Here is a 72,089-nt window from a genome sequence, read left to right as displayed (position 1 = left end):
TAGACTTTGAAAATTTTCAAACAACACAAAGTGACAGTCGACCTCAATGGGCTTCAATGGAACTTAATCGCCTATATCTGACAAAGTTAGATGCAAACTCACCCAAATATATGAGAAATGTTGAAATTCGACTTCAAATTAGGAAGATAGACTTTGAAAATTTTCAATCAACACAAAGTGACAGTCGACCTCAATGGGCTTCAATGGATGTTAATCGCGTATATCTGACAAAGTTAGATGCGAACTCACTCATATATATAGGAAATGTTGAAATTCGACTTCAAATTAGGAAGATAGACTTCGAAAATTTTCAATCAACACAAAGTGACAGTTGACCTCAATGGGCTTCAATGGATCTTACTCGCCTATATCTGACAAAGTTAGATGCAAACTCACTCAAATATATGAGAAATGTTGAAATTCGACTTCAAATTAGGAAGATAGACTTTGAAAATTTTCAATCAACACAAATTGACAATCGACCTCAATGTGCTTCAATGGATGTTAATCGCGTATATCTGACAAAGTTAGATGCAAACTCACTCGAATATATGAGAAATTTTGAAATTCGACTTCAAATTAGGAAGATAGACTTTGAAAATTTTCAATCAACACAAAGTGACAGTCGACCTCAATGGGCTTCAATGGAACTTAATCGCCTATATCTGACAAAGTTAGATGCAAACTCACCCAAATATATGAGAAATGTTGAAATTCGTCTTCAAATTAGGAAGATAGACTTTGAAAATTTTCAAACAACACAAAGTGACAGTCGACCTCAATGGGCTTCAATGGAACTTAATCGCCTATATCTGACAAAGTTAGATGCAAACTCACTCAAATATATGAGAAATGTTGAAATTCGACTTCAAATTAGGAAGATAGACTTTGAAAATTTTCAATCAACACAAATTGACAATCGACCTCAATGGACTTCAATGGATGTTAATCGACGATATCTGACAAAGTTAGATGCAAACTCACTAAAATATATGAGAAATGTTGAAATTCGACTTCAAATTAGGAAGATAGACTTTAAAAATTTTCAATCAACACAAAGTGACAGTCGACCTCAATGGGCTTCAATGGATGTTAATTGACGATATCTGACAAAGTTAGATGCAAACTCACTCCAATATATAAGAAATGTTGAAATTCGTCTTCAAATTAGGAAGATAGACTTTGAAAATTTTCAATCAACACAAAGTGACAGTCGACCTCAATGGGCTTCAATGGAACTTAATCGCCTATATCTGACAAAGTTAGATGCAAACTCACCCAAATATATGAGAAATGTTGAAATTCGTCTTCAAATTAGGAAGATAGACTTTGAAAATTTTCAAACAACACAAAGTGACAGTCTACCTCAATGGGCTTCAATGGAACTTAATCGCCTATATCTGACAAAGTTAGATGCAAACTCACCCAAATATATGAGAAATTTTGAAATTCGTCTTCAAATTAGGAAGATAGACTTTGAAAATTTTCAAACAACACAAAGTGACAGTCGACCTCAATGGACTTCAATGGATGTTAATCGACGATATCTGACAAAGTTAGATGCAAACTCACTCAGATATATGAGAAATGTTGAAATTCGACTTCAAATTAGGAAGATAGACTTTGAAAATTTTCAATCAACACAAAGTGACAGTCGACCTCAATGGGCTTCAATGGATGGTAATTGACGATATCTGACAATGTTAGATGCAAACTAACTCGAATATATAAGAAATGTTGAAATTCGACTTCAAATTAGGAAGATAGACTTTCAAAATTTTCAATCAAAACAAAGTGACAGTCGACCTCAAAGGGCGTCAGTAGAAGTTAATCGACGATATCTGACAAAGTTAGATGCAAACTCACTCAAATATATGAGAAAAGTTGAAATTCGACTTCAAATTAGGAAGATAGACTTTGAAAATTTTTAATCAACACAAAGTGACTATCGACCTCAATGGACTTCAATGGTTGTTAATCGACGATATCTGACAAAGTTAGATGCGAACTCACTCAAATATATAAGTAATGTTGAAATTCGACTTCAAATTAGGAAGATAGACTTCGAAAATTTTTAATCAACACAAAGTGACAGTTGACCTCAATGAGCTTCAATGGATGTTAATCGCGTATATCTGACAAAGTTAGATGCGAACTCACTCATATATATAGGAAATGTTGAAATTCGACTTCAAATTAGGAAGATAGACTTCGAAAATTTTCAATCAACACAAAGTGACAGTTGACCTCAATGGGCTTCAATGGATCTTACTCGCCTATATCTGACAAAGTTAGATGCAAACTCACTCAAATATATGAGAAATGTTGAAATTCGACTTCAAATTAGGAAGATAGACTTTGAAAATTTTCAATCAACACAAATTGACAATCGACCTCAATGTGCTTCAATGGATGTTAATCGCGTATATCTGACAAAGTTAGATGCAAACTCACTCGAATATATGAGAAATTTTGAAATTCGACTTCAAATTAGGAAGATAGACTGAAAATTTTCAATCAACACAAAGTGACAGTCGACCTCAATGTGCTTCAATGGATGTTAATCGACGATATCTGACAAAGTTAGATGCAAACTCACTCCAATATATAAGAAATGTTGAAATTCGTCTTCAAATTAGGAAGATAGACTTTGAAAATTTTCAATCAACACAAAGTGACAGTCGACCTCAATGGGCTTCAATGGAACTTAATCGCCTATATCTGACAAAGTTAGATGCAAACTCACCCAAATATATGAGAAATGTTGAAATTCGTCTTCAAATTAGGAAGATAGACTTTGAAAATTTTCAAACAACACAAAGTGACAGTCGACCTCAATGGGCTTCAATGGAACTTAATCGCCTATATCTGACAAAGTTAGATGCAAACTCACCCAAATATATGAGAAATGTTGAAATTCGACTTCAAATTAGGAAGATAGACTTTGAAAATTTTCAATCAACACAAAGTGACAGTCGACCTCAATGGGCTTCAATGGATGTTAATCGCGTATATCTGACAAAGTTAGATGCGAACTCACTCATATATATAGGAAATGTTGAAATTCGACTTCAAATTAGGAAGATAGACTTCGAAAATTTTCAATCAACACAAAGTGACAGTTGACCTCAATGGGCTTCAATGGATCTTACTCGCCTATATCTGACAAAGTTAGATGCAAACTCACTCAAATATATGAGAAATGTTGAAATTCGACTTCAAATTAGGAAGATAGACTTTGAAAATTTTCAATCAACACAAATTGACAATCGACCTCAATGTGCTTCAATGGATGTTAATCGCGTATATCTGACAAAGTTAGATGCAAACTCACTCGAATATATGAGAAATTTTGAAATTCGACTTCAAATTAGGAAGATAGACTGAAAATTTTCAAACAACACAAAGTGACAGTCGACCTCAATGTGCTTCAATGGATGTTAATCGACGATATCTGACAAAGTTAGATGCAAACTCACTCCAATATATAAGAAATGTTGAAATTCGTCTTCAAATTAGGAAGATAGACTTTGAAAATTTTCAATCAACACAAAGTGACAGTCGACCTCAATGGGCTTCAATGGAACTTAATCGCCTATATCTGACAAAGTTAGATGCAAACTCACCCAAATATATGAGAAATTTTGAAATTCGTCTTCAAATTAGGAAGATAGACTTTGAAAATTTTCAAACAACACAAAGTGACAGTCGACCTCAATGGACTTCAATGGATGTTAATCGACGATATCTGACAAAGTTAGATGCAAACTCACTCAGATATATGAGAAATGTTGAAATTCGACTTCAAATTAGGAAGATAGACTTTGAAAATTTTCAATCAACACAAAGTGACAGTCGACCTCAATGGGCTTCAATGGATGTTAATCGACGATATCTGACAAAGTTAGATGCAAACTCACTCCAATATATAAGAAATGTTGAAATTCGTCTTCAAATTAGGAAGATAGACTTTGAAAATTTTCAATCAACACAAAGTGACAGTCGACCTCAATGGGCTTCAATGGAACTTAATCGCCTATATCTGACAAAGTTAGATGCAAACTCACTCAAATATATGAGAAATGTTGAAATTCGACTTCAAATTAGGAAGATAGACTTTGAAAATTTTTAATCAACACAAAGTGACTATCGACCTCAATGGACTTCAATGGTTGTTAATCGACGATATCTGACAAAGTTAGATGCGAACTCACTCAAATATATAAGTAATGTTGAAATTCGACTTCAAATTAGGAAGATAGACTTCGAAAATTTTCAATCAACACAAAGTGACAGTTGACCTCAATGGGCTTCAATGGATCTTACTCGCCTATATCTGACAAAGTTAGATGCAAACTCACTCAAATATATGAGAAATGTTGAAATTCGACTTCAAATTAGGAAGATAGACTTTGAAAATTTTCAATCAACACAAATTGACAATCGACCTCAATGTGCTTCAATGGATGTTAATCGCGTATATCTGACAAAGTTAGATGCAAACTCACTCGAATATATGAGAAATTTTGAAATTCGACTTCAAATTAGGAAGATAGACTGAAAATTTTCAATCAACACAAAGTGACAGTCGACCTCAATGTGCTTCAATGGATGTTAATCGACGATATCTGACAAAGTTAGATGCAAACTCACTCCAATATATAAGAAATGTTGAAATTCGTCTTCAAATTAGGAAGATAGACTTTGAAAATTTTCAATCAACACAAAGTGACAGTCGACCTCAATGGGCTTCAATGGAACTTAATCGCCTATATCTGACAAAGTTAGATGCAAACTCACCCAAATATATGAGAAATGTTGAAATTCGTCTTCAAATTAGGAAGATAGACTTTGAAAATTTTCAAACAACACAAAGTGACAGTCGACCTCAATGGGCTTCAATGGAACTTAATCGCCTATATCTGACAAAGTTAGATGCAAACTCACCCAAATATATGAGAAATGTTGAAATTCGACTTCAAATTAGGAAGATAGACTTTGAAAATTTTCAATCAACACAAAGTGACAGTCGACCTCAATGGGCTTCAATGGATGTTAATCGCGTATATCTGACAAAGTTAGATGCGAACTCACTCATATATATAGGAAATGTTGAAATTCGACTTCAAATTAGGAAGATAGACTTCGAAAATTTTCAATCAACACAAAGTGACAGTTGACCTCAATGGGCTTCAATGGATCTTACTCGCCTATATCTGACAAAGTTAGATGCAAACTCACTCAAATATATGAGAAATGTTGAAATTCGACTTCAAATTAGGAAGATAGACTTTGAAAATTTTCAATCAACACAAATTGACAATCGACCTCAATGTGCTTCAATGGATGTTAATCGCGTATATCTGACAAAGTTAGATGCAAACTCACTCGAATATATGAGAAATTTTGAAATTCGACTTCAAATTAGGAAGATAGACTGAAAATTTTCAATCAACACAAAGTGACAGTCGACCTCAATGTGCTTCAATGGATGTTAATCGACGATATCTGACAAAGTTAGATGCAAACTCACTCCAATATATAAGAAATGTTGAAATTCGTCTTCAAATTAGGAAGATAGACTTTGAAAATTTTCAATCAACACAAAGTGACAGTCGACCTCAATGGGCTTCAATGGAACTTAATCGCCTATATCTGACAAAGTTAGATGCAAACTCACCCAAATATATGAGAAATTTTGAAATTCGTCTTCAAATTAGGAAGATAGACTTTGAAAATTTTCAAACAACACAAAGTGACAGTCGACCTCAATGGACTTCAATGGATGTTAATCGACGATATCTGACAAAGTTAGATGCAAACTCACTCAGATATATGAGAAATGTTGAAATTCGACTTCAAATTAGGAAGATAGACTTTGAAAATTTTCAATCAACACAAAGTGACAGTCGACCTCAATGGGCTTCAATGGATGGTAATTGACGATATCTGACAATGTTAGATGCAAACTAACTCGAATATATAAGAAATGTTGAAATTCGACTTCAAATTAGGAAGATAGACTTTCAAAATTTTCAATCAACACAAAGTGACAGTCGACCTCAAAGGGCGTCAGTAGAAGTTAATCGACGATATCTGACAAAGTTAGATGCAAACTCACTCAAATATATGAGAAAAGTTGAAATTCGACTTCAAATTAGGAAGATAGACTTTGAAAATTTTTAATCAACACAAAGTGACTATCGACCTCAATGGACTTCAATGGTTGTTAATCGACGATATCTGACAAAGTTAGATGCGAACTCACTCAAATATATAAGTAATGTTGAAATTCGACTTCAAATTAGGAAGATAGACTTCGAAAATTTTTAATCAACACAAAGTGACAGTTGACCTCAATGAGCTTCAATGGATGTTAATCGCGTATATCTGACAAAGTTAGATGCGAACTCACTCATATATATAGGAAATGTTGAAATTCGACTTCAAATTAGGAAGATAGACTTCGAAAATTTTCAATCAACACAAAGTGACAGTTGACCTCAATGGGCTTCAATGGATCTTACTCGCCTATATCTGACAAAGTTAGATGCAAACTCACTCAAATATATGAGAAATGTTGAAATTCGACTTCAAATTAGGAAGATAGACTTTGAAAATTTTCAATCAACACAAATTGACAATCGACCTCAATGTGCTTCAATGGATGTTAATCGCGTATATCTGACAAAGTTAGATGCAAACTCACTCGAATATATGAGAAATTTTGAAATTCGACTTCAAATTAGGAAGATAGACTGAAAATTTTCAATCAACACAAAGTGACAGTCGACCTCAATGTGCTTCAATGGATGTTAATCGACGATATCTGACAAAGTTAGATGCAAACTCACTCCAATATATAAGAAATGTTGAAATTCGTCTTCAAATTAGGAAGATAGACTTTGAAAATTTTCAATCAACACAAAGTGACAGTCGACCTCAATGGGCTTCAATGGAACTTAATCGCCTATATCTGACAAAGTTAGATGCAAACTCACCCAAATATATGAGAAATGTTGAAATTCGTCTTCAAATTAGGAAGATAGACTTTGAAAATTTTCAAACAACACAAAGTGACAGTCGACCTCAATGGGCTTCAATGGAACTTAATCGCCTATATCTGACAAAGTTAGATGCAAACTCACCCAAATATATGAGAAATGTTGAAATTCGACTTCAAATTAGGAAGATAGACTTTGAAAATTTTCAATCAACACAAAGTGACAGTCGACCTCAATGGGCTTCAATGGATGTTAATCGCGTATATCTGACAAAGTTAGATGCGAACTCACTCATATATATAGGAAATGTTGAAATTCGACTTCAAATTAGGAAGATAGACTTCGAAAATTTTCAATCAACACAAAGTGACAGTTGACCTCAATGGGCTTCAATGGATCTTACTCGCCTATATCTGACAAAGTTAGATGCAAACTCACTCAAATATATGAGAAATGTTGAAATTCGACTTCAAATTAGGAAGATAGACTTTGAAAATTTTCAATCAACACAAATTGACAATCGACCTCAATGTGCTTCAATGGATGTTAATCGCGTATATCTGACAAAGTTAGATGCAAACTCACTCGAATATATGAGAAATTTTGAAATTCGACTTCAAATTAGGAAGATAGACTGAAAATTTTCAATCAACACAAAGTGACAGTCGACCTCAATGTGCTTCAATGGATGTTAATCGACGATATCTGACAAAGTTAGATGCAAACTCACTCCAATATATAAGAAATGTTGAAATTCGTCTTCAAATTAGGAAGATAGACTTTGAAAATTTTCAATCAACACAAAGTGACAGTCGACCTCAATGGGCTTCAATGGAACTTAATCGCCTATATCTGACAAAGTTAGATGCAAACTCACCCAAATATATGAGAAATGTTGAAATTCGTCTTCAAATTAGGAAGATAGACTTTGAAAATTTTCAAACAACACAAAGTGACAGTCGACCTCAATGGGCTTCAATGGAACTTAATCGCCTATATCTGACAAAGTTAGATGCAAACTCACTCAAATATATGAGAAATGTTGAAATTCGACTTCAAATTAGGAAGATAGACTTTGAAAATTTTCAATCAACACAAATTGACAATCGACCTCAATGGACTTCAATGGATGTTAATCGACGATATCTGACAAAGTTAGATGCAAACTCACTAAAATATATGAGAAATGTTGAAATTCGACTTCAAATTAGGAAGATAGACTTTAAAAATTTTCAATCAACACAAAGTGACAGTCGACCTCAATGGGCTTCAATGGATGTTAATTGACGATATCTGACAAAGTTAGATGCAAACTCACTCCAATATATAAGAAATGTTGAAATTCGTCTTCAAATTAGGAAGATAGACTTTGAAAATTTTCAATCAACACAAAGTGACAGTCGACCTCAATGGGCTTCAATGGAACTTAATCGCCTATATCTGACAAAGTTAGATGCAAACTCACCCAAATATATGAGAAATGTTGAAATTCGTCTTCAAATTAGGAAGATAGACTTTGAAAATTTTCAAACAACACAAAGTGACAGTCTACCTCAATGGGCTTCAATGGAACTTAATCGCCTATATCTGACAAAGTTAGATGCAAACTCACCCAAATATATGAGAAATTTTGAAATTCGTCTTCAAATTAGGAAGATAGACTTTGAAAATTTTCAAACAACACAAAGTGACAGTCGACCTCAATGGACTTCAATGGATGTTAATCGACGATATCTGACAAAGTTAGATGCAAACTCACTCAGATATATGAGAAATGTTGAAATTCGACTTCAAATTAGGAAGATAGACTTTGAAAATTTTCAATCAACACAAAGTGACAGTCGACCTCAATGGGCTTCAATGGATGGTAATTGACGATATCTGACAATGTTAGATGCAAACTAACTCGAATATATAAGAAATGTTGAAATTCGACTTCAAATTAGGAAGATAGACTTTCAAAATTTTCAATCAACACAAAGTGACAGTCGACCTCAAAGGGCGTCAGTAGAAGTTAATCGACGATATCTGACAAAGTTAGATGCAAACTCACTCAAATATATGAGAAAAGTTGAAATTCGACTTCAAATTAGGAAGATAGACTTTGAAAATTTTTAATCAACACAAAGTGACTATCGACCTCAATGGACTTCAATGGTTGTTAATCGACGATATCTGACAAAGTTAGATGCGAACTCACTCAAATATATAAGTAATGTTGAAATTCGACTTCAAATTAGGAAGATAGACTTCGAAAATTTTTAATCAACACAAAGTGACAGTTGACCTCAATGAGCTTCAATGGATGTTAATCGCGTATATCTGACAAAGTTAGATACGAACTCACTCATATATATAGGAAATGTTGAAATTCGACTTCAAATTAGGAAGATAGACTTCGAAAATTTTCAATCAACACAAAGTGACAGTTGACCTCAATGGGCTTCAATGGATCTTACTCGCCTATATCTGACAAAGTTAGATGCAAACTCACTCAAATATATGAGAAATGTTGAAATTCGACTTCAAATTAGGAAGATAGACTTTGAAAATTTTCAATCAACACAAATTGACAATCGACCTCAATGTGCTTCAATGGATGTTAATCGCGTATATCTGACAAAGTTAGATGCAAACTCACTCGAATATATGAGAAATTTTGAAATTCGACTTCAAATTAGGAAGATAGACTGAAAATTTTCAATCAACACAAAGTGACAGTCGACCTCAATGTGCTTCAATGGATGTTAATCGACGATATCTGACAAAGTTAGATGCAAACTCACTCCAATATATAAGAAATGTTGAAATTCGTCTTCAAATTAGGAAGATAGACTTTGAAAATTTTCAATCAACACAAAGTGACAGTCGACCTCAATGGGCTTCAATGGAACTTAATCGCCTATATCTGACAAAGTTAGATGCAAACTCACCCAAATATATGAGAAATGTTGAAATTCGTCTTCAAATTAGGAAGATAGACTTTGAAAATTTTCAAACAACACAAAGTGACAGTCGACCTCAATGGGCTTCAATGGAACTTAATCGCCTATATCTGACAAAGTTAGATGCAAACTCACCCAAATATATGAGAAATGTTGAAATTCGTCTTCAAATTAGGAAGATAGACTTTGAAAATTTTCAAACAACACAAAGTGACAGTCGACCTCAATGGGCTTCAATGGATGTTAATCGCGTATATCTGACAAAGTTAGATGCGAACTCACTCATATATATAGGAAATGTTGAAATTCGACTTCAAATTAGGAAGATAGACTTCGAAAATTTTCAATCAACACAAAGTGACAGTTGACCTCAATGGGCTTCAATGGATCTTACTCGCCTATATCTGACAAAGTTAGATGCAAACTCACTCAAATATATGAGAAATGTTGAAATTCGACTTCAAATTAGGAAGATAGACTTTGAAAATTTTCAATCAACACAAATTGACAATCGACCTCAATGTGCTTCAATGGATGTTAATCGCGTATATCTGACAAAGTTAGATGCAAACTCACTCGAATATATGAGAAATTTTGAAATTCGACTTCAAATTAGGAAGATAGACTGAAAATTTTCAATCAACACAAAGTGACAGTCGACCTCAATGTGCTTCAATGGATGTTAATCGACGATATCTGACAAAGTTAGATGCAAACTCACTCCAATATATAAGAAATGTTGAAATTCGTCTTCAAATTAGGAAGATAGACTTTGAAAATTTTCAATCAACACAAAGTGACAGTCGACCTCAATGGGCTTCAATGGAACTTAATCGCCTATATCTGACAAAGTTAGATGCAAACTCACCCAAATATATGAGAAATGTTGAAATTCGTCTTCAAATTAGGAAGATAGACTTTGAAAATTTTCAAACAACACAAAGTGACAGTCGACCTCAATGGGCTTCAATGGAACTTAATCGCCTATATCTGACAAAGTTAGATGCAAACTCACCCAAATATATGAGAAATGTTGAAATTCGACTTCAAATTAGGAAGATAGACTTTGAAAATTTTCAATCAACACAAAGTGACAGTCGACCTCAATGGGCTTCAATGGATGTTAATCGCGTATATCTGACAAAGTTAGATGCGAACTCACTCATATATATAGGAAATGTTGAAATTCGACTTCAAATTAGGAAGATAGACTTCGAAAATTTTCAATCAACACAAAGTGACAGTTGACCTCAATGGGCTTCAATGGATCTTACTCGCCTATATCTGACAAAGTTAGATGCAAACTCACTCAAATATATGAGAAATGTTGAAATTCGACTTCAAATTAGGAAGATAGACTTTGAAAATTTTCAATCAACACAAATTGACAATCGACCTCAATGTGCTTCAATGGATGTTAATCGCGTATATCTGACAAAGTTAGATGCAAACTCACTCGAATATATGAGAAATTTTGAAATTCGACTTCAAATTAGGAAGATAGACTGAAAATTTTCAATCAACACAAAGTGACAGTCGACCTCAATGTGCTTCAATGGATGTTAATCGACGATATCTGACAAAGTTAGATGCAAACTCACTCCAATATATAAGAAATGTTGAAATTCGTCTTCAAATTAGGAAGATAGACTTTGAAAATTTTCAATCAACACAAAGTGACAGTCGACCTCAATGGGCTTCAATGGAACTTAATCGCCTATATCTGACAAAGTTAGATGCAAACTCACCCAAATATATGAGAAATGTTGAAATTCGTCTTCAAATTAGGAAGATAGACTTTGAAAATTTTCAAACAACACAAAGTGACAGTCGACCTCAATGGGCTTCAATGGAACTTAATCGCCTATATCTGACAAAGTTAGATGCAAACTCACCCAAATATATGAGAAATGTTGAAATTCGACTTCAAATTAGGAAGATAGACTTTGAAAATTTTCAATCAACACAAAGTGACAGTCGACCTCAATGGGCTTCAATGGAACTTAATCGCCTATATCTGACAAAGTTAGATGCAAACTCACCCAAATATATGAGAAATGTTGAAATTCGACTTCAAATTAGGAAGATAGACTTTGAAAATTTTCAATCAACACAAAGTGACAGTCGACCTCAATGGGCTTCAATGGATGTTAATCGCGTATATCTGACAAAGTTAGATGCGAACTCACTCATATATATAGGAAATGTTGAAATTCGACTTCAAATTAGGAAGATAGACTTCGAAAATTTTCAATCAACACAAAGTGACAGTTGACCTCAATGGGCTTCAATGGATCTTACTCGCCTATATCTGACAAAGTTAGATGCAAACTCACTCAAATATATGAGAAATGTTGAAATTCGACTTCAAATTAGGAAGATAGACTTTGAAAATTTTCAATCAACACAAATTGACAATCGACCTCAATGTGCTTCAATGGATGTTAATCGCGTATATCTGACAAAGTTAGATGCAAACTCACTCGAATATATGAGAAATTTTGAAATTCGACTTCAAATTAGGAAGATAGACTGAAAATTTTCAATCAACACAAAGTGACAGTCGACCTCAATGTGCTTCAATGGATGTTAATCGACGATATCTGACAAAGTTAGATGCAAACTCACTCCAATATATAAGAAATGTTGAAATTCGTCTTCAAATTAGGAAGATAGACTTTGAAAATTTTCAATCAACACAAAGTGACAGTCGACCTCAATGGGCTTCAATGGAACTTAATCGCCTATATCTGACAAAGTTAGATGCAAACTCACCCAAATATATGAGAAATGTTGAAATTCGTCTTCAAATTAGGAAGATAGACTTTGAAAATTTTCAAACAACACAAAGTGACAGTCGACCTCAATGGGCTTCAATGGAACTTAATCGCCTATATCTGACAAAGTTAGATGCAAACTCACCCAAATATATGAGAAATGTTGAAATTCGACTTCAAATTAGGAAGATAGACTTTGAAAATTTTCAATCAACACAAAGTGACAGTCGACCTCAATGGGCTTCAATGGATGTTAATCGCGTATATCTGACAAAGTTAGATGCGAACTCACTCATATATATAGGAAATGTTGAAATTCGACTTCAAATTAGGAAGATAGACTTCGAAAATTTTCAATCAACACAAAGTGACAGTTGACCTCAATGGGCTTCAATGGATCTTACTCGCCTATATCTGACAAAGTTAGATGCAAACTCACTCAAATATATGAGAAATGTTGAAATTCGACTTCAAATTAGGAAGATAGACTTTGAAAATTTTCAATCAACACAAATTGACAATCGACCTCAATGTGCTTCAATGGATGTTAATCGCGTATATCTGACAAAGTTAGATGCAAACTCACTCGAATATATGAGAAATTTTGAAATTCGACTTCAAATTAGGAAGATAGACTGAAAATTTTCAATCAACACAAAGTGACAGTCGACCTCAATGTGCTTCAATGGATGTTAATCGACGATATCTGACAAAGTTAGATGCAAACTCACTAAAATATATGAGAAATGTTGAAATTCGACTTCAAATTAGGAAGATAGACTTTAAAAATTTTCAATCAACACAAAGTGACAGTCGACCTCAATGGGCTTCAATGGATGTTAATTGACGATATCTGACAAAGTTAGATGCAAACTCACTCCAATATATAAGAAATGTTGAAATTCGTCTTCAAATTAGGAAGATAGACTTTGAAAATTTTCAATCAACACAAAGTGACAGTCGACCTCAATGGGCTTCAATGGAACTTAATCGCCTATATCTGACAAAGTTAGATGCAAACTCACCCAAATATATGAGAAATGTTGAAATTCGTCTTCAAATTAGGAAGATAGACTTTGAAAATTTTCAAACAACACAAAGTGACAGTCTACCTCAATGGGCTTCAATGGAACTTAATCGCCTATATCTGACAAAGTTAGATGCAAACTCACCCAAATATATGAGAAATTTTGAAATTCGTCTTCAAATTAGGAAGATAGACTTTGAAAATTTTCAAACAACACAAAGTGACAGTCGACCTCAATGGACTTCAATGGATGTTAATCGACGATATCTGACAAAGTTAGATGCAAACTCACTCAGATATATGAGAAATGTTGAAATTCGACTTCAAATTAGGAAGATAGACTTTGAAAATTTTCAATCAACACAAAGTGACAGTCGACCTCAATGGGCTTCAATGGATGGTAATTGACGATATCTGACAATGTTAGATGCAAACTAACTCGAATATATAAGAAATGTTGAAATTCGACTTCAAATTAGGAAGATAGACTTTCAAAATTTTCAATCAACACAAAGTGACAGTCGACCTCAAAGGGCGTCAGTAGAAGTTAATCGACGATATCTGACAAAGTTAGATGCAAACTTACTCAAATATATGAGAAAAGTTGAAATTCGACTTCAAATTAGGAAGATAGACTTTGAAAATTTTTAATCAACACAAAGTGACTATCGACCTCAATGGACTTCAATGGTTGTTAATCGACGATATCTGACAAAGTTAGATGCGAACTCACTCAAATATATAAGTAATGTTGAAATTCGACTTCAAATTAGGAAGATAGACTTCGAAAATTTTTAATCAACACAAAGTGACAGTTGACCTCAATGAGCTTCAATGGATGTTAATCGCGTATATCTGACAAAGTTAGATGCGAACTCACTCATATATATAGGAAATGTTGAAATTCGACTTCAAATTAGGAAGATAGACTTCGAAAATTTTCAATCAACACAAAGTGACAGTTGACCTCAATGGGCTTCAATGGATCTTACTCGCCTATATCTGACAAAGTTAGATGCAAACTCACTCAAATATATGAGAAATGTTGAAATTCGACTTCAAATTAGGAAGATAGACTTTGAAAATTTTCAATCAACACAAATTGACAATCGACCTCAATGTGCTTCAATGGATGTTAATCGCGTATATCTGACAAAGTTAGATGCAAACTCACTCGAATATATGAGAAATTTTGAAATTCGACTTCAAATTAGGAAGATAGACTGAAAATTTTCAATCAACACAAAGTGACAGTCGACCTCAATGTGCTTCAATGGATGTTAATCGACGATATCTGACAAAGTTAGATGCAAACTCACTCCAATATATAAGAAATGTTGAAATTCGTCTTCAAATTAGGAAGATAGACTTTGAAAATTTTCAATCAACACAAAGTGACAGTCGACCTCAATGGGCTTCAATGGAACTTAATCGCCTATATCTGACAAAGTTAGATGCAAACTCACCCAAATATATGAGAAATGTTGAAATTCGTCTTCAAATTAGGAAGATAGACTTTGAAAATTTTCAATCAACACAAAGTGACAGTCGACCTCAATGGGCTTCAATGGAACTTAATCGCCTATATCTGACAAAGTTAGATGCAAACTCACCCAAATATATGAGAAATGTTGAAATTCGTCTTCAAATTAGGAAGATAGACTTTGAAAATTTTCAAACAACACAAAGTGACAGTCGACCTCAATGGGCTTCAATGGATGTTAATCGACGATATCTGACAAAGTTAGATGCAAACTCACTCCAATATATAAGAAATGTTGAAATTCGTCTTCAAATTAGGAAGATAGACTTTGAAAATTTTCAATCAACACAAAGTGACAGTCGACCTCAATGGGCTTCAATGGAACTTAATCGCCTATATCTGACAAAGTTAGATGCAAACTCACCCAAATATATGAGAAATGTTGAAATTCGTCTTCAAATTAGGAAGATAGACTTTGAAAATTTTCAAACAACACAAAGTGACAGTCGACCTCAATGGGCTTCAATGGAACTTAATCGCCTATATCTGACAAAGTTAGATGCAAACTCACCCAAATATATGAGAAATGTTGAAATTCGACTTCAAATTAGGAAGATAGACTTTGAAAATTTTCAATCAACACAAAGTGACAGTCGACCTCAATGGGCTTCAATGGATGTTAATCGCGTATATCTGACAAAGTTAGATGCGAACTCACTCATATATATAGGAAATGTTGAAATTCGACTTCAAATTAGGAAGATAGACTTCGAAAATTTTCAATCAACACAAAGTGACAGTTGACCTCAATGGGCTTCAATGGATCTTACTCGCCTATATCTGACAAAGTTAGATGCAAACTCACTCAAATATATGAGAAATGTTGAAATTCGACTTCAAATTAGGAAGATAGACTTTGAAAATTTTCAATCAACACAAATTGACAATCGACCTCAATGTGCTTCAATGGATGTTAATCGCGTATATCTGACAAAGTTAGATGCAAACTCACTCGAATATATGAGAAATTTTGAAATTCGACTTCAAATTAGGAAGATAGACTGAAAATTTTCAATCAACACAAAGTGACAGTCGACCTCAATGTGCTTCAATGGATGTTAATCGACGATATCTGACAAAGTTAGATGCAAACTCACTCCAATATATAAGAAATGTTGAAATTCGTCTTCAAATTAGGAAGATAGACTTTGAAAATTTTCAATCAACACAAAGTGACAGTCGACCTCAATGGGCTTCAATGGAACTTAATCGCCTATATCTGACAAAGTTAGATGCAAACTCACCCAAATATATGAGAAATGTTGAAATTCGTCTTCAAATTAGGAAGATAGACTTTGAAAATTTTCAAACAACACAAAGTGACAGTCGACCTCAATGGGCTTCAATGGAACTTAATCGCCTATATCTGACAAAGTTAGATGCAAACTCACTCAAATATATGAGAAATGTTGAAATTCGACTTCAAATTAGGAAGATAGACTTTGAAAATTTTCAATCAACACAAATTGACAATCGACCTCAATGGACTTCAATGGATGTTAATCGACGATATCTGACAAAGTTAGATGCAAACTCACTAAAATATATGAGAAATGTTGAAATTCGACTTCAAATTAGGAAGATAGACTTTAAAAATTTTCAATCAACACAAAGTGACAGTCGACCTCAATGGGCTTCAATGGATGTTAATTGACGATATCTGACAAAGTTAGATGCAAACTCACTCCAATATATAAGAAATGTTGAAATTCGTCTTCAAATTAGGAAGATAGACTTTGAAAATTTTCAATCAACACAAAGTGACAGTCGACCTCAATGGGCTTCAATGGAACTTAATCGCCTATATCTGACAAAGTTAGATGCAAACTCACCCAAATATATGAGAAATGTTGAAATTCGTCTTCAAATTAGGAAGATAGACTTTGAAAATTTTCAAACAACACAAAGTGACAGTCTACCTCAATGGGCTTCAATGGAACTTAATCGCCTATATCTGACAAAGTTAGATGCAAACTCACCCAAATATATGAGAAATTTTGAAATTCGTCTTCAAATTAGGAAGATAGACTTTGAAAATTTTCAAACAACACAAAGTGACAGTCGACCTCAATGGACTTCAATGGATGTTAATCGACGATATCTGACAAAGTTAGATGCAAACTCACTCAGATATATGAGAAATGTTGAAATTCGACTTCAAATTAGGAAGATAGACTTTGAAAATTTTCAATCAACACAAAGTGACAGTCGACCTCAATGGGCTTCAATGGATGGTAATTGACGATATCTGACAATGTTAGATGCAAACTAACTCGAATATATAAGAAATGTTGAAATTCGACTTCAAATTAGGAAGATAGACTTTCAAAATTTTCAATCAACACAAAGTGACAGTCGACCTCAAAGGGCGTCAGTAGAAGTTAATCGACGATATCTGACAAAGTTAGATGCAAACTCACTCAAATATATGAGAAAAGTTGAAATTCGACTTCAAATTAGGAAGATAGACTTTGAAAATTTTTAATCAACACAAAGTGACTATCGACCTCAATGGACTTCAATGGTTGTTAATCGACGATATCTGACAAAGTTAGATGCGAACTCACTCAAATATATAAGTAATGTTGAAATTCGACTTCAAATTAGGAAGATAGACTTCGAAAATTTTTAATCAACACAAAGTGACAGTTGACCTCAATGAGCTTCAATGGATGTTAATCGCGTATATCTGACAAAGTTAGATGCGAACTCACTCATATATATAGGAAATGTTGAAATTCGACTTCAAATTAGGAAGATAGACTTCGAAAATTTTCAATCAACACAAAGTGACAGTTGACCTCAATGGGCTTCAATGGATCTTACTCGCCTATATCTGACAAAGTTAGATGCAAACTCACTCAAATATATGAGAAATGTTGAAATTCGACTTCAAATTAGGAAGATAGACTTTGAAAATTTTCAATCAACACAAATTGACAATCGACCTCAATGTGCTTCAATGGATGTTAATCGCGTATATCTGACAAAGTTAGATGCAAACTCACTCGAATATATGAGAAATTTTGAAATTCGACTTCAAATTAGGAAGATAGACTGAAAATTTTCAATCAACACAAAGTGACAGTCGACCTCAATGTGCTTCAATGGATGTTAATCGACGATATCTGACAAAGTTAGATGCAAACTCACTCCAATATATAAGAAATGTTGAAATTCGTCTTCAAATTAGGAAGATAGACTTTGAAAATTTTCAATCAACACAAAGTGACAGTCGACCTCAATGGGCTTCAATGGAACTTAATCGCCTATATCTGACAAAGTTAGATGCAAACTCACCCAAATATATGAGAAATGTTGAAATTCGTCTTCAAATTAGGAAGATAGACTTTGAAAATTTTCAATCAACACAAAGTGACAGTCGACCTCAATGGGCTTCAATGGAACTTAATCGCCTATATCTGACAAAGTTAGATGCAAACTCACCCAAATATATGAGAAATGTTGAAATTCGTCTTCAAATTAGGAAGATAGACTTTGAAAATTTTCAAACAACACAAAGTGACAGTCGACCTCAATGGGCTTCAATGGAACTTAATCGCCTATATCTGACAAAGTTAGATGCAAACTCACCCAAATATATGAGAAATGTTGAAATTCGACTTCAAATTAGGAAGATAGACTTTGAAAATTTTCAATCAACACAAAGTGACAGTCGACCTCAATGGGCTTCAATGGATGTTAATCGCGTATATCTGACAAAGTTAGATGCGAACTCACTCATATATATAGGAAATGTTGAAATTCGACTTCAAATTAGGAAGATAGACTTCGAAAATTTTCAATCAACACAAAGTGACAGTTGACCTCAATGGGCTTCAATGGATCTTACTCGCCTATATCTGACAAAGTTAGATGCAAACTCACTCAAATATATGAGAAATGTTGAAATTCGACTTCAAATTAGGAAGATAGACTTTGAAAATTTTCAATCAACACAAATTGACAATCGACCTCAATGTGCTTCAATGGATGTTAATCGCGTATATCTGACAAAGTTAGATGCAAACTCACTCGAATATATGAGAAATTTTGAAATTCGACTTCAAATTAGGAAGATAGACTGAAAATTTTCAATCAACACAAAGTGACAGTCGACCTCAATGTGCTTCAATGGATGTTAATCGACGATATCTGACAAAGTTAGATGCAAACTCACTCCAATATATAAGAAATGTTGAAATTCGTCTTCAAATTAGGAAGATAGACTTTGAAAATTTTCAATCAACACAAAGTGACAGTCGACCTCAATGGGCTTCAATGGAACTTAATCGCCTATATCTGACAAAGTTAGATGCAAACTCACCCAAATATATGAGAAATGTTGAAATTCGTCTTCAAATTAGGAAGATAGACTTTGAAAATTTTCAAACAACACAAAGTGACAGTCGACCTCAATGGGCTTCAATGGAACTTAATCGCCTATATCTGACAAAGTTAGATGCAAACTCACTCAAATATATGAGAAATGTTGAAATTCGACTTCAAATTAGGAAGATAGACTTTGAAAATTTTCAATCAACACAAATTGACAATCGACCTCAATGGACTTCAATGGATGTTAATCGACGATATCTGACAAAGTTAGATGCAAACTCACTAAAATATATGAGAAATGTTGAAATTCGACTTCAAATTAGGAAGATAGACTTTAAAAATTTTCAATCAACACAAAGTGACAGTCGACCTCAATGTGCTTCAATGGATGTTAATCGACGATATCTGACAAAGTTAGATGCAAACTCACTCCAATATATAAGAAATGTTGAAATTCGTCTTCAAATTAGGAAGATAGACTTTGAAAATTTTCAATCAACACAAAGTGACAGTCGACCTCAATGGGCTTCAATGGAACTTAATCGCCTATATCTGACAAAGTTAGATGCAAACTCACCCAAATATATGAGAAATGTTGAAATTCGTCTTCAAATTAGGAAGATAGACTTTGAAAATTTTCAAACAACACAAAGTGACAGTCGACCTCAATGGGCTTCAATGGAACTTAATCGCCTATATCTGACAAAGTTAGATGCAAACTCACCCAAATATATGAGAAATGTTGAAATTCGACTTCAAATTAGGAAGATAGACTTTGAAAATTTTCAATCAACACAAAGTGACAGTCGACCTCAATGGGCTTCAATGGATGTTAATCGCGTATATCTGACAAAGTTAGATGCGAACTCACTCATATATATAGGAAATGTTGAAATTCGACTTCAAATTAGGAAGATAGACTTCGAAAATTTTCAATCAACACAAAGTGACAGTTGACCTCAATGGGCTTCAATGGATCTTACTCGCCTATATCTGACAAAGTTAGATGCAAACTCACTCAAATATATGAGAAATGTTGAAATTCGACTTCAAATTAGGAAGATAGACTTTGAAAATTTTCAATCAACACAAATTGACAATCGACCTCAATGTGCTTCAATGGATGTTAATCGCGTATATCTGACAAAGTTAGATGCAAACTCACTCGAATATATGAGAAATTTTGAAATTCGACTTCAAATTAGGAAGATAGACTGAAAATTTTCAATCAACACAAAGTGACAGTCGACCTCAATGTGCTTCAATGGATGTTAATCGACGATATCTGACAAAGTTAGATGCAAACTCACTCCAATATATAAGAAATGTTGAAATTCGTCTTCAAATTAGGAAGATAGACTTTGAAAATTTTCAATCAACACAAAGTGACAGTCGACCTCAATGGGCTTCAATGGAACTTAATCGCCTATATCTGACAAAGTTAGATGCAAACTCACCCAAATATATGAGAAATGTTGAAATTCGTCTTCAAATTAGGAAGATAGACTTTGAAAATTTTCAAACAACACAAAGTGACAGTCGACCTCAATGGGCTTCAATGGAACTTAATCGCCTATATCTGACAAAGTTAGATGCAAACTCACTCAAATATATGAGAAATGTTGAAATTCGACTTCAAATTAGGAAGATAGACTTTGAAAATTTTCAATCAACACAAATTGACAATCGACCTCAATGGACTTCAATGGATGTTAATCGACGATATCTGACAAAGTTAGATGCAAACTCACTAAAATATATGAGAAATGTTGAAATTCGACTTCAAATTAGGAAGATAGACTTTAAAAATTTTCAATCAACACAAAGTGACAGTCGACCTCAATGGGCTTCAATGGATGTTAATTGACGATATCTGACAAAGTTAGATGCAAACTCACTCCAATATATAAGAAATGTTGAAATTCGTCTTCAAATTAGGAAGATAGACTTTGAAAATTTTCAATCAACACAAAGTGACAGTCGACCTCAATGGGCTTCAATGGAACTTAATCGCCTATATCTGACAAAGTTAGATGCAAACTCACCCAAATATATGAGAAATGTTGAAATTCGTCTTCAAATTAGGAAGATAGACTTTGAAAATTTTCAAACAACACAAAGTGACAGTCTACCTCAATGGGCTTCAATGGAACTTAATCGCCTATATCTGACAAAGTTAGATGCAAACTCACCCAAATATATGAGAAATTTTGAAATTCGTCTTCAAATTAGGAAGATAGACTTTGAAAATTTTCAAACAACACAAAGTGACAGCGACCTCAATGGACTTCAATGGATGTTAATCGACGATATCTGACAAAGTTAGATGCAAACTCACTCAGATATATGAGAAATGTTGAAATTCGACTTCAAATTAGGAAGATAGACTTTGAAAATTTTCAATCAACACAAAGTGACAGTCGACCTCAATGGGCTTCAATGGATGGTAATTGACGATATCTGACAATGTTAGATGCAAACTAACTCGAATATATAAGAAATGTTGAAATTCGACTTCAAATTAGGAAGATAGACTTTCAAAATTTTCAATCAACACAAAGTGACAGTCGACCTCAAAGGGCGTCAGTAGAAGTTAATCGACGATATCTGACAAAGTTAGATGCAAACTCACTCAAATATATGAGAAAAGTTGAAATTCGACTTCAAATTAGGAAGATAGACTTTGAAAATTTTTAATCAACACAAAGTGACTATCGACCTCAATGGACTTCAATGGTTGTTAATCGACGATATCTGACAAAGTTAGATGCGAACTCACTCAAATATATAAGTAATGTTGAAATTCGACTTCAAATTAGGAAGATAGACTTCGAAAATTTTTAATCAACACAAAGTGACAGTTGACCTCAATGAGCTTCAATGGATGTTAATCGCGTATATCTGACAAAGTTAGATGCGAACTCACTCATATATATAGGAAATGTTGAAATTCGACTTCAAATTAGGAAGATAGACTTCGAAAATTTTCAATCAACACAAAGTGACAGTTGACCTCAATGGGCTTCAATGGATCTTACTCGCCTATATCTGACAAAGTTAGATGCAAACTCACTCAAATATATGAGAAATGTTGAAATTCGACTTCAAATTAGGAAGATAGACTTTGAAAATTTTCAATCAACACAAATTGACAATCGACCTCAATGTGCTTCAATGGATGTTAATCGCGTATATCTGACAAAGTTAGATGCAAACTCACTCGAATATATGAGAAATTTTGAAATTCGACTTCAAATTAGGAAGATAGACTGAAAATTTTCAATCAACACAAAGTGACAGTCGACCTCAATGTGCTTCAATGGATGTTAATCGACGATATCTGACAAAGTTAGATGCAAACTCACTCCAATATATAAGAAATGTTGAAATTCGTCTTCAAATTAGGAAGATAGACTTTGAAAATTTTCAATCAACACAAAGTGACAGTCGACCTCAATGGGCTTCAATGGAACTTAATCGCCTATATCTGACAAAGTTAGATGCAAACTCACCCAAATATATGAGAAATGTTGAAATTCGTCTTCAAATTAGGAAGATAGACTTTGAAAATTTTCAAACAACACAAAGTGACAGTCGACCTCAATGGGCTTCAATGGAACTTAATCGCCTATATCTGACAAAGTTAGATGCAAACTCACCCAAATATATGAGAAATGTTGAAATTCGTCTTCAAATTAGGAAGATAGACTTTGAAAATTTTCAAACAACACAAAGTGACAGTCGACCTCAATGGGCTTCAATGGATGTTAATCGCGTATATCTGACAAAGTTAGATGCGAACTCACTCATATATATAGGAAATGTTGAAATTCGACTTCAAATTAGGAAGATAGACTTCGAAAATTTTCAATCAACACAAAGTGACAGTTGACCTCAATGGGCTTCAATGGATCTTACTCGCCTATATCTGACAAAGTTAGATGCAAACTCACTCAAATATATGAGAAATGTTGAAATTCGACTTCAAATTAGGAAGATAGACTTTGAAAATTTTCAATCAACACAAATTGACAATCGACCTCAATGTGCTTCAATGGATGTTAATCGCGTATATCTGACAAAGTTAGATGCAAACTCACTCGAATATATGAGAAATTTTGAAATTCGACTTCAAATTAGGAAGATAGACTGAAAATTTTCAATCAACACAAAGTGACAGTCGACCTCAATGTGCTTCAATGGATGTTAATCGACGATATCTGACAAAGTTAGATGCAAACTCACTCCAATATATAAGAAATGTTGAAATTCGTCTTCAAATTAGGAAGATAGACTTTGAAAATTTTCAATCAACACAAAGTGACAGTCGACCTCAATGGGCTTCAATGGAACTTAATCGCCTATATCTGACAAAGTTAGATGCAAACTCACCCAAATATATGAGAAATGTTGAAATTCGTCTTCAAATTAGGAAGATAGACTTTGAAAATTTTCAAACAACACAAAGTGACAGTCGACCTCAATGGGCTTCAATGGAACTTAATCGCCTATATCTGACAAAGTTAGATGCAAACTCACCCAAATATATGAGAAATGTTGAAATTCGACTTCAAATTAGGAAGATAGACTTTGAAAATTTTCAATCAACACAAAGTGACAGTCGACCTCAATGGGCTTCAATGGATGTTAATCGCGTATATCTGACAAAGTTAGATGCGAACTCACTCATATATATAGGAAATGTTGAAATTCGACTTCAAATTAGGAAGATAGACTTCGAAAATTTTCAATCAACACAAAGTGACAGTTGACCTCAATGGGCTTCAATGGATCTTACTCGCCTATATCTGACAAAGTTAGATGCAAACTCACTCAAATATATGAGAAATGTTGAAATTCGACTTCAAATTAGGAAGATAGACTTTGAAAATTTTCAATCAACACAAATTGACAATCGACCTCAATGTGCTTCAATGGATGTTAATCGCGTATATCTGACAAAGTTAGATGCAAACTCACTCGAATATATGAGAAATTTTGAAATTCGACTTCAAATTAGGAAGATAGACTGAAAATTTTCAATCAACACAAAGTGACAGTCGACCTCAATGTGCTTCAATGGATGTTAATCGACGATATCTGACAAAGTTAGATGCAAACTCACTCCAATATATAAGAAATGTTGAAATTCGTCTTCAAATTAGGAAGATAGACTTTGAAAATTTTCAATCAACACAAAGTGACAGTCGACCTCAATGGGCTTCAATGGAACTTAATCGCCTATATCTGACAAAGTTAGATGCAAACTCACCCAAATATATGAGAAATGTTGAAATTCGTCTTCAAATTAGGAAGATAGACTTTGAAAATTTTCAAACAACACAAAGTGACAGTCGACCTCAATGGGCTTCAATGGAACTTAATCGCCTATATCTGACAAAGTTAGATGCAAACTCACCCAAATATATGAGAAATGTTGAAATTCGACTTCAAATTAGGAAGATAGACTTTGAAAATTTTCAATCAACACAAAGTGACAGTCGACCTCAATGGGCTTCAATGGATGTTAATCGCGTATATCTGACAAAGTTAGATGCGAACTCACTCATATATATAGGAAATGTTGAAATTCGACTTCAAATTAGGAAGATAGACTTCGAAAATTTTCAATCAACACAAAGTGACAGTTGACCTCAATGGGCTTCAATGGATCTTACTCGCCTATATCTGACAAAGTTAGATGCAAACTCACTCAAATATATGAGAAATGTTGAAATTCGACTTCAAATTAGGAAGATAGACTTTGAAAATTTTCAATCAACACAAATTGACAATCGACCTCAATGTGCTTCAATGGATGTTAATCGCGTATATCTGACAAAGTTAGCTGCAAACTCACTCGAATATATGAGAAATTTTGAAATTCGACTTCAAATTAGGAAGATAGACTGAAAATTTTCAATCAACACAAAGTGACAGTCGACCTCAATGTGCTTCAATGGATGTTAATCGACGATATCTGACAAAGTTAGATGCAAACTCACTCCAATATATAAGAAATGTTGAAATTCGTCTTCAAATTAGGAAGATAGACTTTGAAAATTTTCAATCAACACAAAGTGACAGTCGACCTCAATGGGCTTCAATGGAACTTAATCGCCTATATCTGACAAAGTTAGATGCAAACTCACCCAAATATATGAGAAATGTTGAAATTCGTCTTCAAATTAGGAAGATAGACTTTGAAAATTTTCAAACAACACAAAGTGACAGTCGACCTCAATGGGCTTCAATGGAACTTAATCGCCTATATCTGACAAAGTTAGATGCAAACTCACCCAAATATATGAGAAATGTTGAAATTCGACTTCAAATTAGGAAGATAGACTTTGAAAATTTTCAATCAACACAAAGTGACAGTCGACCTCAATGGGCTTCAATGGATGTTAATCGCGTATATCTGACAAAGTTAGATGCAAACTCACTCAAATATATGAGAAATGTTGAAATTCGACTTCAAATTAGGAAGATAGACTTCGAAAATTTTCAATCAACACAAAGTGACAGTTGACCTCAATGGGCTTCAATGGATCTTACTCGCCTATATCTGACAAAGTTAGATGCAAACTCACTCGAATATATGAGAAATGTTGAAATTCGACTTCAAATTAGGAAGATAGACTTTGAAAATTTTCAATCAACATAAACTGACAATCGACCTCAATGGGCTTCAATGGATGTAAATCGACGATATCTGACAAAGTTAGATGCAAACTCACTCAAATATATAAGAAAGGTTGAAATTCGACTTCAAATTAGGAAGATAGACTTTGAAAATTTTCAATCAACACAAAGTGACAGTCGACCTCAATGGGCTTCAATGGATGGTAATTGACGATATCTGACAAAGTTAGATGCGAACTCACTCAAATATATAAGTAATGTTGAAATTCGACTTCAAATTAGGAAGATAGACTTCGAAAATTTTTAATCAACACAAAGTGACAGTTGACCTCAATGAGCTTCAATGGATCTTAATCGCCTATATCTGACAAAGTTAGATGCAAACTCACTCAAATATATGAGAAATGTTGAAATTCGACTTCAAATTAGGAAGATAGACTTTGAAAATTTTCAATCAACACAAAGTGACAGTCGACCTCAATGGGCTTCAATGGATGTTAATTGACGATATCTGAGAAAGTTAGATGCAAACTCACCCAAATATATGAGAAATGTTGAAATTCGTCTTCAAATTAGGAAGATAGGCTTTGAAAATTTTCAATCAACACAAAGTGACAGTTGACCTCAATGGGCTTCAATGGATCTTACTCGCCTATATCTGACAAAGTTAGATGCAAACTCACTCAAATATATGAGAAATGTTGAAATTCGACTTCAAATTAGGAAGATAGACTTCGAAAATTTTCAATCAACACAAAGTGACAGTTGACCTCAATGGGCTTCAATGGATCTTACTCGCCTATATCTGACAAAGTTAGATGCAAACTCACTCAAATATATGAGAAATGTTGAAATTCGACTTCAAATTAGGAAGATAGACTTTGAAAATTTTCAATCAACACAAATTGACAATCGACCTCAATGTGCTTCAATGGATGTTAATCGCGTATATCTGACAAAGTTAGATGGAAACTCACTCGAATATATGAGAAATTTTGAAATTCGACTTCAAATTAGGAAGATAGACTTTGAAAATTTTCAATCAACACAAAGTGACAGTCGACCTCAATGTGCTTCAATGGATGTTAATTGACAATATCTGACAAAGTTAGATGCAAACTCACTCCAATATATAAGAAATGTTGAAATTCGTCTTCAAATTAGGAAGATAGACTTTGAAAATTTTCAATCAACACAAAGTGACAGTCGACCTCAATGGGCTTCAATGGAACTTAATCGCCTATATCAGACAAAGTTGTTAGATGCAAACTCAACCAAATATATGAGAAATGTTGAAATTCGTCTTCAAATTAGGAAGATAGACTTTGAAAATTTTCAAACAACACAAAGTGACAGTCGACCTCAATGGGCTTCAATGGAACTTAATCGCCTATATCTGACAAAGTTAGATGCAAACTCACCCAAATATATGAGAAATGTTGAAATTCGTCTTCAAATTAGGAAGATAGACTTTGAAAATTTTCAAACAACACAAAGTGACAGTCGACCTCAATGGACTTCAATGGATGTTAATCGACGATATCTGACAAAGTTAGATGCAAACTCACTCAAATATATGAGAAATGTTGAAATTCGACTTCAAATTAGGAAGATAGACTTTCAAAATTTTCAATCAACACAAAGTGACAGTCGACCTCAAAGGGCGTCAGTAGAAGTTAATCGACGATATCTGACAAAGTTAGATGCAAACTCACTCCAATATATAAGAAATGTTGAAATTCGACTTCAAATTAGGAAGATAGACTTTCAAAATTTTCAATCAACACAAAGTGACAGTCGACCTCAAAGGGCGTCAGAAGAAGTTAATCGACGATATCTGACAAAGTTAGATGCAAACTCACTCAAATATATGAGAAAAGTTGAAATTCGACTTCAAATTAGGAAGATAGACTTTGAAAATTTTCAATCAACACAAATTGACAATCGACCTCAATGTGCTTCAATGGAAGTTAATCGACGATATCTGACAAAGTTAGATGCAAACTCACTCAAATATATGAGAAATGTTGAAATTCGTCTTCAAATTAGGAAGATAGACTTTGAAAATTTTCAAACAACACAAAGTGACAGTCGACCTCAACGGACTTCAATGGATGTTAATCGACGATATCTGACAAAGTTAGATGCAAACTCACTCAAATATATGAGAAATGTTGAAATTCGACTTCAAATTAGGAAGATAGACTTTCAAAATTTCCAATCAACACAAAGTGACAGTCGACCTCAAAGGGCGTCAGTAGAAGTTAATCGACGATATCTGACAAAGTTAGATGCAAACTCACTCCAATATATAAGAAATGTTGAAATTCGACTTCAAATTAGGAAGATAGACTTTCAAAATTTTCAATCAACACAAAGTGACAGTCGACCTCAAAGGGCGTCCGAAGAAGTTAATCGACGATATCTGACAAAGTTAGATGCAAACTCACTCAAATATATGAGAAAAGTTGAAATTCGACTTCAAATTAGGAAGATAGACTTTGAAAATTTTCAATCAACACAAATTGACAATCGACCTCAATGTGCTTCAATGGATGTTAATCGACGATATCTGACAAAGTTAGATGCAAACTCACTCAAATATATGAGAAATGTTGAAATTCGTCTTCAAATTAGGAAGATAGACTTTGAAAATTTTCAAACAACACAAAGTGACAGTCGACCTCAACGGACTTCAATGGATGTTAATCGACGATATCTGACAAAGTTAGATGCAAACTCACTCAAATATATGAGAAATGTTGAAATTCGTCTTCAAATTAGGAAGATAGACTTTGAAAATTTTCAAACAACACAAAGTGACAGTCGACCTCAACGGACTTCAATGGATGTTAATCGACGATATCTGACAAAGTTAGATGCAAACTCACTCAAATATATGAGAAATGTTGAAATTCGACTTCAAATTAGGAAGATAGACTTTCAAAATTTTCAATCAACACAAAGTGACAGTCGACCTCAAAGGGCGTCAGTAGAAGTTAATCGACGATATCTGACAAAGTTAGATGCAAACTCACTCCAATATATAAGAAATGTTGAAATTCGACTTCAAATTAGGAAGATAGACTTTCAAAATTTTCAATCAACACAAAGTGACAGTCGACCTCAAAGGGCGTCAGAAGAAGTTAATCGACGATATCTGACAAAGTTAGATGCAAACTCACTCAAATATATGAGAAAAGTTGAAATTCGACTTCAAATTAGGAAGATAGACTTTGAAAATTTTCAATCAACACAAATTGACAATCGACCTCAATGTGCTTCAATGGATGTTAATCGACGATATCTGACAAAGTTAGATGCAAACTCACTCAAATATATGAGAAATGTTGAAATTCGTCTTCAAATTTGGAAGATAGACTTTGAAAATTTTCAAACAACACAAAGTGACAGTCGACCTCAACGGACTTCAATGGATGTTAATCGACGATATCTGACAAAGTTAGATGCAAACTCACTCAAATATATGAGAAATGTTGAAATTCGACTTCAAATTAGGAAGATAGACTTTGAAAATTTTCAATCAACACAAAGTGACAGTCGACCTCAATGGGCTTCAATGGATGTTAATTGACGATATCTGACAAAGTTAGATGCAAACTCAATCCAATATATAAGAAATGTTGAAATTCGTCTTCAAATTAGGAAGATAGACTTTGAAAATTTTCAATCAACACAAAGTGACAGTCGACCTCAATGGGCTTCAATGGAACTTAATCGCCTATATCTGACAAAGTTAGATGCAAACTCACCCAAATATATGAGAAATGTTGAAATTCGTCTTCAAATTAGGAAGATAGACTTTGAAAATTTTCAAACAACACAAAGTGACAGTCTACCTCAATGGGCTTCAATGGAACTTAATCGCCTATATCTGAGAAAGTTAGATGCAAACTCACCCAAATATATGAGAAATGTTGAAATTCGTCTTCAAATTAGGAAGATAGACTTTGAAAATTTTCAAACAACACAAAGTGACAGTCGACCTCAATGGACTTCAATGGATGTTAATCGACGATATCTGACAAAGTTAGATGCAAACTCACTCAAATATATGAGAAATGTTGAAATTCGACTTCAAATTAGGAAGATAGACTTTGAAAATTTTCAATCAACACAAAGTGACAGTCGACCTCAATGGGCTTCAATGGATGGTAATTGACGATATCTGACAAAGTTAGATGCAAACTCACTCCAATATATAAGAAATGTTGAAATTCGACTTCAAATTAGGAAGATAGACTTTCAAAATTTTCAATCAACACAAAGTGACAGTCGACCTCAAAGGGCGTCAGTAGAAGTTAATCGACGATATCTGACAAAGTTAGATGCAAACTCACTCAAATATATGAGAAAAGTTGAAATTCGACTTCAAATTAGGAAGATAGACTTTGAAAATTTTCAAACAACACAAAGTGACAGTCGACCTCAACGGACTTCAATGGATGTTAATCGACGATATCTGACAAAGTTAGATGCAAACTCACTCAAATATATGAGAAAAGTTGAAATTCGACTTCAAATTAGGAAGATAGACTTTGAAAATTTTCAATCAACACAAATTGACAATCGACCTCAATGTGCTTCAATGGATGTTAATCGACGATATCTGACAAAGTTAGATGCAAACTCTATCAAATATATGAGAAATGTTGAAATTCGACTTCAAATTAGGAAGAAAGACTTTGAAAATTTTCAATCAACACAAAGTGACAGTCGACCTCAATGGGCTTCAATGGAACTTAATCGCCTATATCTGACAAAGTTAGATGCAAACTCAATCAAATATATGAGAAATGTTGAAATTCGACTTCAAATTAGGAAGATAGACTTTGAAAATTTTCAATCAACACAAAGTGACAGTCGACCTCAATGGGCTTCAATGGATGGTAATTGACGATATCTGACAATGTTAGATGCAAACTAACTCGAATATATAAGAAATGTTGAAATTCGACTTCAAATTAGGAAGATAGACTTCCAAAATTTTCAATCAACACAAAGTGACAGTCGACCTCAAAGGGCGTCAGTAGAAGTTAATCGACGATATCTGACAAAGTTAGATGCAAACTCACTCAAATATATGAGGAAAGTTGAAATTCGACTTCAAATTAGGAAGATAGACTTTGAAAATTTTTAATCAACACAAAGTGACTATCGACCTCAATGGACTTCAATGGTTGTTAATCGACGATATCTGACAAAGTTAGATGCGAACTCACTCAAATATATAAGTAATGTTGAAATTCGACTTCAAATTAGGAAGATAGACTTCGAAAATTTTTAATCAACACAAAGTGACAGTTGACCTCAATGAGCTTCAATGGATCTTAATCGCCTATATCTGACAAAGTTAGATGCAAACTCAATCAAATATATGAGAAATGTTGAAATTCGACTTCAAATTAGGAAGATAGACTTCGAAAATTTTCAATCAACACAAAGTGACAGTCGACCTCAATGGGCTTCAATGGATGTTAATTGACGATATCTGAGAAAGTTAGATGCAAACTCACCCAAATATATGAGAAATGTTGAAATTCGTCTTCAAATTAGGAAGATAGGCTTTGAAAATTTTCAATCAACACAAAGTGACAGTCGACCTCAATGGGCTTCAATGGATGTCAATCGACGATATCTGACAAAGTTAGATGCGAACTCACTCAAATATATAAGTAATGTTGAAATTCGACTTCAAATTAGGAAGATAGACTTCGAAAATTTTTAATCAACACAAAGTGACAGTTGACCTCAATGAGCTTCAATGGATCTTAATCGCCTATAGCTGACAAAGTTAGATGCAAACTCAATCAAATATATGAGAAATGTTGAAATTCGACTTCAAATTAGGAAGATAGACTTTGAAAATTTTCAATCAACACAAAGTGACAGTCGACCTCGATGGGCTTCAATGGATGTTAATTGACGATATCTGAGAAAGTTAGATGCAAACTCACCCAAATATATGAGAAATGTTGAAATTCGTCTTCAAATTAGGAAGATAGGCTTTGAAAATTTTCAATCAACACAAAGTGACAGTCGACCTCAATGGGCTTCAATGGATGTCAATCGACGATATCTGACAAAGTTAGATGCAAACTCACTCAAATATATGAGAAATGTTGAAATTCGACTTCAAATTAGGAAGATAGACTTCGAAAATTTTCAATCAACACAAAGTGACAGTTGACCTCAATGGGCTTCAATGGATCTTACTCGCCTATATCTGACAAAGTTAGATGCAAACTCACTCAAATATATGAGAAATGTTGAAATTCGACTTCAAATTAGGAAGATAGACTTCGAAAATTTTCAATCAACACAAAGTGACAGTTGACCTCAATGGGCTTCAATGGATCTTACTCGCCTATATCTGACAAAGTTAGATGCAAACTCACTCAAATATATGAGAAATGTTGAAATTCGACTTCAAATTAGGAAGATAGACTTTGAAAATTTTCAATCAACACAAATTGACAATCGACCTCAATGTGCTTCAATGGATGTTAATCGCGTATATCTGACAAAGTTAGATGCAAACTCACTCGAATATATGAGAAATTTTGAAATTCGACTTCAAATTAGGAAGATAGACTTTGAAAATTTTCAATCAACACAAAGTGACAGTCGACCTCAATGTGCTTCAATGGATGTTAATCGACAATATCTGACAAAGTTAGATGCAAACTCACTCCAATATATAAGAAATGTTGAAATTCGTCTTCAAATTAGGAAGATAGACTTTGAAAATTTTCAATCAACACAAAGTGACAGTCGACCTCAATGGGCTTCAATGGAACTTAATCGCCTATATCAGACAAAGTTGTTAGATGCAAACTCAACCAAATATATGAGAAATGTTGAAATTCGTCTTCAAATTAGGAAGATAGACTTTGAAAATTTTCAAACAACACAAAGTGACAGTCGACCTCAATGGGCTTCAATGGAACTTAATCGCCTATATCTGACAAAGTTAGATGCAAACTCACCCAAATATATGAGAAATGTTGAAATTCGTCTTCAAATTAGGAAGATAGACTTTGAAAATTTTCAAACAACACAAAGTGACAGTCGACCTCAATGGACTTCAATGGATGTTAATCGACGATATCTGACAAAGTTAGATGCAAACTCACTCAAATATATGAGAAATGTTGAAATTCGACTTCAAATTAGGAAGATAGACTTTCAAAATTTTCAATCAACACAAAGTGACAGTCGACCTCAAAGGGCGTCAGTAGAAGTTAATCGACGATATCTGACAAAGTTAGATGCAAACTCACTCCAATATATAAGAAATGTTGAAATTCGACTTCAAATTAGGAAGATAGACTTTCAAAATTTTCAATCAACACAAAGTGACAGTCGACCTCAAAGGGCGTCAGAAGAAGTTAATCGACGATATCTGACAAAGTTAGATGCAAACTCACTCAAATATATGAGAAAAGTTGAAATTCGACTTCAAATTAGGAAGATAGACTTTGAAAATTTTCAATCAACACAAAGTGACAGTCGACCTCAACGGACTTCAATGGATGTTAATCGACGATATCTGACAAAGTAAGATGCAAACTCACTCAAATATATGAGAAATGTTGAAATTCGACTTCAAATTAGGAAGATAGACTTTCAAAATTTTCAATCAACACAAAGTGACAGTCGACCTCAAAGGGCGTCAGTAGAAGTTAATCGACGATATCTGACAAAGTTAGATGCAAACTCACTCCAATATATAAGAAATGTTGAAATTCGACTTCAAATTAGGAAGATAGACTTTCAAAATTTTCAATCAACACAAAGTGACAGTCGACCTCAAAGGGCGTCAGTAGAAGTTAATCGACGATATCTGACAAAGTTAGATGCAAACTCACTCAAATATATGAGAAAAGTTGAAATTCGACTTCAAATTAGGAAGATAGACTTTGAAAATTTTCAATCAACACAAATTGACAATCGACCTCAATGTGCTTCAATGGATGTTAATCGACGATATCTGACAAAGTTAGATGCAAACTCACTCAAATATATGAGAAATGTTGAAATTCGTCTTCAAATTAGGAAGATAGACTTTGAAAATTTTCAAACAACACAAAGTGACAGTCGACCTCAACGGACTTCAATGGATGTTAATCGACGATATCTGACAAAGTTAGATGCAAACTCACTCAAATATATGAGAAATGTTGAAATTCGACTTCAAATTAGGAAGATAGACTTTGAAAATTTTCAATCAACACAAAGTGACAGTCGACCTCAATGGGCTTCAATGGATGTTAATTGACGATATCTGACAAAGTTAGATGCAAACTCAATCCAATATATAAGAAATGTTGAAATTCGTCTTCAAATTAGGAAGATAGACTTTGAAAATTTTCAATCAACACAAAGTGACAGTCGACCTCAATGGGCTTCAATGGAACTTAATCGCCTATATCTGACAAAGTTAGATGCAAACTCACCCAAATATATGAGAAATGTTGAAATTCGTCTTCAAATTAGGAAGATAGACTTTGAAAATTTTCAAACAACACAAAGTGACAGTCTACCTCAATGGGCTTCAATGGAACTTAATCGCCTATATCTGAGAAAGTTAGATGCAAACTCACCCAAATATATGAGAAATGTTGAAATTCGTCTTCAAATTAGGAAGATAGACTTTGAAAATTTTCAAACAACACAAAGTGACAGTCGACCTCAATGGACTTCAATGGATGTTAATCGACGATATCTGACAAAGTTAGATGCAAACTCACTCAAATATATGAGAAATGTTGAAATTCGACTTCAAATTAGGAAGATAGACTTTGAAAATTTTCAATCAACACAAAGTGACAGTCGACCTCAATGGGCTTCAATGGATGGTAATTGACGATATCTGACAAAGTTAGATGCAAACTCACTCCAATATATAAGAAATGTTGAAATTCGACTTCAAATTAGGAAGATAGACTTTCAAAATTTTCAATCAACACAAAGTGACAGTCGACCTCAATGGGCTTCAATGGAACTTAATCGCCTATATCTGACAAAGTTAGATGCAAACTCACCCAAATATATGAGAAATGTTGAAATTCGTCTTCAAATTAGGAAGATAGACTTTGAAAATTTTCAAACAACACAAAGTGACAGTCTACCTCAATGGGCTTCAATGGAACTTAATCGCCTATATCTGAGAAAGTTAGATGCAAACTCACCCAAATATATGAGAAATGTTGAAATTCGTCTTCAAATTAGGAAGATAGACTTTGAAAATTTTCAAACAACACAAAGTGACAGTCGACCTCAATGGACTTCAATGGATGTTAATCGACGATATCTGACAAAGTTAGATGCAAACTCACTCAAATATATGAGAAATGTTGAAATTCGACTTCAAATTAGGAAGATAGACTTTGAAAATTTTCAATCAACACAAAGTGACAGTCGACCTCAATGGGCTTCAATGGATGGTAATTGACGATATCTGACAAAGTTAGATGCAAACTCACTCCAATATATAAGAAATGTTGAAATTCGACTTCAAATTAGGAAGATAGACTTTCAAAATTTTCAATCAACACAAAGTGACAGTCGACCTCAAAGGGCGTCAGTAGAAGTTAATCGACGATATCTGACAAAGTTAGATGCAAACTCACTCAAATATATGAGAAAAGTTGAAATTCGACTTCAAATTAGGAAGATAGACTTTGAAAATTTTCAAACAACACAAAGTGACAGTCGACCTCAACGGACTTCAATGGATGTTAATCGACGATATCTGACAAAGTTAGATGCAAACTCACTCAAATATATGAGAAAAGTTGAAATTCGACTTCAAATTAGGAAGATAGACTTTGAAAATTTTCAATCAACACAAATTGACAATCGACCTCAATGTGCTTCAATGGATGTTAATCGACGATATCTGACAAAGTTAGATGCAAACTCAATCAAATATATGAGAAATGTTGAAATTCGACTTCAAATTAGGAAGAAAGACTTTGAAAATTTTCAATCAACACAAAGTGACAGTCGACCTCAATGGGCTTCAATGGATGTTAATCGCGTATATCTGACAAAGTTAGATGCAAACTAACTCGAATATATGAGAAATGTTGAAATTCGACTTCAAATTAGGAAGATAGACTTTGAAAATTTTTAATCAACACAAAGTGACTATCGACCTCAATGGACTTCAATGGTTGTTAATCGACGATATCTGACAAAGTTAGATGCGAACTCACTCAAATATATAAGTAATGTTGAAATTCGACTTCAAATTAGGAAGATAGACTTCGAAAATTTTTAATCAACACAAAGTGACAGTTGACCTCAATGAGCTTCAATGGATCTTACTCGCCTATATCTGACAAAGTTAGATGCAAACTCAATCAAATATATGAGAAATGTTGAAATTCGACTTCAAATTAGGAAGATAGACTTTGAAAATTTTCAATCAACACAAAGTGACAGTCGACCTCAATGGGCTTCAATGGATGTTAATTGACGATATCTGACAAAGTTAGATGCAAACTCACTCGAATATATGAGAAATTTTGAAATTCGACTCCAAATTAGGAAGATAGACTTTGAAAATTTTCAATCAACACAATGTGACAGTCGACCTCAATGTGCTTCAATGAATGTTAATCGACGATATCTGACAAAGTTAGATGCAAACTCACTCAAATATATGAGAAATGTTGAAATTCGACTTCAAATTAGGAAGATAGACTTTGAAAATTTTCAATCAACACAAATTGACAATCGACCTCAATGTGCTTCAATGGATGTTAATCGCGTATATCTGACAAAGTTAGATGCAAACTCACTCGAATATATGAGAAATGTTGAAATTCGACTTCAAATTAGGAAGAAAGACTTTGAAAATTTTCAATCAACACAAAGTGACAGTCGACCTCAATGGGCTTCAATGGATGTTAATCGCGTATATCTGACAAAGTTAGATGCAAACTAACTCGAATATATGAGAAATGTTGAAATTCGACTTCAAATTAGGAAGATAGACTTTGAAAATTTTTAATCAACACAAAGTGACTATCGACCTCAATGGACTTCAATGGTTGTTAATCGACGATATCTGACAAAGTTAGATGCGAACTCACTCAAATATATAAGTAATGTTGAAATTCGACTTCAAATTAGGAAGATAGACTTCGAAAATTTTTAATCAACACAAAGTGACAGTTGACCTCAATGAGCTTCAATGGATCTTACTCGCCTATATCTGACAAAGTTAGATGCAAACTCAATCAAATATATGAGAAATGTTGAAATTCGACTTCAAATTAGGAAGAAAGACTTTGAAAATTTTCAATCAACACAAAGTGACAGTCGACCTCAATGGGCTTCAATGGATGTTAATCGCGTATATCTGACAAAGTTAGATGCAAACTAACTCGAATATATGAGAAATGTTGAAATTCGACTTCAAATTAGGAAGATAGACTTTGAAAATTTTTAATCAACACAAAGTGACTATCGACCTCAATGGACTTCAATGGTTGTTAATCGACGATATCTGACAAAGTTAGATGCGATCTCACTCAAATATATAAGTATTGTTGAAATTCGACTTCAAATTAGGAAGATAGACTTTGAAAATTTTCAATCAACACAAAGTGACAGTCGACCTCAATGGGCTTCAATGGATGTTAATTGACGATATCTGACAAAGTTAGATGCAAACTCACCCAAATATATGAGAAATGTTGAAATTCGTCTTCAAATTAGGAAGATAGGCTTTGAAAATTTTCAATCAACACAAAGTGACAGTCGACCTCAATGGGCTTCAATGGATGTCAATCGACGATATCTGAGAAAGTTAGATGCAAACTCACTCAAATATATGAGAAATGTTGAAATTCGACTTCAAATTAGGAAGATAGACTTTGAAAATTTTCAATCAACACAAAGTGACAGTCGACCTCAATGTGCTTCAATGGATGTTAATCGACGATATCTGACAAAGTTAGATGCAAACTCACTCCAATATATAAGAAATGTTGAAATTCGTCTTCAAATTAGGAAGATAGACTTTGAAAATTTTCAATCAACACAAAGTGACAGTCGACCTCAATGGGCTTCAATGGAACTTAATCGCCTATATCAGACAAAGTTAGATGCAAACTCACCCAAATATATGAGAAATGTTGAAATTCGTCTTCAAATTAGGAAGATAGACTTTGAAAATTTTCAAACAACACAAAGTGACAGTCGACCTCAATGGGCTTCAATGGAACTTAATCGCCTATATCTGACAAAGTTAGATGCAAACTCACCCAAATATATGAGAAATGTTGAAATTCGTCTTCAAATTAGGAAGATAGACTTTGAAAATTTTCAAACAACACAAAGTGACAGTCGACCTCAATGGACTTCAATGGATGTTAATCGACGATATCTGACAAAGTTAGATGCAAACTCACTCAAATATATGAGAAATGTTGAAATTCGACTTCAAATTAGGAAGATAGACTTTGAAAATTTTCAATCAACACAAAGTGACAGTCGACCTCAATGTGCTTCAATGGATGTTAATCGACGATATCTGACAAAGTTAGATGCAAACTCACTCCAATATATAAGAAATGTTGAAATTCGTCTTCAAATTAGGAAGATAGACTTTGAAAATTTTCAATCAACACAAAGTGACAGTCGACCTCAATGGGCTTCAATGGAACTTAATCGCCTATATCAGACAAAGTTAGATGCAAACTCACCCAAATATATGAGAAATGTTGAAATTCGTCTTCAAATTAGGAAGATAGACTTTGAAAATTTTCAAACAACACAAAGTGACAGTCGACCTCAATGGGCTTCAATGGAACTTAATCGCCTATATCTGACAAAGTTAGATGCAAACTCACCCAAATATATGAGAAATGTTGAAATTCGTCTTCAAATTAGGAAGATAGACTTTGAAAATTTTCAAACAACACAAAGTGACAGTCGACCTCAATGGACTTCAATGGATGTTAATCGACGATATCTGACAAAGTTAGATGCAAACTCACTCAAATATATGAGAAATGTTGAAATTCGACTTCAAATTAGGAAGATAGACTTTCAAAATTTTCAATCAACACAAAGTGACAGTCGACCTCAAAGGGCGTCAGTAGAAGTTAATCGGCGATATCTGACAAAGTTAGATGCAAACTCACTCCAATATATAAGAAATGTTGAAATTCGACTTCAAATTAGGAAGATAGACTTTCAAAATTTTCAATCAACACAAAGTGACAGTCGACCTCAAAGGGCGTCAGTAGAAGTTAATCGACGATATCTGACAAAGTTAGATGCAAACTCACTCAAATATACGAGAAAAGTTGAAATTCGACTTCAAATTAGGAAGATAGACTTTGAAAATTTTCAATCAACACAAATTGACAATCGACCTCAATGTGCTTCAATGGATGTTAATCGACGATATCTGACAAAGTTAGATGCAAACTCACTCGAATATATGAGAAATGTTGAAATTCGACTTCAAATTAGGAAGATAGACTTCGAAAATTTTTAATCAACACCAAGTGACAGTTGACCTCAATGGGCTTCAATGGATCTTAATCGCCTATATCTGACAAAGTTAGATGCAAACTCACTCAAATATATGAGAAATGTTGAAATTCGACTTCAAATTAGGAAGATAGACTTTGAAAATTTTCAATCAACACAAAGTGACAGTCGACCTCAATGGGCTTCAATGGATGTTAATTGACGATATCTGACAAAGTTAGATGCAAACTCACCCATATATATGAGAAATGTTGAAATTCGTCTTCAAATTAGGAAGATAGGCTTTGAAAATTTTCAATCAACACAAAGTGACAGTCGACCTCAATGGGCTTCAATGGATGTCAATCGACGATATCTGACAAAGTTAGATGCAAACTCACTCAAATATATGAGAAATGTTGAAATTCAACTTCAAATTAGGAAGATAGACTTTGAAAATTTTCAATCAACACAAAGTGACAGTCGACCTCAATGGGCTTCAATGGATGTTAATCGCGTATATCTGACAAAGTTAGATGCGAACTCAATCAAATATATAGGAAATGTTGAAATTCGACTTCAAATTAGGAAGATAGACTTCGAAAATTTTCAATCAACACAAAGTGACAGTTGAACTCAATGGGCTTCAATGGATCTTACTCGCCTATATCTGACAAAGTTAGATGCAAACTCACTCAAATATATGAGAAATGTTGAAATTCGACTTCAAATTAGGAAGATAGACTTTGAAAATTTTCAATCAACACAAATTGACAATCGACCTCAATGTGCTTCAACGGATGTTAATCGCGTATATCTGACAAAGTTAGATGCAAACTCACTCGAATATATGAGAAATTTTGAAATTCGACTTCAAATTAGGAAGATAGACTTTGAAAATTTTCAATCAACACAAAGTGACAGTCGACCTCAATGTGCTTCAATGGATGTTAATCGACGATATCTGACAAAGTTAGATGCAAACTCACTCCAATATATAAGAAATGTTGAAATTCGTCTTCAAATTAGGAAGATAGACTTTGAAAATTTTCAATCAACACAAATTGACAATCGACCTCAATGTGCTTCAATGGATGTTAATCGACGATATCTGACAAAGTTAGATGCACACTCACTCAAATATATGAGAAATGTTGGAATTCGACTTCAAATTAGGAAGATAGACTTTGAAAATTTTCAATCAACAAAAAGTGACAGTCGACCTCAATGTGCTTCAATGGAACTTAATCGCCTATATCTGACAAATTTAGATGCAAACTCACCCAAATATATGAGAAATGTTGAAATTCGACTTCAAATTAGGAAGATAGACTTTGAAAATTTTCAATCAACACAAAGTGACAGTCGACCTCAATGGGCTTCAATGGATGTTAATTGACGATATCTGACAAAGTTAGATGCAAACTCACTCCAATATATAAGAAATGTTGAAATTCGACTTCAAATTAGGAAGATAGACTTTCAAAATTTTCAATCAACACAAAGTGACAGTCGACCTCAAAGGGCGTCAGTAGGAGTTAATCGACGATATCTGACAAAGTTAGATGCAAACTCACTCAAATATATGAGAAATGTTGAAATTCGACTTCAAATTAGGAAGAAAGACTTTGAAAATTTTCAATCAACACAAAGTGACAGTCGACCTCAATGGGCTTCAATGGATGTTAATCGCGTATATCTGACAAAGTTAGATGCAAACTCACTCGAATATATGAGAAATGTTGAAATTCGTCTTCAAATTAGGAAGATAGACTTTGAAAATTTTCAATCAACACAAAGTGACTATCGACCTCAATGGACTTCAATGGTTGTTAATCGACGATATCTGACAAAGTTAGATGCGAACTCACTCAAATATATAAGTAATGTTTAAATTCGACTTCAAATTATGAAGATAGACTTCGAAAATTTTTAATCAACATAAAGTGACAGTTGACCTCAATGGGCTTCAATGGATCTTAATCGCCTATATCTGACAAAGTTAGATGCAAACTCACTCAAATATATGAGAAATGTTGAAATTCGACTTCAAATTAGGAAGATAGACTTTGAAAATTTTCAATCAACACAAAGTGACAGTCGACCTCAATGGGCTTCAATGGATGTTAATTGACGATATCTGACAAAGTTAGATGCAAACTCACCCATATATATGAGAAATGTTGAAATTCGTCTTCAAATTAGGAAGATAGGCTTTGAAAATTTTCAATCAACACAAAGTGACAGTCGACCTCAATGGGCTTCAATGGATGTCAATCGACGATATCTGACAAAGTTAGATGCAAACTCACTCAAATATATGAGAAATGTTGAAATTCGACTTCAAATTAGGAAGATAGACTTTGAAAATTTTCAATCAACACAAATTGACAATCGACCTCAATGTGCTTCAATGGATGTTAATCGACGATATCTGACAAAGTTAGATGCACACTCACTCAAATATATGAGAAATGTTGGAATTCGACTTCAAATTAGGAAGATAGACTTTGAAAATTTTCAATCAACAAAAAGTGACAGTCGACCTCAATGTGCTTCAATGGAACTTAATCGCCTATATCTGACAAAGTTAGATGCAAACTCACCCAAATATATGAGAAATGTTGAAATTCGACTTCAAATTAGGAAGATAGACTTTGAAAATTTTCAATCAACACAAAGTGACAGTCGACCTCAATGGGCTTCAATGGATGTTAATTGACGATATCTGACAAAGTTAGATGCAAACTCACTCCAATATATAAGAAATGTTGAAATTCGACTTCAAATTAGGAAGATAGACTTTCAAAATTTTCAATCAACACAAAGTGACAGTCGACCTCAAAGGGCGTCAGTAGGAGTTAATCGACGATATCTGACAAAGTTAGATGCAAACTCACTCAAATATATGAGAAATGTTGAAATTCGACTTCAAATTAGGAAGAAAGACTTTGAAAATTTTCAATCAACACAAAGTGACAGTCGACCTCAATGGGCTTCAATGGATGTTAATCGCGTATATCTGACAAAGTTAGATGCAAACTCACTCGAATATATGAGAAATGTTGAAATTCGTCTTCAAATTAGGAAGATAGGCTTTGAAAATTTTCAATCAACACATAGTGACTATCGAACTCAATGGACTTCAATGGTTGTTAATCGACGATATCTGACAAAGTTAGATGCGAACTCACTCAAATATATAAGTAATGTTGAAATTCGACTTCAAATTAGGAAGATAGACTTCGAAAATTTTTAATCAACACAAAGTGACAGTTGACCTCAATGGGCTTCAATGGATCTTAATCGCCTATATCTGACAAAGTTAGATGAAACTCACTCAAATATATGAGAAATGTTGAAATTCGACTTCAAATTAGGAAGATAGACTTTGAAAATTTTCAATCAACACAAAGTGACAGTCGACCTCAATGGGCTTCAATGGATGTCAATCGACGATATCTGACAAAGTTAGATGCAAACTCACTCAAATATATGAGAAATGTTGAAATTCGACTTCAAATTAGGAAGATAGACTTTGAAAATTTTCAATCAACACAAAGTGACAGTCGACCTCAATGGGCTTCAATGGATGTTAATCGCGTATATCTGACAAAGTTAGATGCGAACTCACTCAAATATATAGGAAATGTTGAAATTCGACTTCAAATTAGGAAGATAGACTTCGAAAATTTTCAATCAACACAAAGTGACAGTTGAACTCAATGGGCTTCAATGGATCTTACTCGCCTATATCTGACAAAGTTAGATGCAAACTCACTCAAATATATGAGAAATGTTGAAATTCGACTTCAAATTAGGAAGATAGACTTTGAAAATTTTCAATCAACACAAATTGACAATCGACCTCAATGTGCTTCAATGGATGTTAATCGCGTATATCTGACAAAGTTAGATGCAAACTCACTCGAATATATGAGAAATTTTGAAATTCGACTTCAAATTAGGAAGATAGACTTTGAAAATTTTCAATCAACACAAAGTGACAGTCGACCTCAATGTGCTTCAATGGATGTTAATCGACGATATCTGACAAAGTTAGATGCAAACTCACTCCAATATATAAGAAATGTTGGAATTCGTCTTCAAATTAGGAAGATAGACTTTGAAAATTTTCAATCAACACAAATTGACAATCGACCTCAATGTGCTTCAATGGATGTTAATCGACGATATCTGACAAAGTTAGATGCACACTCACTCAAATATATGAGAAATGTTGGAATTCGACTTCAAATTAGGAAGATAGACTTTGAAAATTTTCAATCAACAAAAAGTGACAGTCGACCTCAATGTGCTTCAATGGAACTTAATCGCCTATATCTGACAAAGTTAGATGCAAACTCACCCAAATATATGAGAAATGTTGAAATTCGACTTCAAATTAGGAAGATAGACTTTGAAAATTTTCAATCAACACAAAGTGACAGTCGACCTCAATGGGCTTCAATGGATGTTAATTGACGATATCTGACAAAGTTAGATGCAAACTCACTCCAATATATAAGAAATGTTGAAATTCGACTTCAAATTAGGAAGATAGACTTTCAAAATTTTCAATCAACACAAAGTGACAGTCGACCTCAAAGGGCGTCAGTAGGAGTTAATCGACGATATCTGACAAAGTTAGATGCAAACTCACTCAAATATATGAGAAAAGTTGAAATTCGACTTCAAATTAGGAAGATAGACTTTGAAAATTTTCAATCAACACAAATTGACAATCGACCTCAATGTGCTTCAATGGATGTTAATCGACGATATCTGACAAAGTTAGATGCAAACTCACTCAAATATATGAGAAATGTTGAAATTCGACTTCAAATTAGGAAGAAAGACTTTGAAAATTTTCAATCAACACAAAGTGACAGTCGACCTCAATGGGCTTCAATGGATGTTAATCGCGTATATCTGACAAAGTTAGATGCAAACTCACTCGAATATATGAGAAATGTTGAAATTCGACTTCAAATTAGGAAGATAGACTTGGAAAATTTTTAATCAACACAAAGTGACAGTTGACCTCAATGGGCTTCAATGGATCTTAATCGCCTATATCTGACAAAGTTAGATGCAAACTCACTCAAATATATGAGAAATGTTGAAATTCGACTTCAAATTAGGAAGATAGACTTTGAAAATTTTCAATCAAAACAAAGTGACAGTCGACCTCAATGGGCTTCAATGGATGTTAATTGACGATATCTGACAAAGTTAGATGCAAACTCACCCAAATATATGAGAAATGTTGAAATTCGTCTTCAAATTAGGAAGATAGGCTTTGAAAATTTTCAATCAACACAAAGTGACAGTCGACCTCAATGGGCTTCAATGGATGTCAATCGACGATATCTGACAAAGTTAGATGCAAACTCACTCAAATATATGAGAAATGTTGAAATTCGACTTCAAATTAGGAAGATAGACTTTGAAAATTTTCAATCAACACAAAGTGACAGTCGACCTCAATGGGCTTCAATGGATGTTAATCGCGTATATCTGACAAAGTTAGATGCGAACTCACTCAAATATATAGGAAATGTTGAAATTCGACTTCAAATTAGGAAGATAGACTTCGAAAATTTTCAATCAACACAAAGTGACAGTTGACCTCAATGGGCTTCAATGGATCTTACTCGCCTATATCTGACAAAGTTAGATGCAAACTCACTCAAATATATGAGAAATGTTGAAATTCGACTTCAAATTAGGAAGATAGACTTTGAAAATTTTCAATCAACACAAAGTGACAGTCGACCTCAATGGGCTTCAATGGATGTTAATTGACGATATCCGACAAAGTTAGATGCAAACTCACCCAAATATATGAGAAATGTTGAAATTCGTCTTCAAATTAGGAAGATAGACTTTGAAAATTTTCAATCAACACAAAGTGACAGTCGACCTCAATGGGCTTCAATGGATCTTAATCGCCTATATCTGACAAAGTTAGATGCAAACTCACTCAAATATATGAGAAATGTTGAAATTCGACTTCAAATTAGGAAGATAGACTTTGAAAATTTTCAATCAAAACAAAGTGACAGTCGACCTCAATGGGCTTCAATGGATGTTAATTGACGATATCTGACAAAGTTAGATGCAAACTCACCCAAATATATGAGAAATGTTGAAATTCGTCTTCAAATTAGGAAGATAGGCTTTGAAAATTTTCAATCAACACAAAGTGACAGTCGACCTCAATGGGCTTCAATGGATGTCAATCGACGATATCTGACAAAGTTAGATGCAAACTCACTCAAATATATGAGAAATGTTGAAATTCGACTTCAAATTAGGAAGATAGACTTTGAAAATTTTCAATCAACACAAAGTGACAGTCGACCTCAATGGGCTTCAATGGATGTTAATCGCGTATATCTGACAAAGTTAGATGCGAACTCACTCAAATATATAGGAAATGTTGAAATTCGACTTCAAATTAGGAAGATAGACTTCGAAAATTTTCAATCAACACAAAGTGACAGTTGACCTCAATGGGCTTCAATGGATCTTACTCGCCTATATCTGACAAAGTTAGATGCAAACTCACTCAAATATATGAGAAATGTTGAAATTCGACTTCAAATTAGGAAGATAGACTTTGAAAATTTTCAATCAACACAAAGTGACAGTCGACCTCAATGGGCTTCAATGGATGTTAATTGACGATATCCGACAAAGTTAGATGCAAACTCACCCAAATATATGAGAAATGTTGAAATTCGTCTTCAAATTAGGAAGATAGACTTTGAAAATTTTCAATCAACACAAAGTGACAGTCGACCTCAATGGGCTTCAATGGATGTTAATCGACGATATCTGACAAAGTTAGATGCAAACTTACTCAAATGTATGAGAAATGTTGAAATTCGACTTCAAATTAGGAAGATAGACTTTGAAAATTTTCAATCAACACAAAGTGACAGTCGACCTCAATGGGCTTCAATGGATGTTAATTGACGATATCTGACAAAGTTAGATGCAAACTCACCCAAATATATGAGAAATGTTGAAATTCGTCTTCAAATTAGGAAGATAGGCTTTGAAAATTTTCAATCAACACAAAGTGACAGTCGACCTCAATGGGCTTCAATGGATGTCAATCGACGATATCTGACAAAGTTAGATGCAAACTCACTCAAATATATGACAAATGTTGAAATTCGACTTCAAATTAGGAAGATAGACTTTGAAAATTTTCAATCAACACAAAGTGACAGTCGACCTCAATGGGCTTCAATGGATGTTAATCGCGTATATCTGACAAAGTTAGATGCGAACTCACTCAAATATATAAGAAAGGTTGAAATTCGACTTCAAATTAGGAAGATAGACTTTGAAAGTTTTCAATCAACACAAAGTGACAGTCGACCTCAATGGGCTTCAATGGATCTTAATCGCCTATATCTGACGTTAGATGCAAACTCACCCAAATATATGAGAAATGTTGAAATTCGTCTTCAAATTAGGAAGATAGACTTTGAAAATTTTCAATCAACACAAAGTGACAGTCGACCTCAATGGGCTTCAATGGATGTTAATTGACGATATCTTACAAAGTTAGATGCAAACTCTCTCAAATATATAAGAAATGTTAAAATACGACTTCAATTTAGGAAGATAGACTTTGAAAATTTTCAATCAACATAAACTGACAATCGACCTCAATGGGCTTCAATGGATGTAAATCGACGATATCTGACAAAGTTAGATGCAAACTCACTCAAATATATAAGAAAGGTTGAAATTCGACTTCAAATTAGGAAGATAGACTTTGAAAATTTTCAATCAACACAAAGTGACAGTCGACCTCAATGGGCTTCAATGGAACTTAATCGCCTATATCTGACAAAGTTAGATACAAACTCACCCAAATATATGAGAAATGTTGAAATTCGTCTTCAAATTAGGAAGATAGACTTTGAAAATTTTCAAACAACGCAAAGTGACAGTCGACCTCAATGGGCTTCAATGGATGTTAATCGACGATATCTGACAAGTTAGATGCAAACTCACTCAAATATATGAGAAATGTTGAAATTCGACTTCAAATTAGGAAGATAGACTTTGAAAATTTTCAATCAACACAAAGTGACAGTCGACCTCAATGGGCTTCAATGGATGTTAATTGACGATATCTGACAAAGTTAGATGCAAACTCACTCCAATATATAAGAAATGTTGAAATTCGACTTCAAATTAGGAAGATAGACTTTCAAAATTTTCAATCAACACAAAGTGGCAGTCGACTTCAAAGGGCGTCAGTAGAAGTTAATCGACGATATCTGACAAAGTTAGATGCAAACTCACTCAAATATATGAGAAAAGTTGAAATTCGACTTCAAATTAGGAAGATAGACTTTGAAAATTTTCAATCAACACAAATTGACAATCGACCTCAATGTGCTTCAATGGATGTTAATCGACGCTATCTGACAAAGTTAGATGCAAACTCACTCAAATATATGAGAAATGTTGAAATTCGACTTCAAATTAGGAAGAAAGACTTTGAAAATTTTCAATCAACACAAAGTGACAGTCGACCTCAATGGGCTTCAATGGATGTTAATCGCGTATATCTGACAAAGTTAGATGCAAACTCACTCGAATATATGAGAAATGTTGAAATTCGACTTCAAATTAGGAAGATAGACTTTGAAAATTTTTAATCAACACAAAGTGACTATCGACCTCAATGGACTTCAATGGTTGTTAATCGACGATATCTGACAAAGTTAGATGCGAACTCACTCAAATATATGAGAAATGTTGAAATTCGACTTCAAATTAGGAAGATAGACTTCGAAAATTTTTAATCAACACAAAGTGACAGTTGACCTCAATGGGCTTCAATGGATCTTAATCGCCTATATCTGACAAAGTTAGATGCAAACTCACTCAAATATATGAGAAATGTTGAAATTCGACTTCAAATTAGGAAGATAGACTTTGAAAATTTTCAATCAACACAAAGTGACAGTCGACCTCAATGGGCTTCAATGGATGTTAATTGACGATACCTGACAAAGTTATATGCAAACTCACCCAAATATATGAGAAATGTTGAAATTCGTCTTCAAATTAGGAAGATAGGCTTTGAAAATTTTCAATCAACAAAAAGTGACAGTCGACCTCAATGGGCTTCAATGGATGTCAATCGACAATATCTGACAAAGTTAGATGCAAACTCACTCAATTATATGAGAAATGTTGAAATTCTACTTCAAATTAGGAAGATAGACTTTGAAAATTTTCAATCAACACAAAGTGACAGTCGACCTCAATGGGCTTCAATGGATGTTAATCGCGTATATCTGACAAAGTTAGATGCGAACTCACTCAAATATATAGGAAATGTTGAAATTCGACTTCAAATTAGGAAGATAGACTTCGAAAATTTTTAATCAACACAAAGTGACAGTTGACCTCAATGGGCTTCAATGGATCTTAATCGCCTATATCTGACAAAGTTAGATGCAAACTCTCTCAAATATATGAGAAATGTTGAAATTCGACTTCAAATTAGGAAGATAGACTTTGAAAATTTTCAATCAACACAAAGTGACAGTCGACCTCAATGGGCTTCAATGGATGTTAATTGACGATATCTGACAAAGTTAGATGCAAACTCACTCCAATATATAAGAAATGTTGAAATTCGACTTCAAATTAGGAAGATAGACTTCGAAAATTTTCAATCAACACAAAGTGACAGTTGACCTCAATGGGCTTTAATGGATCTTACTCGCCTATATCTGACAAAGTTAGATGCAAACTCACTCAAATATATGAGAAATGTTGAAATTCGACTTCAAATTAGGAAGATAGACTTTGAAAATTTTCAATCAACACAAATTGACAATCGACCTCAATGTGCTTCAATGGATGTTAATCGCGTATATCTGACAAAGTTAGATGCAAACTCACTCGAATATATGAGAAATGTTGAAATTCGACTTCAAATTAGGAAGATAGACTTTGAAAATTTTCAATCAACACAAAGTGACAGTCGACCTCAATGGGCTTCAATGGATGTTAATTGACGATATCTGACAAAGTTAGATGCAAACTCACTCCAATATATAAGAAATGTTGAAATTCGACTTCAAATTAGGAAGATAGACTTCGAAAATTTTCAATCAACACAAAGTGACAGTTGACCTCAATGGGCTTTAATGGATCTTACTCGCCTATATCTGACAAAGTTAGATGCAAACTCACTCAAATATATGAGAAATGTTGAAATTCGACTTCAAATTAGGAAGATAGACTTTGAAAATTTTCAATCAACACAAAGTGACAGTTGACCTCAATGGGCTTTAATGGATCTTACTCGCCTATATCTGACAAAGTTAGATGCAAACTCACTCAAATATATGAGAAATGTTGAAATTCGACTTCAAATTAGGAAGAAAGACTTTGAAAATTTTCAATCAACACAAAGTGACAGTCGACCTCAATGGGCTTCAATGGATGTTAATCGCGTATATCTGACAAAGTTAGATGCAAACTCACTCAAATATATGAGAAATGTTGAAATTCGACTTCAAATTAGGAAGATAGACTTTGAAAATTTTTAATCAACAAAAAGTGACTATCGACCTCAATGGACTTCAATGGTTGTTAATCGACGATATCTGACAAAGTTAGATGCGAACTCACTCAAATATATAGGTAATGTTGAAATTCGACTTCAAATTAGGAAGATAGACTTCGAAAATTTTTAATCAACACAAAGTGACAGTTGACCTCAATGGGCTTCAATGGATCTTAATCGCCTATATCTGACAAAGTTAGATGCAAACTCACTCAAATATATGAGAAATGTTGAAATTCGACTTCAAATTAGGAAGATAGACTTTGAAAATTTTCAATCAACACAAAGTGACAGTCGACCTCAATGGGCTTCAATGGATGTTAATTGACGATATCTGACAAAGTTAGATGCAAACTCACCCAAATATATGAGAAATGTTGAAATTCGTCTTCAAATTAGGAAGATAGGCTTTGAAAATTTTCAATCAACAAAAAGTGACAGTCGACCTCAATGGGCTTCAATGGATGTCAATCGACAATATCTGACAAAGTTAGATGCAAACTCACTCAATTATATGAGAAATGTTGAAATTCGACTTCAAATTAGGAAGATAGACTTTGAAAATTTTCAATCAACACAAAGTGACAGTCGACCTCAATGGGCTTCAATGGATGTTAATCGCGTATATCTGACAAAGTTAGATGCGAACTCACTCAAATATATAGGAAATGTTGAAATTCGACTTCAAATTAGGAAGATAGACTTCGAAAATTTTTAATCAACACAAAGTGACAGTTGACCTCAATGGGCTTCAATGGATCTTAATCGCCTATATCTGACAAAGTTAGATGCAAACTCTCTCAAATATATGAGAAATGTTGAAATTAGACTTCAAATTAGGAAGATAGACTTTGAAAATTTTCAATCAACACAAAGTGACAGTCGACCTCAATGGGCTTCAATGGATGTTAATTGACGATATCTGACAAAGTTAGATGCAAACTCACTCCAATATATAAGAAATGTTGAAATTCGACTTCAAATTAGGAAGATAGACTTCGAAAATTTTCAATCAACACAAAGTGACAGTTGACCTCAATGGGCTTTAATGGATCTTACTCGCCTATATCTGACAAAGTTAGATGCAAACTCACTCAAATATATGAGAAATGTTGAAATTCGACTTCAAATTAGGAAGATAGACTTTGAAAATTTTCAATCAACACAAATTGACAATCGACCTCAATGTGCTTCAATGGATGTTAATCGCGTATATCTGACAAAGTTAGATGCAAACTCACTCGAATATATGAGAAATGTTGAAATTCGACTTCAAATTAGGAAGATAGACTTTGAAAATTTTCAATCAACACAAAGTGACAGTCGACCTCAATGGGCTTCAATGGATGTTAATTGACGATATCTGACAAAGTTAGATGCAAACTCTCTCAAATATATAAGAAATGTTAAAATACGACTTCAATTTAGGAAGATAGACTTTGAAAATTTTCAATCAACATAAACTGACAATCGACCTCAATGGGTTTCAATGGATGTAAATCGACGATATCTGACAAAGTTAGATGCAAACTCACTCAAATATATAAGAAAGGTTGAAATTCGACTTCAAATTAGGAAGATAGACTTTGAAAATTTTCAATCAACACAAAGTGACAGTCGACCTCAATGGGCTTCAATGGATCTTAATCGCCTATATCTGACAAAGTTAGATGCAAACTCACCCAAATATATGAGAAATGTTGAAATTCGTCTTCAAATTAGGAAGATAGACTTTGAAAATTTTCAATCAACACAAAGTGACAGTCGACCTCAATGGGCTTCAATGGATGTTAATCGACGATATCTGACAAAGTTAGATGCAAACTCACTCAAATATAAAAGAAATTTTGAAATTCGACTTCAAATTAGGAAGATAGACTTTGAAAATTTTCAATCAACACAAAGTGACAGTCGACCTCAATGGGCTTCAATGGATGTTAATTGACGATATCTGACAAAGTTAGATGCAAACTCACTCCAATATATAAGAAATGTTGAAATTCGACTTCAAATTAGGAAGATAGACTTCGAAAATTTCAATCAACACAAAGTGACAGTCGACCTCAAAGGGCGCCAGTGGAAGTTAATCGACGATATCTGACAAAGTTAGATGCAAACTCACTCAAATATTTGAGAAAAGTTGAAATTCGACTTCAAATTAGGAAGATAGACTTTGAAAATTTTCAATCAACACAAATTGACAATCGACCTCAATGTGCTTCAATGGATGTTAATCGCGTATATCTGACAAAGTTAGATGAAAACTCACTCGAATATATGAGAAATGTTGAAATTCGACTTCAAATTAGGAAGATAGACTTTGAAAATTTTCAATCAACACAAAGTGACAGTCGACCTCAATGGGCTTCAATGGATGTTAATCGCGTATATCTGACAAAGTTAGATGCAAACACACTCGAATATATGAGAAATGTTGAAATTCGACTTCAAATTAGGAAGATAGACTTTGAAAATTTTCAATCAACACAAAGTGACAGTCGACCTCAATGGGCTTCAATGGATGTTAATCGCGTATATCTGACAAAGTTAGATGCAAACTCACTCGAATATATGAGAAATGTTGAAATTCGACTTCAAATTAGGAAGATAGACTTTGAAAATTTTCAATCAACATAAACTGACAATCGACCTCAATGGGCTTCAATGGATGTAAATCGACGATATCTGACAAAGTTAGATGCAAACTCACTCAAATATGTAAGAAAGGTTGAAATTCGACTTCAAATTAGGAAGATAGACTTTGAAAATTTTCAATCAACACAAAGTGACAGTCGACCTCAATGGGCTTCAATGGAACTTAATCGCCTATATCTGACAAAGTTAGATACAAACTCACCCAAATATATGAGAAATGTTGAAATTCGTCTTCAAATTAGGAAGATAGACTTTGAAAATTTTCAATCAACACAAAGTGACAGTCGACCTCAATGGGCTTCAATGGATGTTGATTGACGATATCTGACAAAGTTAGATGCAAACTCACCCAAATATATGAGAAATGTTGAAATTCGTCTTCAAATTAGGAAGATAGACTTTGAAAATTTTCAATCAACACAAAGTGACAGTCGACCTCAATGGGCTTCAATGGATGTTAATCGACGATATCTGACAAAGTTAGATGCAAACTCACTCAAATATATGAGAAATGTTGAAATTCGACTTCAAATTAGGAAGATAGACTTTGAAAATTTTTAATCAACACAAAGTGACTATCGACCTCAATGGACTTCAATGGTTGTTAATCGACGATATCTGACAAAGTTAGATGCGAACTCACTCAAATATATAAGTAATGTTGAAATTCGACTTCAAATTAGGAAGATAGACTTCGAAAATTTTTAATCAACACAAAGTGACAGTTGACCTCAATGGGCTTCAATGGATCTTAATCGCCTATATCTGACAAAGTTAGATGCAAACTCACTCAAATATATGAGAAATGTTGAAATTCGACTTCAAATTAGGAAGATAGACTTTGAAAATTTTCAATCAACACAAAGTGACAGTCGACCTCAATGGGCTTCAATGGATGTTAATTGACGATATCTGACAAAGTTAGATGCAAACTCACCCAAATATATGAGAAATGTTGAAATTCGTCTTCAAATTAGGAAGATAGGCTTTGAAAATTTTCAATCAACAAAAAGTGACAGTCGACCTCAATGGGCTTCAATGGATGTCAATCGACGATATCTGACAAAGTTAGATGCAAACTCACTCAAATATATGAGAAATGTTGAAATTCGACTTCAAATTAGGAAGATAGACTTTGAAAATTTTCAATCAACACAAAGTGACAGTCGACCTCAATGGGCTTCAATGGATGTTAATCGCGTATATCTGACAAAGTTAGATGCGAACTCACTCAAATATATAGGAAATGTTGAAATTCGACTTCAAATTAGGAAGATAGACTTCGAAAATTTTTAATCAACACAAAGTGACAGTTGACCTCAATGGGCTTCAATGGATCTTAATCGCCTATATCTGACAAAGTTAGATGCAAACTCTCTCAAATATATGAGAAATGTTGAAATTCGACTTCAAATTAGGAAGATAGACTTTGAAAATTTTCAATCAACACAAAGTGACAGTCGACCTCAATGGGCTTCAATGGATGTTAATTGACGATATCTGACAAAGTTAGATGCAAACTCACTCCAATATATAAGAAATGTTGAAATTCGACTTCAAATTAGGAAGATAGACTTTCAAAATTTTCAATCAACACAAAGTGGCAGTCGACCTCAAAGGGCGTCAGTAGAAGTTAATCGACGATGTCTGACAAAGTTAGATGCAAACTCACTCAAATATATGAGAAAAGTTGAAATTCGACTTCAAATTAGGAAGATAGACTTTGAAAATTTTCAATCAACACAAATTGACAATCGACCTCAATGGGCTTCAATGGATGTTAATTGACGATATCTGACAAAGTTAGATGCAAACTCACTCCAATATATAAGAAATGTTGAAATTCGACTTCAAATTAGGAAGATAGACTTTCAAAATTTTCAAACAACACAAAGTGGCAGTCGACCTCAAAGGGCGTCAGTAGAAGTTAATCGACGATATCTGACAAAGTTAGATGCAAACTCACTCAAATATATGAGAAATGTTGAAATTCGACTTCAAATTAGGAAGAAAGACTTTGAAAATTTTCAATCAACACAAAGTGACAGTCGACCTCAATGGGCTTCAATGGATGTTAATCGCGTATATCTGACAAAGTTAGATGCAAACTCACTCGAATATATGAGAAATGTTGAAATTCGACTTCAAATTAGGAAGATAGACTTTGAAAATTTTTAATCAACACAAAGTGACTATCGACCTCAATGGACTTCAATGGTTGTTAATCGACGATATCTGACAAAGTTAGATGCAAACTCACTCCAATATATAAGAAATGTTGAAATTCGACTTCAAATTAGGAAGATAGACTTTCAAAATTTTCAATCAACACAAAGTGGCAGTCGACTTCAAAGGGCTTTAATGGATCTTACTCGCCTATATCTGACAAAGTTAGATGCAAACTCACTCAAATATATGAGAAATGTTCAAATTCGACTTCAAATTAGGAAGATAGACTTTGAAAATTTTCAATCAACGCAAAGTGACAGTCGACCTCAATGGGCTTCAATGGATGTTAATCGACGATATCTGACAAAGTTAGATGCAAACTCACTCAAATATATGAGAAATGTTGAAATTCGACTTCAAATTAGGAAGATAGACTTTGAAAATTTTCAATCAACACAAAGTGACAGTCGACCTCAATGGGCTTCAATGGATGTTAATTGACGATATCTGACAAAGTTAGATGCAAACTCACTCCAATATATAAGAAATGTTGAAATTCGACTTCAAATTAGGAAGATAGACTTCGAAAATTTTCAATCAACACAAAGTGACAGTTGACCTCAATGGGCTTTAATGGATCTTACTCGCCTATATCTGACAAAGTTAGATGCAAACTCACTCAAATATATGAGAAATGTTCAAATTCGACTTCAAATTAGGAAGATAGACTTTGAAAATTTTCAATCAACGCAAAGTGACAGTCGACCTCAATGGGCTTCAATGGATGTTAATCGACGATATCTGACAAAGTTAGATGCAAACTCACTCAAATATATGAGAAATGTTGAAATTCGACTTCAAATTAGGAAGATAGACTTTGAAAATTTTCAATCAACACAAAGTGACAGTCGACCTCAATGGGCTTCAATGGATGTTAATTGACGATATCTGACAAAGTTAGATGCAAACTCACTCCAATACATAAGAAATGTTGAAATTCGACTTCAAATTAGGAAGATAGACTTTCAAAATTTTCAATCAACACAAAGTGGCAGTCGACCTCAAAGGGCGTCAGTAGAAGTTAATCGACGATATCTGACAAAGTTAGATGCAAACTCACTCAAATATATGAGAAAAGTTGAAATTCGACTTCAAATTAGGAAGAAAGACTTTGAAAATTTTCAATCAACACAAAGTGACAGTCGACCTCAATGGGCTTCAATGGATGTTAATCGCGTATATCTGACAAAGTTAGATGCAAACTCACTCGAATATATGAGAAATGTTGAAATTCGACTTCAAATTAGGAAGATAGACTTTGAAAATTTTTAATCAACACAAAGTGACTATCGACCTCAATGGACTTCAATGGATGTTAATCGACGATATCTGAAAAAGTTAGATGCGAACTCACTCAAATATATAAGAAATGTTGAAATTCGACTTCAAATTAGGAAGATAGACTTCGAAAATTTTCAATCAACACAAAGTGACAGTTGACCTCAATGGGCTTCAATGGATCTTAATCGCCTATATCTGACAAAGTTAGATGCAAACTCACTCAAATATATGAAAAACGTTGAAATTCGACTTCAAATTAGGAAGATAGGCTTTGAAAATTTTCAATCAACACAAAGTGACAGTCGACCTCAATGGGCTTCAATGGATGTTAATTGACGATATCTGACAAAGTTAGATGCAAACTCACTCCAATATATAAGAAATGTTGAAATTCGTCTTCAAATTAGGAAGATAGACTTTGAAAATTTTCAATCAACACAAATTGACAATCGACCTCAATGTGCTTCAATGGATGTTAATCGACGATATCTGACAAAGTTAGATGCAAACTCACTCAAATATATGAGAAATGTTGAAATTCGACTTCAAATTAGGAAGATAGACTTTGAAAATTTTCAATCAACACAAAGTGACAGTCGACCTCAATGGGCTTCAATGGATGTTAATCGCGTATATCTGACAAAGTTAGATGCAAACTCACTCAAATATATAAGAAATGTTGAAATTCGACTTCAAATTAGGAAGATAGACTTTGAAAATTTTCAATCAACACAAAGTGACAGTTGACCTCAATGGGCTTCAATGGATGTTAATCGCCTATATCTGACAAAGTTAGATGCAAACTCACTCAAATATATGAGAAATGTCGAAATTCGACTTCAAATTAGGAAGATAGACTTTGAAAATTTTCAATCAACACAAATTGACAATCGACCTCAATGTGCTTCAATGGATGTTAATCGACGATATCTGACAAAGTTAGATGCAAACTCACTCAAATATATGAGAAATGTTGAAATTCGACTTCAAATTAGGAAGAAAGACTTTGAAAATTTTCAATCAACACAAAGTGACAGTCGACCTCAATGGGCTTCAATGGATGTTAATCGCGTATATCTGACAAAGTTAGATGCAAACTCACTCGAATATATGAGAAATGTTGAAATTCGACTTCAAATTAGGAAGATAGACTTTGAAAATTTTTAATCAACACAAAGTGACTATCGACCTCAATGGACTTCAATGGTTGTTAATCGACGATATCTGACAAAGTTAGATGCAAACTCACTCCAATATATAAGAAATGTTGAAATTCGACTTCAAATTAGGAAGATAGACTTTCAAAATTTTCAATCAACACAAAGTGGCAGTCGACTTCAAAGGGCTTTAATGGATCTTACTCGCCTATATCTGACAAAGTTAGATGCAAACTCACTCAAATATATGAGAAATGTTCAAATTCGACTTCAAATTAGGAAGATAGACTTTGAAAATTTTCAATCAACGCAAAGTGACAGTCGACCTCAATGGGCTTCAATGGATGTTAATCGACGATATCTGACAAAGTTAGATGCAAACTCACTCAAATATATGAGAAATGTTGAAATTCGACTTCAAATTAGGAAGATAGACTTTGAAAATTTTCAATCAACACAAAGTGACAGTCGACCTCAATGGGCTTCAATGGATGTTAATTGACGATATCTAACAAAGTTAGATGCAAACTCACTCCAATATATAAGAAATGTTGAAATTCGACTTCAAATTAGGAAGATAGACTTCGAAAATTTTCAATCAACACAAAGTAACAGTTGACCTCAATGGGCTTTAATGGATCTTACTCGCCTATATCTGACAAAGTTAGATGCAAACTCACTCAAATATATGAGAAATGTTCAAATTCGACTTCAAATTAGGAAGATAGACTTTGAAAATTTTCAATCAACGCAAAGTGACAGTCGACCTCAATGGGCTTCAATGGATGTTAATCGACGATATCTGACAAAGTTAGATGCAAACTCACTCAAATATATGAGAAATGTTGAAATTCGACTTCAAATTAGGAAGATAGACTTTGAAAATTTTCAATCAACACAGTGACAGTCGACCTCAATGGGCTTCAATGGATGTTAATTGACGATATCTGACAAAGTTAGATGCAAACTCACTCCAATATATAAGAAATGTTGAAATTCGACTTCAAATTAGGAAGATAGACTTTCAAAATTTTCAATCAACACAAAGTGGCAGTCGACCTCAAAGGGCGTCAGTAGAAGTTAATCGACGATATCTGACAAAGTTAGATGCAAACTCACTCAAATATATGAGAAAAGTTGAAATTCGACTTCAAATTAGGAAGATAGACTTTGAAAATTTTCAATCAACACAAATTGACAATCGACCTCAATGTGCTTCAATGGATGTTAATCGACGATATCTGACAAAGTTAGATGCAAACTCACTCAAATATATGAGAAATGTTGAAATTCGACTTCAAATTAGGAAGAAAGACTTTGAAAATTTTCAATCAACACAAAGTGACAGTCGACCTCAATGGGCTTCAATGGATGTTAATCGCGTATATCTGACAAAGTTAGATGCAAACTCACTCGAATATATGAGAAATGTTGAAATTCGACTTCAAATTAGGAAGATAGACTTTGAAAATTTTTGATCAACACAAAGTGACTATCGACCTCAATGGACTTCAATGGTTGTTAATCGACGATATCTGACAAAGTTAGATGCGAACTCACTCAAATATATAAGTAATGTTGAAATTCGACTTCAAATTAGGAAGATAGACTTCGAAAATTTTTAATCAACACAAAGTGACAGTTGACCTCAATGGGCTTCAATGGATCTTAATCGCCTATATCTGACAAAGTTAGATGCAAACTCACTCAAATATATGAGAAATGTTGAAATTCGACTTCAAATTAGGAAGATAGACTTTGAAAATTTTCAATCAACACAAAGTGACAGTCGACCTCAATGGGCTTCAATGGATGTTAATTGACGATATCTGACAAAGTTAGATGCAAACTCACCCAAATATATGAGAAATGTTGAAATTCGTCTTCAAATTAGGAAGATAGGCTTTGAAAATTTTCAATCAACAAAAAGTGACAGTCGACCTCAATGGGCTTCAATGGATGTCAATCGACGATATCTGACAAAGTTAGATGCAAACTCACTCAAATATATGAGAAATGTTGAAATTCGACTTCAAATTAGGAAGATAGACTTTGAAAATTTTCAATCAACACAAAGTGACAGTCGACCTCAATGGGCTTCAATGGATCTTAATCGCGTATATCTGACAAAGTTAGATGCAAACTCACTCGAATATATGAGAAATGTTGAAATTCGACTTCAAATTAGGAAGATAGACTTTGAAAATTTTTGATCAACACAAAGTGACTATCGACCTCAATGGACTTCAATGGTTGTTAATCGACGATATCTGACAAAGTTAGATGCGAACTCACTCAAATATATAAGTAATGTTGAAATTCGACTTCAAATTAGGAAGATAGACTTCGAAAATTTTTAATCAACACAAAGTGACAGTTGACCTCAATGGGCTTCAATGGATCTTAATCGCCTATATCTGACAAAGTTAGATGCAAACTCACTCAAATATATGAGAAATGTTGAAATTCGACTTCAAATTAGGAAGATAGACTTCGAAAATTTTCAATCAACACAAAGTAACAGTTGACCTCAATGGGCTTTAATGGATCTTACTCGCCTATATCTGACAAAGTTAGATGCAAACTCACTCAAATATATGAGAAATGTTCAAATTCGACTTCAAATTAGGAAGATAGACTTTGAAAATTTTCAATCAACGCAAAGTGACAGTCGACCTCAATGGGCTTCAATGGATGTTAATCGACGATATCTGACAAAGTTAGATGCAAACTCACTCAAATATATGAGAAATGTTGAAATTCGACTTCAAATTAGGAAGATAGACTTTGAAAATTTTCAATCAACACAGTGACAGTCGACCTCAATGGGCTTCAATGGATGTTAATTGACGATATCTGACAAAGTTAGATGCAAACTCACTCCAATATATAAGAAATGTTGAAATTCGACTTCAAATTAGGAAGATAGACTTTCAAAATTTTCAATCAACACAAAGTGGCAGTCGACCTCAAAGGGCGTCAGTAGAAGTTAATCGACGATATCTGACAAAGTTAGATGCAAACTCACTCAAATATATGAGAAAAGTTGAAATTCGACTTCAAATTAGGAAGATAGACTTTGAAAATTTTCAATCAACACAAATTGACAATCGACCTCAATGTGCTTCAATGGATGTTAATCGACGATATCTGACAAAGTTAGATGCAAACTCACTCAAATATATGAGAAATGTTGAAATTCGACTTCAAATTAGGAAGAAAGACTTTGAAAATTTTCAATCAACACAAAGTGACAGTCGACCTCAATGGGCTTCAATGGATGTTAATCGCGTATATCTGACAAAGTTAGATGCAAACTCACTCGAATATATGAGAAATGTTGAAATTCGACTTCAAATTAGGAAGATAGACTTTGAAAATTTTTGATCAACACAAAGTGACTATCGACCTCAATGGACTTCAATGGTTGTTAATCGACGATATCTGACAAAGTTAGATGCGAACTCACTCAAATATATAAGTAATGTTGAAATTCGACTTCAAATTAGGAAGATAGACTTCGAAAATTTTTAATCAACACAAAGTGACAGTTGACCTCAATGGGCTTCAATGGATCTTAATCGCCTATATCTGACAAAGTTAGATGCAAACTCACTCAAATATATGAGAAATGTTGAAATTCGACTTCAAATTAGGAAGATAGACTTTGAAAATTTTCAATCAACACAAAGTGACAGTCGACCTCAATGGGCTTCAATGGATGTTAATTGACGATATCTGACAAAGTTAGATGCAAACTCACCCAAATATATGAGAAATGTTGAAATTCGTCTTCAAATTAGGAAGATAGGCTTTGAAAATTTTCAATCAACAAAAAGTGACAGTCGACCTCAATGGGCTTCAATGGATGTCAATCGACGATATCTGACAAAGTTAGATGCAAACTCACTCAAATATATGAGAAATGTTGAAATTCGACTTCAAATTAGGAAGATAGACTTTGAAAATTTTCAATCAACACAAAGTGACAGTCGACCTCAATGGGCTTCAATGGATCTTAATCGCGTATATCTGACAAAGTTAGATGCAAACTCACTCGAATATATGAGAAATGTTGAAATTCGACTTCAAATTAGGAAGATAGACTTTGAAAATTTTTGATCAACACAAAGTGACTATCGACCTCAATGGACTTCAATGGTTGTTAATCGACGATATCTGACAAAGTTAGATGCGAACTCACTCAAATATATAAGTAATGTTGAAATTCGACTTCAAATTAGGAAGATAGACTTCGAAAATTTTTAATCAACACAAAGTGACAGTTGACCTCAATGGGCTTCAATGGATCTTAATCGCCTATATCTGACAAAGTTAGATGCAAACTCACTCAAATATATGAGAAATGTTGAAATTCGACTTCAAATTAGGAAGATAGACTTTGAAAATTTTCAATCAACACAAAGTGACAGTCGACCTCAATGGGCTTCAATGGATGTTAATTGACGATATCTGACAAAGTTAGATGCAAACTCACCCAAATATATGAGAAATGTTGAAATTCGTCTTCAAATTAGGAAGATAGGCTTTGAAAATTTTCAATCAACAAAAAGTGACAGTCGACCTCAATGGGCTTCAATGGATGTCAATCGACGATATCTGACAAAGTTAGATGCAAACTCACTCAAATATATGAGAAATGTTGAAATTCGACTTCAAATTAGGAAGATAGACTTTGAAAATTTTCAATCAACACAAAGTGACAGTCGACCTCAATGGGCTTCAATGGATCTTAATCGCCTATATCTGACAAAGTTAGATGCAAACTCACTCAAATATATGAGAAATGTTGAAATTCGACTTCAAATTAGGAAGATAGACTTTGAAAATTTTCAATCAACACAAAGTGACAGTCGACCTCAATGGGCTTCAATGGATGTTAATTGACGATATCTGACAAAGTTAGATGCAAACTCACCCAAATATATGAGAAATGTTGAAATTCGTCTTCAAATTAGGAAGATAGGCTTTGAAAATTTTCAATCAACAAAAAGTGACAGTCGACCTCAATGGGCTTCAATGGATGTCAATCGACGATATCTGACAAAGTTAGATGCAAACTCACTCAAATATATGAGAAATGTTGAAATTCGACTTCAAATTAGGAAGATAGACTTTGAAAATTTTCAATCAACACAAAGTGACAGTCGACCTCAATGGGCTTCAATGGATGTTAATCGCGTATATCTGACAAAGTTAGATGCGAACTCACTCAAATATATAGGAAATGTTGAAATTCGACTTCAAATTAGGAAGATAGACTTCGAAAATTTTTAATCAACACAAAGTGACAGTTGACCTCAATGGGCTTCAATGGATCTTAATCGCCTATATCTGACAAAGTTAGATGCAAACTCTCTCAAATATATGAGAAATGTTGAAATTCGACTTCAAATTAGGAAGATAGACTTTGAAAATTTTCAATCAACACAAAGTGACAGTCGACCTCAATGGGCTTCAATGGATGTTAATTGACGATATCTGACAAAGTTAGATGCAAACTCACTCCAATATATAAGAAATGTTGAAATTCGACTTCAAATTAGGAAGATAGACTTCGAAAATTTTCAATCAACACAAAGTGACAGTTGACCTCAATGGGCTTTAATTGATCTTACTCGCCCATATCTGACAAAGTTAGATGCAAACTCACTCAAATATATGAGAAATGTTGAAATTCGACTTCAAATTAGGAAGATAGACTTTGAAAATTTTCAATCAACACAAATTGACAATCGACCTCAATGTGCTTCAATGGATGTTAATCGCGTATATCTGACAAAGTTAGATGCAAACTCACTCGAATATATGAGAAATGTTGAAATTCGACTTCAAATTAGGAAGATAGACTTTGAAAATTTTCAATCAACACAAAGTGACAGTCGACCTCAATGGGCTTCAATGGATGTTAATTGACGATATCTGACAAAGTTAGATGCAAACTCTCTCAAATATATAAGAAATGTTAAAATACGACTTCAATTTAGGAAGATAGACTTTGAAAATTTTCAATCAACATAAACTGACAATCGACCTCAATGGGTTTCAATGGATGTGAATCGACGATATCTGACAAAGTTAGATGCAAACTCACTCAAATATATAAGAAAGGTTGGAATTCGACTTCAAATTAGGAAGATAGACTTTGAAAATTTTCAATCAACACAAAGTGACAGTCGACCTCAATGGGCTTCAATGGATCTTAATCGCCTATATCTGACAAAGTTAGATGCAAACTCACCCAAATATATGAGAAATGTTGAAATTCGTCTTCAAATTAGGAAGATAGACTTTGAAAATTTTCAATCAACACAAAGTGACAGTCGACCTCAATGGGCTTCAATGGATGTTAATCGACGATATCTGACAAAGTTAGATGCAAACTCACTCAAATATAAAAGAAATTTTGAAATTCGACTTCAAATTAGGAAGATAGACTTTGAAAATTTTCAATCAACACAAAGTGACAGTCGACCTCAATGGGCTTCAATGGATGTTAATTGACGATATCTGACAAAGTTAGATGCAAACTCACTCCAATATATGAGAAATGTTGAAATTCGACTTCAAATTAGGAAGATAGACTTCGAAAATTTTCAATCAACACAAAGTGACAGTCGACCTCAATGGGCTTCAATGGATGTTAATTGACGATATCTGACAAAGTTAGATGCAAACTCTCTCAAATATATAAGAAATGTTGAAATACGACTTCAATTTAGGAAGGTAGACTTTGAAAATTTTCAATCAACATAAACTGACAATCGACCTCAATGGGTTTCAATGGATGTAAATCGACGATATCTGACAAAGTTAGATGCAAACTCACTCAAATATATAAGAAAGGTTGGAATTCGACTTCAAATTAGGAAGATAGACTTTGAAAATTTTCAATCAACACAAAGTGACAGTCGACCTCAATGGGCTTCAATGGATCTTAATCGCCTATATCTGACAAAGTTAGATGCAAACTCACCCAAATATATGAGAAATGTTGAAATTCGTCTTCAAATTAGGAAGATAGACTTTGAAAATTTTCAATCAACACAAAGTGACAGTCGACCTCAATGGGCTTCAATGGATGTTAATCGACGATATCTGACAAAGTTAGATGCAAACTCACTCAAATATAAAAGAAATTTTGAAATTCGACTTCAAATTAGGAAGATAGACTTTGAAAATTTTCAATCAACACAAAGTGACAGTCGACCTCAATGGGCTTCAATGGATGTTAATTGACGATATCTGACAAAGTTAGATGCAAACTCACTCCAATATATGAGAAATGTTGAAATTCGACTTCAAATTAGGAAGATAGACTTCGAAAATTTCAATCAACACAAAGTGACAGTCGACCTCAAAGGGCGCCAGTGGAAGTTAATCGACGATATCTGACAAAGTTAGATGCAAACTCACTCAAATATTTGAGAAAAGTTGAAATTCGACTTCAAATTAGGAAGATAGACTTTGAAAATTTTCAATCAACACAAATTGACAGTCGACCTCAATGTGCTTCAATGGATGTTAATCGCGTATATCTGACAAAGTTAGATGAAAACTCACTCGAATATATGAGAAATGTTGAAATTCGACTTCAATTTAGGAAGATAGACTTTGAAAATTTTCAATCAACACAAAGTGACAGTCGACCTCAATGTGCTTCAATGGATGTTAATCGACGATATCTGACAAAGTTAGATGCAAACTCACTCCAATATATAAGAAATGTTGAAATTCGTCTTCAAATTAGGAAGATAGACTTTGAAAATTTTCAATCAACACAAAGTGACAGTCGACCTCAATGTGCTTCAATGGATGTTAATCGACGATATCTGACAAAGTTAGATGCAAACTCACTCCAATATATAAGAAATGTTGAAATTCGTCTTCAAATTAGGAAGATAGACTTTGAAAATTTTCAATCAACACAAATTGACAATCGACCTCAATGTGCTTCAATGGATGTTAATCGACGATATCTGACAAAGTTAGATGCAAACTCACTCAAATATATGAGAAATGTTGAAATTCGACTTCAAATTAGGAAGATAGACTTTGAAAATTTTCAATCAACACAAAGTGACAGTCGACCTCAATGGGCTTCAATGGATGTTAATCGCGTATATCTGACAAAGTTAGATGCAAACTCACTCGAATATATGAGAAATGTTGAAATTCGACTTCAAATTAGGAAGATAGACTTTGAAAATTTTCAATCAACACATAGTGACAGTCGACCTCAATGTGCTTCAATGGATGTTAATCGACGATATCTGACAAAGTTAGATGCAAACTCACTCAAATATATGAGAAATGTTGAAATTCGACTTCAAATTAGGAAGATAGACTTTGAAAATTTTCAATCAACACAAAGTGACAGTTGACCTCAATGAGATTCAATGGATCTTAATCGCCTATATCTGACAAAGTTAGATGCAAACTCACTCAAATATATGAGAAATGTTGAAATTCGACTTCAAATTAGGAAGATAGACTCTGAAAATTTTCAATCAACACAAAGTGACAGTCGACCTCAATGGGCTTCAATGGATGTTAATCGACGATATCTGACAAAGTTAGATGCAAACTCACCCAAATATATGAGAAATGTTGAAATTCGTCTTCAAATTAGGAAGATAGACTTTGAAAATTTTCAATCAACACAAAGTGACAGTCGACCTCAATGGGCTTCAATGGATGTTAATCGACGATATCTGACAAAGTTAGATGCAAACTCACTCAAATATAAAAGAAATTTTGAAATTCGACTTCAAATTAGGAAGATAGACTTTGAAAATTTTCAATCAACACAAAGTGACAGTCGACCTCAATGGGCTTCAATGGATGTTAATTGACGATATCTGACAAAGTTAGATGCAAACTCACTCCAATATATAAGAAATGTTGAAATTCGACTTCAAATTAGGAAGATAGACTTCGAAAATTTCAATCAACACAAAGTGACAGTCGACCTCAAAGGGCGCCAGTGGAAGTTAATCGACGATATCTGACAAAGTTAGATGCAAACTCACTCAAATATTTGAGAAAAGTTGAAATTCGACTTCAAATTAGGAAGATAGACTTTGAAAATTTTCAATCAACACAAATTGACAGTCGACCTCAATGTGCTTCAATGGATGTTAATCGCGTATATCTGACAAAGTTAGATGAAAACTCACTCGAATATATGAGAAATGTTGAAATTCGACTTCAAATTAGGAAGATAGACTTTGAAAATTTTCAATCAACACAAAGTGACAGTCGACCTCAATGTGCTTCAATGGATGTTAATCGACGATATCTGACAAAGTTAGATGCAAACTCACTCCAATATATAAGAAATGTTGCAATTCGTCTTCAAATTAGGAAGATAGACTTTGAAAATTTTCAATCAACACAAAGTGACAGTCGACCTCAATGTGCTTCAATGGATGTTAATCGACGATATCTGACAAAGTTAGATGCAAACTCACTCCAATATATAAGAAATGTTGAAATTCGTCTTCAAATTAGGAAGATAGACTTTGAAAATTTTCAATCAACACAAATTGACAATCGACCTCAATGTGCTTCAATGGATGTTAATCGACGATATCTGACAAAGTTAGATGCAAACTCACTCAAATATATGAGAAATGTTGAAATTCGACTTCAAATTAGGAAGATAGACTTTGAAAATTTTCAATCAACACAAAGTGACAGTCGACCTCAATGGGCTTCAATGGATGTTAATCGCGTATATCTGACAAAGTTAGATGCAAACTCACTCGAATATATGAGAAATGTTGAAATTCGACTTCAAATTAGGAAGATAGACTTTGAAAATTTTCAATCAACACATAGTGACAGTCGACCTCAATGTGCTTCAATGGATGTTAATCGACGATATCTGACAAAGTTAGATGCAAACTCACTCAAATATATGAGAAATGTTGAAATTCGACTTCAAATTAGGAAGATTGACTTTGAAAATTTTCAATCAACACAAAGTGACAGTTGACCTCAATGAGATTCAATGGATCTTAATCGCCTATATCTGACAAAGTTAGATGCAAACTCACTCAAATATATGAGAAATGTTGAAATTCGACTTCAAATTAGGAAGATAGACTCTGAAAATTTTCAATCAACACAAAGTGACAGTCGACCTCAATGGGCTTCAATGGATGTTAATCGACGATATCTGACAAAGTTAGATGCAAACTCACCCAAATATATGAGAAATGTTGAAATTCGTCTTCAAATTAGGAAGATAGACTTTGAAAATTTTCAATCAACACAAAGTGACAGTCGACCTCAATGGGCTTCAATGGATGTTAATCGACGATATCTGACAAAGTTAGATGCAAACTCACTCAAATATAAAAGAAATTTTGAAATTCGACTTCAAATTAGGAAGATAGACTTTGAAAATTTTCAATCAACACAAAGTGACAGTCGACCTCAATGGGCTTCAATGGATGTTAATTGACGATATCTGACAAAGTTAGATGCAAACTCACTCCAATATATAAGAAATGTTGAAATTCGACTTCAAATTAGGAAGATAGACTTCGAAAATTTCAATCAACACAAAGTGACAGTCGACCTCAAAGGGCGCCAGTGGAAGTTAATCGACGATATCTGACAAAGTTAGATGCAAACTCACTCAAATATTTCAGAAAAGTTGAAATTCGACTTCAAATTAGGAAGATAGACTTTGAAAATTTTCAATCAACACAAATTGACAGTCGACCTCAATGTGCTTCAATGGATGTTAATCGCGTATATCTGACAAAGTTAGATGAAAACTCACTCGAATATATGAGAAATGTTGAAATTCGACTTCAAATTAGGAAGATAGACTTTGAAAATTTTCAATCAACACAAAGTGACAGTCGACCTCAATGTGCTTCAATGGATGTTAATCGACGATATCTGACAAAGTTAGATGCAAACTCACTCCAATATATAAGAAATGTTGAAATTCGTCTTCAAATTAGGAAGATAGACTTTGAAAATTTTCAATCAACACAAATTGACAATCGACCTCAATGTGCTTCAATGGATGTTAATCGACGATATCTGACAAAGTTAGATGCAAACTCACTCAAATATTTGAGAAATGTTGAAATTCGACTTCAAATTAGGAAGATAGACTTTGAAAATTTTCAATCAACACAAAGTGACAGTCGACCTCAATGGGCTCCAATGGATGTTAATCGCGTATATCTGACAAAGTTAGATGCAAACTCACTCGAATATATGAGAAATGTTGAAATTCGACTTCAAATTAGGAAGATAGACTTTGAAAATTTTCAATCAACACATAGTGACAGTCGACCTCAATGTGCTTCAATGGATGTTAATCGACGATATCTGACAAAGTTAGATGCGAACTCACTCAAATATATGAGAAATGTTGAAATTCGACTTCAAATTAGGAAGATAGACTTTGAAAATTTTCAATCAACACAAAGTGACAGTTGACCTCAATGAGCTTCAATGGATCTTAATCGCCTATATCTGACAAAGTTACATGCAAACTCACTCAAATATATGAGAAATGTTGAAATTCGACTTCAAATTAGGAAGATAGACTCTGAAAATTTTCAATCAACACAAAGTGACAATCGACCTCAATGGGCTTCAATGGATGTTAATCGACGATATCTGACAAAGTTAGATGCAAACTCACTCAAATATATGAGAAATGTTGAAATTCGACTTCAAATTAGGAAGATAGACTTTGAAAATTTTCAATCAACACAAAGTGACAGTCGACCTCAATGGGCTTCAATGGATGTTAATCGCGTATATCTGACAAAGTTAGATGCAAACTCACTCGAATATATGAGAAATGTTGAAATTCGACTTCAAATTAGGAAGATAGACTTTCAAAATTTTCAATCAACACAAAGTGACAGTCGACCTCAATGGGCTTCAATGGATGTTAATCGACGATATCTGACAAAGTTAGATGCAAACTCACTCAAATATATGAGAAATGTTGAAATTCGACTTCAAATTAGGAAGATAGACTTTGAAAATTTTCAATCAACACAAAGTGACAGTCGACCTCAATGGGCTTCAATGGATGTTAATCGCGTATATCTGACAAAGTTAGATGCAAACTCACTCGAATATATGAGAAATGTTGAAATTCGACTTCAAATTAGGAAGATAGACTTTGAAAATTTTCCATCAACACAAAGTGACAGTCGACCTCAATGGGCTTCAATGGATGTTAATTGACGATATCTGACAAAGTTAGATGCAAACTCACTCAAATATATAAGAAAGGTTGAAATTCGACTTCAAATTAGGAAGATAGACTTTGAAAATTTTCAATCAACACAAAGTGACAGTTGACCTCAATGAGCTTCAATGGATCTTAATCGCCTATATCTGACAAAGTTAGATGCAAACTCACTCAAATATATGAGAAATGTTGAAATTCGACTTCAAATTAGGAAGATAGACTCTGAAAATTTTCAATCAACACAAAGTGACAGTCGACCTCAATGGGCTTCAATGGATGTTAATCGACGATATCTGACAAAGTTAGATGCAAACTCACTCAAATATATGAGAAATGTTGAAATTCGACTTCAAATTAGGAAGATAGACTTTGAAAATTTTCAATCAACACAAAGTGACAGTCGACCTCAATGGGCTTCAATGGATGTTAATCGCGTATATCTGACAAAGTTAGATGCAAACTCACTCGAATATATGAGAAATGTTGAAATTCGACTTCAAATTAGGAAGATCGACTTTGAAAATTTTCAATCAACACAAAGTGACAGTTGACCTCAATGAGCTTCAATGGATCTTAATCGCCTATATCTGACAAAGTTAGATGCAAACTCACTCAAATATATGAGAAATGTCGAAATTCGACTTCAAATTAGGAAGATAGACTTTCAAAATTTTCAATCAACACAAAGTGACAGTCGACCTCAATGGGCTTCAATGGATGTTAATCGACGATATCTGACAAAGTTAGATGCAAACTCACTCAAATATATGAGAAATGTTGAAATTCGACTTCAAATTAGGAAGATAGACTTTGAAAATTTTCAATCAACACAAAGTGACAGTCGACCTCAATGGGCTTCAATGGATGTTAATCGCGTATATCTGACAAAGTTAGATGCAAACTCACTCGAATATATGAGAAATGTTGAAATTCGACTTCAAATTAGGAAGATAGACTTTGAAAATTTTAAATCAACACAAAGTGACAGTCGACCTCAATGGGCTTCAATGGATGTTAATTGACGATATCTGACAAAGTTAGATGCAAACTCACTCAAATATATAAGAAAGGTTGAAATTCGACTTCAAATTAGGAAGATAGACTTTGGAAATTTTTAATCAACACAAAGTGACTATCGACCTCAATGGACTTCAATGGTTGTTAATCGACGATATCTGACAAAGTTAGATGCGAACTCACTCAAATATATAAGTAATGTTGAAATTCGACTTCAAATTAGGAAGATAGACTTTGAAAATTTTCAATCAACACAAAGTGACAGTCGACCTCAATGGGCTTCAATGGATGTTAATCGCGTATATCTGACAAAGTTAGATGCAAACTCACTCGAATATATGAGAAATGTTGAAATTCGACTTCAAATTAGGAAGATAGACTCTGAAAATTTTCAATCAACACAAAGTGACAGTCGACCTCAATGGGCTTCAATGGATGTTAATCGACGATATCTGACAAAGTTAGATGCAAACTCACTCAAATATATGAGAAATGTTGAAATTCGACTTCAAATTAGGAAGATAGACTTTGAAAATTTTCAATCAACACAAAGTGACAGTCGACCTCAATGGGCTTCAATGGATGTTAATCGCGTATATCTGACAAAGTTAGATGCAAACTCACTCGAATATATGAGAAATGTTGAAATTCGACTTCAAATTAGGAAGATCGACTTTGAAAATTTTCAATCAACACAAAGTGACAGTTGACCTCAATGAGCTTCAATGGATCTTAATCGCCTATATCTGACAAAGTTAGATGCAAACTCACTCAAATATATGAGAAATGTCGAAATTCGACTTCAAATTAGGAAGATAGACTTTCAAAATTTTCAATCAACACAAAGTGACAGTCGACCTCAATGGGCTTCAATGGATGTTAATCGACGATATCTGACAAAGTTAGATGCAAACTCACTCAAATATATGAGAAATGTTGAAATTCGACTTCAAATTAGGAAGATAGACTTTGAAAATTTTCAATCAACACAAAGTGACAGTCGACCTCAATGGGCTTCAATGGATGTTAATCGCGTATATCTGACAAAGTTAGATGCAAACTCACTCGAA

Source organism: Diorhabda sublineata, chromosome 10 (assembly GCF_026230105.1).
Source record: "Diorhabda sublineata isolate icDioSubl1.1 chromosome 10, icDioSubl1.1, whole genome shotgun sequence".
Lineage (NCBI taxonomy): Eukaryota > Metazoa > Arthropoda > Insecta > Coleoptera > Chrysomelidae > Diorhabda > Diorhabda sublineata.
The sequence above is the reverse complement of the archived record's forward strand: the minus strand, read 5'-3'. Positions refer to the sequence as shown.